Source organism: Erinaceus europaeus, chromosome 3 (assembly GCF_950295315.1).
Source record: "Erinaceus europaeus chromosome 3, mEriEur2.1, whole genome shotgun sequence".
Classification (NCBI taxonomy): Eukaryota; Metazoa; Chordata; class Mammalia; order Eulipotyphla; family Erinaceidae; genus Erinaceus; species Erinaceus europaeus.
Genome location: NC_080164.1, coordinates 5595365 through 5667064, shown reverse-complemented (window position 1 = coordinate 5667064; position 71700 = coordinate 5595365). Strand labels below are relative to the sequence as shown.

The 71700-nt window shown below is 45.4% G+C and overlaps 1 protein-coding gene across 2 annotated transcripts; it reads left to right on the top strand.

The window, feature by feature from the left end:
* Positions 1 to 13567: 13567 nt before the first annotated feature.
* CYRIA (CYFIP related Rac1 interactor A) lies at positions 13568 to 54005 on the top strand. Of its 2 annotated transcripts, XM_060186581.1 has the most exons (10): positions 13568 to 13671; positions 33585 to 33706; positions 35754 to 35859; positions 39104 to 39240; positions 39544 to 39621; positions 39792 to 39908; positions 41650 to 41729; positions 43941 to 44067; positions 47798 to 47868; positions 50880 to 54005. In XM_060186581.1, the coding sequence occupies exons 1-10, from the start codon at positions 13602 to 13604 to the stop codon at positions 50941 to 50943; spliced, it is 972 nt and encodes a 323-aa protein (XP_060042564.1). In that variant the 5' UTR covers positions 13568 to 13601; the 3' UTR covers positions 50944 to 54005. The 2 variants fall into 2 exon arrangements, with proteins under 2 accessions (XP_060042564.1, XP_060042565.1); XM_060186582.1 differs by lacking the exon at positions 33585 to 33706 and having other exon boundaries at positions 13593 to 13671.
* Positions 54006 to 71700: the final 17695 nt, after the last annotated feature.

Here is a 71700-nt window from a genome sequence, read left to right as displayed (position 1 = left end):
CTCCTCTTTCTCCCCCTTTTCCACTCCTCTCCCCCTTCTACTCCCCACTCCCTCTCTTCCTCCTCTCTCTCCCTCCCTCCTCTCTCTCCTCTCTCTCCTCCCTCTCTCCCTCCTCCTCTTTCTCCTCCCCTATCCTCCTACCTCTCCCCCCCCCCCGCCCCCGTATCCTCCTCCCTCTCCCCCCTCCTCTTTCTCCCCCTCTTCCACTCCCCCTCTCTCCCTCCCCCTCTCTCCTCCTCCTTCTCCTGTTGCCTCCAGGGTTATCTCTGGGGCTTGGTGTAGGCACTACAAATCCACTGCTCTTGGAGGTCAGTCCCCCTACACACACTTTCTTTTCCCCTTTCTACTTCATTTTCATTTGACAAGACAGAGACAAATGGAGAGGGAAGAGGTGATAGGGAGAGAGAGCGCCCCTGCCTCACCACTCATGAAGCTTCTTCCCCCCTGCAGGTGTGCGTGTGGGTCCTCAAAGCCGGGCCTTTCCGCCCGGTGACTTGTACCACGACGGCCTGGCACCCGGGAGACCATTTCCAAAGCAGCAGAGGACTAGAGAGAGGGGACCTCGGGGAAAGACAGTCACTTTTCTGCCCTGTGAGCTCTTGTTTGCTCGGGGAAGGGAGGGTTGCCGGCTTCCTTGGGCCACGGCTCAGAGAACCAGAGCTGGGGGTTGACACAGCTGGCCCCACAGCTTCTCTCTGTTACAGCTGGGCTTTGGGCTGGGGGTTTCTGGACTCCTGATCTCAAGCCCCAACGGACTCACCATTCTTGGCACCCATGGTTCCCTGGCATACAATTCCAGCACGGCCAGCAGAGGGTGCCAGGCGCCCAACTTTCTCCCGCCGCTGCCTGAAGCCATGTTGAATGAGTGCATGTCTGCGGCAGACTCGGTGGGCTCCAAATGTCTCCTTGGCAGGAAATCCTCCCGAGAGCAGCCCGGGGTTGTGCAAACAGCCTTACAATGTCTGCCTGTGTGCGTGCGCTCCATTTTGCCTGCCTTGCCTACAATGCTCTGTTTTCTGCAGGGATAATGGGGCTCTGTGGGCCCGTGTGCCTTGTCATGCAAAAGGCGGGGAGCGCCCTGTGTTTGTCATAAGTGGGCTCTTGTATGATTCATAGCATCGCCAACGAGCCCGCCGCCGATGCTACCCTTCTGCACCCAGCTTCCCCTCCTAGCTGAGGCGGCGGGCGTCTAAGGCCCCTTTCTTCTTCCTCAGCTTCAAAGCAGCAGCACAAGATTTATGGCCACCAGGGAAAGGACTCCTGTGCACAGAGGCTGTCGCCTTTGAAATGCAAGACAGGAGGGCAGAAAACTAGCATCTGTGGCTGCAGGGAGCCGCCCTGGAAGCCGGGTGCTGCCCCACTAAGAGCTAAGAGCTTTTGACCTGCTGGGGTCGCTTATGGATCCAGTAACAGTGCTGCAAAGAGATGCTGTGGGGGGTGGCAGTGGCACGCTATGGGTTGAGCACACACAGTACTAAGCACGAGGATCCCGGTTCGATTCCCAGGCTCCCTACCTGCAAGGGGGATGCTTCACAAGCCGTGAAGCAGGTCTGCAGGTATCTCTCTTTCTCTCTCCTTCTCTGTCTCCCCCTTCCTCTCTCAATTTCTCTCTGTCCTGTCCAATAGAAAGGAACATTTAAACAAGGCTGTCTGGAGCAGTGGATTTGTAGTCCTGGTTACCAAGCCTCTGCGATAACCCTAGAGGCAAAAGAAAAAAGAAAGCAAGTAGAGTTCTGGACACTGTGCAATGTAACCAGAGAAGAAAGCTTTCATAAGAGCAAGACTTTGTCTCAAGTTTTGCTTTTTATTTATTATTATTAATAAGAATAAAGACAGAGACAGGAAGAGAGAAATAGAGAGTGAAAGAGACCACGAGACGGAAGCTTCGTTCAGTACAGTGGGGCCAGGCTTGAACCTGGATTGTGCACTTAGCAAAACGGCATCCTAACCAAGTGAGCTATTTCTTCTGCCCTTGGACCAGAGGCCCGAGTGAAAATCTGTCACTAGGTATGGATCGACCTACTAACGCCCAAATCCAGCAGGGCAGCAGTTACAGAGGCCAGAACTCCTCTACCTTCTGCCCCCCAAGAGCAACTCTGATCCATACTCCCAGTGACAGGATAAGAGGAGCAGAGGACTCTGAACTCCAGCTCATCAGGTCCCAGAGAAAGAGGACAAAAGGGGAGAGATATTTGGGTGTGTAATAGGGTCATGAGGGAGCCGGGCGGTAGTGCAGCGGGTTAAGCGCACGTGGCGCAAAGCGGAAGGACTGACATAAGGATCCTGGTTCTAGCCCCCGGATCCCCACCTGCAGGGGAGTCGCTTCACAGGCGGTGAAGCAGGTCTGCAGGTGTCTGTCTTTCTCTCCTCCTTTCTGTCTTCCCCTCCTCTCTCCATTTCTCTCTGCCCTATCTAACAATGACGACATCAATAACAACAATAATAACTACAACAATAAAAAAAAAAACAAGGGCAAAAAAGGGGAAAATAAATAAATATAAAAAATTTTAAAAAGAGAAGTACTTTTAAAAAAAAAGTAATAGGGTCATGAGTGTGTTGGAGTGGAAGAAAGAAGGGGACTTGGAAGAAAAAGGGGGCAATAATGGACAGATGCAGACAGATAGTTGTAGAGATGTCAGTTAGCCCATGCCTGCAGACTTGGGAGAACTATGATGGTTTGCAATGGAGGAGTGGGGGATTCACAGCTCTGGTGATGGGAACGGTGTGGAATTATACCCCTGTTGACATGTAATTTTGTAAATCAATATCGAATCACTAATGAGAGAGAGAGAGAAAAGAGAGAGATTTGTACCCAAGTCTCTTGGGCAGCCATCTTGGAAAGCGTGCGTGTTTAGTCCGCCCCCTTCTGCCCAGCTATGCCCACGTCCCACTTGGCCATGGAGTCTCTCAAGGGTCTTCGCAGCTTGCACGGAGTCCGGATTAGGAACCCTAAATGCTAGTTTGACTTTTGGTGAAGCATACTTTGAAATTGAGGGATGTCAGGCAGAATAAATTGTTGACTACTCATGAACCTAAAGGCTGGAGTATTGTGAGTGAAGATCTGGGGGGTCTCCATTCTGGAAAAAGCTCGTAGGTATATTTTAGGTCTATTCCCATATTCTCTATCCCTCTGGGAGTGTGGACCAGAATTCTTTATGGGGAGCAGAAGGTGGAAGGTCTGGCTTCTGTCATTGCTTCTCCACTGAACATGAGCGTCGGCAGGTGGATCCATACTCCCAGCCTGTCTCTGTCTTTCCCTAGTGGGGCAGGGCTCTGGGGAAGTGAGGTTCCAGAATGCATTGTTGAGGTCATCTGCCCAGGGCAATCAGGTTGGCCTCATGGTAACATCTTCAACTGGTGGCTGAAAGACAGACAGTAAGATATAAAGCAGGACAAACTGTTTAATAATAAGGAATCTACAGGTAAGAATAGAGCAGACGGAACTAAGGAGAAGGAAGGAAGGAAGGAAGGAAGGAAGGAAGGAAGGGAGGGAGGAGTACTTATGTCATTTTTGAAATGTCAGCCCACCCCCAAATAAACCTGATCTGAGAAGCAGTGCCCGAATGCCTACACTTGTCACTTCCAAACACAGCTGTCAGAAAACTCAACATCTGTCGTTGTCCAAATAGTCCACCTGAGCAGTGTGCTCCTTTGGCACGTGCAGGACTCAGGTTCGAGCCTGGCCTCAGCATTCTAACGGAAGCTTAAGTGCTGCGGTCTCTGTCAGGATCACGTACTTTTTCTGCCTCAGTCTAAAAACTAACTAACCACAAATTAACCTGTGAGTCAGGATTCCCTGCAGAGTTCATCCCTGGCACTGAGGCAGGAGGCAGAGATGGTGGGCAGCGTGATTCCTGTAGCTGGTTTGGGGTGAGGAGGAGGGAGAGAGAGGGAGAGGAAGAGGGGAAAAGAGGGAGAGAGGAGGTGGGGAAGAGGAGGAGAGAAAGAGAGCAAGAGGGGGAGAGGGAGAGAGAGGGAGGGGAAGGGGGAAAGAGAAGCAGAGGGCTAGGGGAAGAGGAGGGAGAGGAAGAGGGGGGGAGGAAAGAGAGATGGAGACTGGGGAAGGGAGGAGGAGAGAGGGAGGGGAGAGGGGTAAGAAAGGGAAGGGGGAGAGGGAGTGGGAGACGGGGAGAAGGAGATGGAGAGAGAGAGGGAGGGAGAGAGGATGGAGAAAGGGAGAGAGAGGGAGAGAGAGGTGTGGAGACGATGATGAAAATGGCAGTGAGCAGACAGGTGTAAGGAGTGGAGTGAGTGTGAGGAGAGTGTGAGCCCTTGGTGGCAAAAAAAAAAAAAAAAAAAAGGAAAAGAAAAAAGGAGGGCTGGGGATAGACAGCATAATGGTTATGCAAAGAGACTCGTGCCTGAGGCTTCAGAGTCCCAGGTTCAGTTCCCCTGCACCACCATAGACCGGAGCTGAGCAGTGCTCTGGGAGGGAGGGAGGGAGGGAGACAACTCATTTGGAGAGCTGAGGTATGCCCACCTGGAACTGCCTAGCCTAGTGACTGCCTGACCCCTGCGGCCCTGAGGAAAGCTCTTCCAGGCAGTGGTGTCTCTCCTTTTTGTCTCTTATCTCTCTGCCTTTCTGAAAAGATCAGCCTGGGGGAGGGGAGGTGGACCCCTCAGGGTGGTGGAGGGTTTGCCGTCCAGAGTGCTGTGCAGACCCGCCCAAGCTGTTTCTCTAAGTACCTGAGAAGGAGCTTGGGGCTTGGGGGTGTGGGGAGAGCTTTGTAACCCAAGAGAACTGAAAGTCTGCCCTGGCCTGAGGTCACTCCATGGTGTCTGTTCCTTCTCACCTGAAACCCAGCCTCCCCCCTCCCCAAGCTGTGGGAGAAACAGCCCCACTCAGCATCCCTTCAGTCAGTGAAGGGTGTTCCCCAGACCTAGGACCCAAGAGGAGAGGGGTCCCTTTGCCTTTGAAACTAGGCAGGACTTACCCAGCTGGGCCAGCCTGTCAGCTCACCTAGGAGAGAAGGGGCAGCCTGGCCAAGCCATGTCCGCAGTGGGCCCACCCAGAGCTAAGCTTCAGTTGGCTTTCCTTGGTCTTTGGGGTCCTTGTGTCATTTGACATCCTGTCTTCCCCCCAGAACTTGTAATTGCTTCCATATTCTCTACCCTTCAAAAAAAAAAAATTGGGAGGTGGGGGGGTCGGGTAGGGGGAGAGGCACATGGACTCTCATTACCTAGAAAATTATCTGATTTCACCTTTATTTCTTGGAGACTTTTTGGTCCTGATGTGTGGCGGGGGCGGGGGTAGTTATGATGAGCTCACGGTCTATTTTAGAAAGCTGAACTCAGATACTGGAAGGATTATTTTGAGGTTGGACTTCATGGCCGAGTCCCCTGCTAGTCCCCAGGTACCGGTGTGGTGTGAGGCTTCCCACGGATTGCCTTTCCACTGGGCCCTGCCAGCTTTGTATTCCACGGGGGGACGCCAAGCCCTGCAGAGGGACACCGCGGTGTGATGATCAATAAGAACATTCGAGGCATTTCCCCACTGGACTTCCATTACCCGCAGTGTTAAAACATTTCGCGAACACATTTTAGCCATTAACTCATTTTTATTGTCAGAGGAGAGTGCTTAATAGACTCTCTCGACTTTGGTTTCCCTCCTTGGTTTTGGAATGAAATCATCTGTTGGGTCTTGGCAACGCAGTCAGCCACAGAACAGAAAAACCTCACGTTTTCATTGCAGAAGTGACGGGTGGGGTGGGGGTGGGGGTTTCAACCAAGCTCGGCTCCTGAAGTCACTCATTTACTTTAGCAGATTTAGACTCTTGGTCTATCAGACTAAGCTGCTTTATTCCACTGGTAGCTTGTCCCTTTCCTGTTCCCCATCTCCCAGTAAGACAAGTGGCTCTATCATAAAAGAAGTGCACTCACTGGAGGGCCAGGTGGTGGCACACCTGGTTAAGCGCACATATTACGGTGTTCGAGGACTTGGGTTCAAGCCACTGGTCTCCTGCAGGGGGAAAGCTTCCTGAGTGGTGAAGCAGGGCTGCAGGTGTCTCTCTGACTCTCTCCCTCTCTCTCATTGTACCCTCTCCATTTATCTTGGTCTCTACTCAATCATAAGTAAATAAAAATATCTATTTTTAATTTTTATTAATTTAGAGTTCCGCATCCCATCCCCTTCATTGGAAGCTCTCCTGTTCTTTATTCCCTCTTGGAGTATGGACCAAAGATCTTTTTGGGATGCAGAAGGTGGGAGTTATGGCTTCTGTAATTGCTTCTCTGCTGGACATGGGTGTTGACAGGTGGATCCACACCCCCAGCCTGTTTCTGTCTTTCCCTAGTGGGGCAGGGCTCTGGGGAGGGGAGGTTCCAGGAAACATTGGTGAGGTCATCTGCCCAGGGAAATCAGGATGGTGTCATGGTAGCATCTACAACTTGTTGGCTGAAAAGTAAAATATATATATATATATATATATATATATATATATATATATATTTTTAATAAGTGTGCTATTTAGTTTAATAAGTATTTTTAAAGGCACATATTTTGCTTCTGACCATATGGGCTGATGGTTAACTGGTTTTACCTACAATTCAAACTCTAAATGGTGTAAGAACATATAGTCGTATGTTATCAGGAAAAAGTGTCTCTGCACCCTAGAATCTTAGACATTCTCCATTGACAGCTCCCTGGATGCTGCTGGTGGTTCATGGGAACAATGTAGAAGGGTCACAGCCTTTGAAATGTGGGCAGTTTACAGCTTCTGATGTTATTGCTAGCATCTACCTCCCGGCCGCCATCTTGATTTCTCTAATTCCAAACTTTATTGAGCAGGTTAAAGGGTAGATCGTCTTAGTGACCCATCTAAAAATCACATCCAGATTCCCCACACATCCCCAAAGCCAAGACTGGACCGCTTTCCTCTATCCAGTTAGGGAAGACTTGGGAGAATGTTCTAGCTTGAGATGAGATTTGTGGTGGAAGGAAGGAAGGAAGGAAGGAAGGAAGGAAGGAAGGAAGGGAGGGAGGGAGGGAGGGAGGGAGGGAGGGAGGGAGGAAGGGAGGTAGGTAGTGAGGTGTGATCCTGAGAACAGACACAGATCCCCTGCGGAAGCTGCTTGCAAAACGTTGGCACGTCCTTGACTCAGCTCCTCAGCTTTTGCGTTTCATAAACTAGATAGCTTTCCAAAGAGGGATCGAGGAGGTAGCTCACCAGATAGGCTGTCGGTCTTTTGTCAGGTGTATGATCAGGTTCAGATTCTGACACCACATGAGAGATGGGGAGGGGGCTGCAATGCTGTGATATCTCTCCCTCCCTGTTTCTCTGCTTCTTTCTTTCTCTGAATGGAAAAGAATCCTGGGTGAGGTTTAAAATTATGCATGAGATCCAAACTCAAAAAAAAAAAAAAAAAAAATTGGGGGAGGGGAGGTTTATCTTCTATCTTATTCATTTTGCAAAATGAAGGAAAACACCGGAGCATGGATATATGTGAATCGCTTTATCTTTCTGAAAGACTTGTTACATTCACTGTTTACAATTTGCTTCACAGCCACCAGACTGCACAGCCTGTGTGTGCGCGTGTGCGCGTGCGCGTGTGCCTGTGTGTGTGTGTGTTTTCACCAGAGCACCACTGAGCTCTGGCGATTGGTAGTGCCAAGGACTGAACCTGGGACCTCCTAGCTTCTGAGTGCTATGCATTTATTACTTCTGCACTATGAACTTGGCCCAGAATCACTGGATAGCGCAGTCTTAAGAATTTTTTATCTGGGGGCCTAGTTTGTGTGGAAGGTGCTGGAATTACAACTAAATATAAAAGCATTTCCCTCCCGGAGGACTTCCAGTTCTTAGCCATAGCGAGCCGGTGTGTGCTGGAGGCCCAAGCTGGGATTTGAGGTGAACGGGGAGAGGAGAGCTCCCCCTTTGAGGAGTGGGTTCTGCCTGAGGGTAGAGTCGGAGAGAAGACAAGACTTGCAGGCTCCCTTCTAGAGACTTTGATTTCTGAATTTATACTTGAAAAAGGATACAGGCAGGAGAGGTGGTTGCTTAGAGGTCAGCTGTGGTTACATTCCAGATTCTACTCTGTGCTTGAGGCTAACAAGATTTCTTCTGAACTTACCGTCTTAGACTTAAATAAATAAATAAATATAATAAATATACATTATAATATATTTTATATTATAAAATATAATCTATATATTTATATTATAAAATATAATCTCTATAAATATATATATAAACAACACTGTGTAAGGGTGAGATTTCTTTTACAACACTGACTATTTGAAAGGAGAATGTCCAGTCAATATCAACTATTATGCATGAAGAGTACAGACAGAGAAAAAAATGAAGCAGCATTATTACACGGGGGGGGCTCACTGCTATGTCTACAACTCTATATTTGGATATATTCGCCCCTCCCTCCCTTTTTAAGGCCCCATCGTCTTCTCTTCCTTTCCAAGTCACACCTCCAACTTTCACCACATCCAAACGCCCCTCCCTTTTCCCTCTTCTCTCTCTGGTCCCTGATGGAGTTGGAGTTGAGGGCCCTCTGGTTATCTTCCCCCTGTTGTTGTCTCTCCCTCTCTGAGAGTACGGATCTAAATTATTTCTGGGGATGCAGAAGGTGGGAGGTCTGGCTTCTGTCATTGCTTCTCCACTGGACATGGATGTTAATAGGTGGATCCACACTCCCCCAGCCTGTTTCTGTCTTTCCTTAGTGGGGCAAGGCTCTGGGGAGGGGAGGTTCCAGGACACATCGGTGAAGTCCTCTCTTCAAGGAAGTCAGGATGGAATCACGCTATTTCTGAATGTCCATTGGAAGAGTCCAGCTTGTAGTGCCTTGAGAGAAATAGGCCCACTATGTAGCCAACGACCCAATGTCCAGAAGCTTCACACCTCACTTGGGGAGCAAAGGGGCAATGGTGGAGTGTCCAGTATGAAGAAAGTTTGGTGCCTTGAAGAGCAAAAAGCCTCCCATGTACAAAAAACTTCCCACAAGCCCATGCGCAAATGACCTCCTTCCAAATGCTCTTCTCCAGGGAAGGAAACATCCCAGGTGAGAGATCCAGAGCTGGAAGGATTCCTTTCTGCCTGCGTCCTCATCCACTGGCAGATTGATTCCTGGGAAAATATTTCAGAAGATTGACCCAGGATGTAATCACTTCAGCCTCCCCCCTGACAGGAAGTTCACCATTTCCAAGGCCTAGTATTCAGTATTTAGACACTATAATGGCTGGGGAAAGTTTTTCATGAGTTTGAATGAAGGTCTGTGTGGCTATTTCCTCTTCCCTAGAGCTGCATGGCGCCTACCTGATAAGACCCCTCATAGATCACTCCAGCTAAGCCTGTGAAGGCTGTCAGATCACCCCTTGGTGACACTGACAGTAATCACCGCCATCAGCAGTAAGGCCACATACTAACCAGTGCACGAGCACGGCCCATAAATGGTGGGCATTTTTATGTTTTACATTATATTTTAAATTATTATTTTTTATTATTTATTTATAAAAAGGAAACAGTGGGAGATGGGCGGTGACACAGTGGGTTAAGTGCAGGTGGCGCAAAGGGCAAGGACCGGTGTCAGGATCCCGGTTTGAGCCCCCGGCTCCCCACCTGCAGGGGAGTCGCTTCACAGGTGGTGAAGCAGGTCTGCAGGTGTCTATCTTTCTCTCCTCCTCTCTGTCTTCCCTTCCTCTCTCCATTTCTGTCTGTCCTATCCAATGACGACGACAACAATAATAACTACAACAGCAAAACAACAAGGGCAACAAAAGGGAATAAATACTAAAAAATAAAAAAACATATAAAAAGGAAACACTGACAATACCATAGGATAAGAGGGGTACAGTTCCACACAGTTCCTACCACCAGAACTCCGTATCCCATTCCCTCCCTTGATAGCTTCTCTATTATTTATTCCTCTGGGAGTATGGACCCAAGGTCACTGTGGAAGGTCTGGCTTCTGTAATTGCTTCCCCACTGAACATGGGTGTTGACAGGTGGATCCATACTCCCAGCCTGTCTCTCTCTTTCCCTAGTGGGGCAGGGCTCTGGGGAAGCAGGGCTCCAGGACACATTGGTAGGGTCGTCTGCCCAGGGAAGTCTGGTCGGCATCTGGAACCTGGTGGCTGAAAAGAGAGTTAACATACAAAGCCAAACAAAATGTTGACCAATCATGGACCTAAAGGCTGGCATAGTGCAGATGAAGAGTGTGTGTGGGGGGGTCCTCCATTTTGTAGATAGCTAGTAGGCATATTTTAGTTAGATTCTAAAGGGCTTGTGGCTATACTAGTTTTTTGGTAATTTTTATATTTATCTGTTAGAGACAGAGAAATTGAGAACAGAGAGAGAGATACAGAGGGAGAGAGACAAAGAGACACCTGCTACTCTGCTTCACCACTCGTGAAGCTTTCCCCCTGCAGGCAGGGACCAAGGGCTCGAACCCGGGTCCTTGTGCGTTGTAATGTGAGCACTTAACCAGGTGTGCCACCACTGGGCTCCACACTTGATACTTTTATATGACTAATTCTCAGGACCTAAACGACTCAAGAAAAAAAATTAATTTCTTTATTCGGGAGATTAATGGTTTCTAGTTGACAGTAAAATACAGTAGTTTGTACATGTGTAACATTTCCCAGTTTTCCACATAACAATTCAACCCCCACTAGGTCCTCCTCTGCCATCCTGTTCCAGGACCTGAACCCTCCCCCCAACCCCAGAGTCCTTTACTTTCGTGCAATGAAACAGACCCTGCCCAAGTTCTGCTCTGTGTTTTCCCTTCTGATCTTGTTTTTCAACTTCTGACTGTGAGTGAGATCAACCCAATTTCATCCTTCTCTTTCTGGCTGATCTCACTTCACATGATTCCTTCAAGCTCCATCCAAGATGAGGTGAAGAAGGTGAAGTCACCATTTTTAATACCTCAGTAGTATTCCATTGTGTATCTAGACCACAACTTGCTCAGCCACTCATCTGTTGTTGGACACCTGGGTTGCTTCCAGGTTTTGGCTATTACAATTTGTGCTGCTGTGAACATAGGTCTACACACATCTTTTTGTCTGGGTGTGTTGGGTTCCTTAGGATCTATCCCCAGGAGAGGAATTGCAGGGTCACAGGGCGGGTCCACTTCTCACCTTCTGAGAGTTTCTCCAGACTGCTCTCCACAGAGGTTGGACCCATTGGCATTCCCACCAGCAGTACAAGAGGGTTCCTTTGTCCCCACAGCCTCTCCAGCATTTGTCGCTGCTACCTTTTCTGATTTAAAATTTTATTTTACAGACTAGGAAACTAAGTCTTAGAGAAACGAAGTAGATTTTAGCCCTGGGAGCAGAGCTAATAGGCCCCAGTGGACGGCTGGGCCTTCCTAAATGGCTTCTTTTCAGCTCTGAGAAAGCGAGTCAGGTCGTAGGCGATGCAGGTGGGTCTGTTTTCCCAGAGGGTCCTGGAGACATGATGACGTCATCACCTGCTCCTAGGGAAACTGCTTGCCGCGTGCTTCCAAGCACAAAGGCAGTCCTGTTGCCTTTCTTCTCCTCTCAGTACATCTTACAGCGGCATCTTTTTAAAGATCCTTTGTGTCAGCATAAATACTGTCAGAAGCCATGCGATTAGAAAATTGCAGCCCTGCAGTTCCTTTTGTCTTTAAAAGTGGATGAGATGAACAAAGCTGGATAAGGGTAAGAGACTGGCACACTTGAATGAGGGCCCCTGTGGTTACTACCAGGTCACTCCATCATCTGGGGCCCTAGTCAGGGAATCCTGGGATTCCCACAGTGGTTTCAAACCAAACTGATGCTTCTGACGCGGACATGAAACACAAGGGAGAAGCCCGCTTTCCCGGGAGCTCTTGTCCCCTGCCTGGAGTCTCCCCTCCACAAATACGAGATCAGTGAACGGATGGATGAGTGGCCCCGGGAAAGCAGGGGTGAATAACTAGAGCAGATGGAAGGAGAAAGACTGGTGAAGGGTGCTTTCCTTAGTCTTTGTATCCCGCTTGTGATCACAGCGATGTAATCAGTGTGTATTTCTCTGTAGACTCGATTCACCTGTGCGGATGCTTTAGGCTAAGATTGTATTTGAGAAAGATTTTATTTTCTGTTTATTTATTTATTTATTTTGGCCATCAGAGTTATTGCTGGGGCTGAGTGTCTGTCTGCATGGCTCCTCTATTTCTGGTGGCTGCCCCCCCCCACCCTTTCTCTTTCTTTTTGATGGAGGGAGAAAGAAAGGCTGAGAGAAAGAGAGACACCTGCAACACTCCTCCTCCGCCACCCGTGAAGATTCCCTCCCCTGCAGATGGAGACCACCGGGGATTTGAACCCAGGTCTTTGCACCTATGTGCCCACTACTAGGCGAGTCACCATTCAGTGCCCTCCACTTCATCTTTATGTCTTAAAAATAACATCAGCAATGCTCGGAATTTCCAATTACAAGAGCTTCTGTCTGACTTTCCTGGGAGTTAACTCTTCTTGGAAATGTGTTCTTCTAAGTAGAATAACCGAGGCCCAGGTGATACAGAAAATGTGTCTTCTGTTCACTTTTTCTGAGTAACTTTAGGAAGCCTTCCTTTATGGACACGTCATTTAGTCCGGCCTTCAGCCTTCGACTTGTTCATTGCCACACTATGTCAGCACAGCAATGAAAAGAAAATCAAGCCAAATGATTAACTGTACTGATGCAGAGAACTAGTAGAAGGAGAAAGAAACACATCCTAGAATATATATAATTTATTAATGAAGAAGATAGGCAGAGGAGGAGGAGACAGAGAGAGAGAGAGAGAGAACCAGACATCAATCTGGTATCTGTGTTGTGGGGGACTGAACTCAGGACCTCACGCTTGAGAGTCCAGTGCTTTATGTACTGTGCCACCTCCCAGACCACCATCTGGTGGTGACTACCATCAGTCAGGAAGCTATTGAAACAACAGTACACCACACCTGGGGTCTCACAGGTCCTAGGTTCAATCCCCTGGACCTCCACATCCCTAAATTAAGCCTTCCTCTGGTCTGTGTCTTTCATGAAAATAAGCATATCTTAAAAGTAACAAACTCTTCTTACCACCTGTAATTTAAACACCCAATTCATTTACTAGAATATGCTCTCTGGTTAATATTCTTTATTGTGAGTGCATTACAATTCTATTCTCTGCAGAGGGATTTTATAACACTATTCTTCCTCTTTAGATAGTATTAGTGATTTACAAAATGACAAGATAACAGGGGTTACAACTCCACACCATTCCCACTCCCAGAGTTCTGGATCCCCAGTCCCTCCACTGGAAGCTACAGCAGTTCTCCCAAGATTGTAGATCTGGGCTGAGTATTATTTCTACAACTCTCTGCCTATGTTTGTCTATGTTTATGGTACTGTCCTCATCATCATACTTTGTATAATTTAGGCCACATTTGCTAACTTAGAATTAAGCTCCATAGAAGCGTTGCTGGTTCAGGAGTGAACTGCCCAGTCCTCACTCATCTCCTGCACTGAGGAGGCTTCACACTTGGTTTACTGCAGCTTCACTGGGCTCAGTGGTGTCCATGCAGCTCGCCTAGTAAATGCATCCCTTTACCAAGTCTGTTTTTATTCTGCTAATATATATATATTTTTTTTTTGTTTTTTTCTTCTGTTGTCTCTTCTAGGTTTGCTGGGATGGGAAACCTTCTCAAGGTCCTTACCAGGGAAATTGAAAACTACCCTCACTTTTTCCTGGATTTTGAAAGTAAGTTCCCCAAATGAAAAGGCAAGGAATGAAAACTCTTGCCTTCCATTATCATTCAGGGACTGACTTTGTGGCACAGACACGGACATATCTCCATGTCTCTTGGGAATCTGCAGAGATTGTTTATATTCTTTTTCTCCTGCTGGTAAGGAAAAGAAATCTGGGCAGGGTGGATAGCGTAATGGCTATGCAAAGAGACTCTTATGCCTGAGGCTCCAAAGTCCCAGGTTCAGTTTCCTGCACCACCATAAGCCAGAGCTGAGCAGGGTTTTGGTGTTTCTCTATCTTTCTGTCTCTCTCTCTGTCTCTGCATCTCTCTAAAAATAAAATAAAAAGAAAAAAGAAAGAAAAATCCAACAGAAAACAGTTTTAGCTATCACAGGCTCCGTTAAATATCACCATGTATTTTTCCCACTAATACCCACTCAATACTGTATTATTATATTCCAAATAAAAAGAATACAGCCAGTAGTGTGTACAAATGAATATAAAGTAAATATCACTAAACGTGAAAGGAAAACATGACCAATACCAGAAACTAGATCTAGAGATGATTTAGTTTGAGTCATCTGTTCTTTCCATGTTAATGATATGAAATTATTTCAGCATTTTTACTCCTTTCCTCTGAGAGGTGATATTTCCTTTACCAAAAACTTGGCATTATTTGCTGAGGTAAAATGACTGATGAATCATGACTTTAAAAGAAAAAAAAAAAAAAAGCAGAGTCTTTCTTATCTGTTTATTTTCTTGATTGAATACATTTACATCTCAGTGACACATTTTTTGTTTAGCCAAAATAAACTCATGTTTCTTCCACACTCCTCTGTTCTTTTTTTTTTTTTTCAAGTCATCATTTCACAATAGCAGCTAAATGTCTTTTGAACAGTCCTTGCCATATGTTGCAAATTTTAATACGCTTTTTAAGCTTTGATTTTTCAAGGAGCTTGTATGAAAAATAATTGGAACTTGGTGCTGGGTAGGTTAAATATTCTAGCAGACATTTTCCAAGTAAAGGCTAGGCCATGCTTGCCTGGTACGGTAAGCCAATTGGTTAAACTTCCTTTTGTGTATTTTTAGCATCTTTAGTGGATCTAAAATAGCCATTTGGAACAGAAAAGTGACCCAGAGCTCACGTACTCTGGAGAAGAATAGTTGAATCTAAATTCTATCCGATTGGACGTACCTCTCATCTGACTTAACTCGTGTGCAGTTGTTGTTCTTGTTTTCCTGCGTCTGGTTGGGCTTAGGGAGGGGTGTCGCTGGGAGCGGAAGAAACAGTTGGACCTGATACTTCAGAAAGAATAGACTTTATTCACTGTTGTAACTTTGCTGCTTCTCTGTAGTGCGCGCACTGTCACTGGGGCTGCAGCGGTGAGGATCTCTTGATATCTTTCAGGAATTTTTACGAAGCCAAGTCTCTGTCATCCCATCTCCTAATCTTTCTCCTGGCATACTTAGTTGTCCCCTTGGACCAAGGCTTCCTCTCCTCCCCGCATCCCTTTCTTCCTTCTCCTCCTTTACTGGTGGTGTTTATGGATTGCGGTATACTTGGTAGTGTCTGCAAGACACTCTCACCCTCAAATTAAGTCTTTTCTACCATCTTCTACCAGGACCCCAAAGTCCCTGAAGTCCCCTGCCCTTGATATCTTAACACATCCTTATTCATTGATGGATGGATTGATTTTATTGCCTCTGTAGTTATTGCTTAGGCTTGGTGCTGGCACTATGAATCCACCACTCCCAGCAGCCATTTTTTTTTCCATTTTTTTTTTTAATTGAATAGGACAAAGAGAAAGTGAGACAGGAGATGGGGGTGGGGGAGAGAAACATAGATACCTGCAGACCTGTTTGTGAAGCTCCCTCCTCCCACCCCCTACCCTCCGCATGTGTGGATCGAGGGTTTGAACCTGGGTCCTTGTGCTTGGTAATATGTGCACTTAACTAGATGGCCTACTGTCTGGCCCCCTCATGTATACTACAAGGCCCAAAGCCAGAATAAGATACTCTGTCCATTGCAACCTTCGAGGGCATCTAAACACCCACCCAGGGCTGTTGACATCCTGTTGTTTCATGGAAACCTCACATCCCAACACCTTGTATGCTACTCCAAAAATACCCACTAGCTCAGCTGGCCCCCGCTCACCGACACAGACATCCTTGGGTTCTTAGCTATCCATGCTTCCACAAAGAGTCACGGTGAGTTCCTTGGAAACTCTTGTTTAAAAACTTTTGCTGTTGGGAGCTGGGAAGTAGCGCAGCGGGTTAAGCGCAGGTGGCGCAGAACAAGGACGGTGCAAGGATCCCGGTTCGAGCCCCGGGCTCCCCACCTGCAGGGAATCACATCACAGGAGGTGAGGTGGGTCTGCAGGTGTCTATCTTTCTCTCCCTCTCTCTGTCTTCCCCTCCTCTCTCCATTTCTCTCTGTCCTATCCAACAACAACAACATCAATAATAACTACAACAATAAAACAACAAGGGCGACAAAAGGGAATAAATAAATAAATATTAAAAAAAACACCTTTTGCTGTTATGAATGCAGTATCTGTGGGAATGGAAAGCAATGGTTATTCTTTTTTTTTTTTAATGGTGAAGTCACCATTTTTTTTAATATTTTATTTTTATTTATTTATTCCCTTTTGTTGCCCTTGTTGTTTTATTGTTGTAGTTATTAATGTTGTTGTTGGATAGGACAGAGAGAAATGGAGAGAGGAGGGGAAGACAGAGAGGAAGAGAGAAAGACAGACACCTACAGACCTGCTTCACCGCCTGTGAAGCGACTCCCCTGCAGGTGGGGAGCCGGGGTTCGAACCGGGATCCTTACGCCGGTCCTTGTGCTTTGCACCACCTGCGCTTAACCCGCTGCACTACAGCCCGACTCCCAGCAATGGTTATTCTCTGGTGCTCTGTGGAGCATCAGATTTCTGATTCCATGTCTCAGGGTGGAGCTTCCGTCGCCCTACTGAAAGAGAAGGACCTTTCCGCCAGGAAAAAGACCTGGACTCCACTCTGTTCTGGCAACTGATTCTTAGCCCCATCTGGGACTTGGAGTAGTGGCCACTGAGTGAGGCTTATCAAGAGGTGTGGTTCTGAGAAGCAACAGAACAGGCTAGATCTTGGCAGTCAGGGGAATGGACTTTCAAGATGGCAAGTTTGTAAACGGTTTGGAATACTATGGGATGGTGGAGACATAGCAAGTCGGAAGAGGACTGGTGCTTTGGTTCCTGAGCTTCCCAGTGGGAGCACAGATTCAAGATGGATCACTCTGAATATAGAAACTGGCTGGCAAAGAGTTAAGGAGAAAGCCTTGGAGGGTGGGAGAGAAGCTGAACAACATTGCATCAGCAGCTTAAATCAAGTTGGCACTTCCGCTTTGAGTGTGGAATTTTCTTTTTGAAGTCGGTGATGGGGTGTAATTGAACTGGGTCAAATAGATATAATGAAGCAGGGTCAAAATATCAGACAAAATTAAACACACCTGTCCTTGGGTTGCCCAGATGTATAGATCTGCTTTAAGTAAGCCTGTGTGAGCTTTCCAGAGAGTTCTACACTTCATGCTCTCTTAACATCTTTTTCACACCAATCTTTTCCTCACCCCACCCCCCACCTTCTTGTCATGTCTGTATTTCCTCTTTAAAAGATAAGAACATAAGCAAATAAAATGCACCCATTCTTTCATGCACATTGCTGCTTCTTCTTCTAGCGTTTGCCCTTCTTCCGTAGCCAGTTAACAGCGTCAGGTTGAGCCTGATGTAAAGCTTCGAGACATGGATTGAGGCCTGTTACTGACTGTCTAGGGAAATCGCCTCATCGTGATACTGTGAGCTTTCACCTTCCAGTGATGTGGTTCTAGAGATTCTCAGACTGAAGCGATTCTTAGAGCTATCTAGTGAGCCAACTTTTTTCAAAATGTTTTTTTTTTATTTTATTTATTTATTCCCTTTTCTTGCCCTTGTTGTTTTTTATTGTTGTAGTTATTATTGTTGTCATTGTTTTGGATAGGACAGAGAGAAATGGAGAGGAGAGGGGGAAGACAGAGAGAGGGAGAGAAAGACAGACACCTGCAGACCTGTTTCACCGCTTGTGAAGCGACACCCCTGCAGGTGGGGAGCCAGGGCTTGAACCAGGATCCTTAATGCCGGTCCTTGTGCTTAGCGCCACCTGTGCTTAACCCGCTGCGCTACAGCCCGACTCCCTCAAAATGTTTTTTATCTTTATTTATTTGATAGTGCCGGGCTAGCTTCGCGGGTGGGAGACAGACCACCAGAGACTCATGGCTGAGCTGTACGCAGTATCTCTTTATTCATGTGGAACGCAGCACAATCTAAGCTGTCTCTCCCTACTCACAACCCTGTCCTTATATATACTGGCCAAGTAGGGTGGAAACAGGATGTGACGTAGAGAGGGTGGAGCAAAAAGACAGCGGTGGAAATCAGGGTGTACTAGGAGAGGGGGCGGAGCAAAAAGACATCATGAACCAGTGGGGATTGAACCAATGCCCTGCAGGCAGGGTGGTGCTTAGTTAACAGTGGTTATGTAAACAGAATACAGTGTTAAGGGGGGGGGGATTGAACCAATGCCCTGCAGGCAGGGTGGTGCTTAGTTAACAGTGGTTATGTAAACAGAATACAGCGTTAAGCAGGGGGGATTAAACCAATGCCCTGCAGGCAGGGCGGTGCTTAGTTAACAGTGGTTATGTAAATAGAATACAGCGTTAAGCAGGGGGGATTAAACCAATGAAACAGAAGGGGTTTTAGAAGCATGCCAACAGATAGAGATAGCCAAACATCAAGAGGAAGGGGGGTTGGAGAGAGAGAGAGAGAGAGAGAGAGAGAGTCAGAGAGACACCTGCAGCCCTGCTTCACCACTTGTGAAGTTTTCCCCCTGAAGGTGGAGACCAGGGGCTTGAACCAGGGTTCTTGCAAGTTGTAACATGTGTGCTCAACCAGGTGCACCACTCCCCACCCCCATGAACCAACTTAAAAAAAATTACCTTTTTTCTTTATTTTTGTGTTATCTCATATTATCTTTTTTAATTATCTTTATTTATTTACCATTTGGAGGTAGCCAGGAATTGAGAAGGAAGGGAAAGATGGGGAGGATGAACAACAGAGAGATACCTGCAGCCCTGTTTCACCAATCACAAAGCTTACTCCCTGTGGGTGGGGACCCAGGGGCTTGAACCTGGGTCCTTGTGCATTATGACATGTGTGCTCAACCAGGTGCACCACTGCTCAGCCCCTGAACCAGCTTTTTATAGAGTAGTTGCCTGAGCCTCACCCTCCAGTTCCTTCCCATGGAATGGTCTGCCCCAAGGGTCTCTCCAGATTCTAAGGTACAGAAATGAAGTCTCCATATCTGGACACAGAAGACCTCTCTTTTGTTCTTATTTTCCCATTTTCTCTTGCTAAGCAAATAGTTGACCCCCAGCCGGAAATCAGTTATGACTCTACTTCCTCAAGCCTTCACAGAGTTGGAATCAAACTTCTCAAACACAAGAACCATTTAAGTAGATTAACATGTGTACCAGACCATCGTGCTTCAAAGTTATTTCAGCAAACAACTCTAGCTTCCCAAAGATCACTTCAGAAGATGAGAAGACTTGTCTCCAAAGAAGATAAACACATACTCAAGAAGCTCTTGAAAAGTTGTGCACTGTAATTAGCTAGGTGGAAATGTAAATTGAAACCACAGTGTGAGTGGCACCTCAAGACTGAGGCCATAAGAAGTATTGCTGAGGAAGTGGAAAGAGGATGATCCTTACACACTACGATGGACATGTGAGACGGCGCAGATACTTCAGACAACAGTCTGGGGAGGAGTCAGGTGGTAGCGCAGCAGGGTAAGCACGCATGGTACAAGGTGCAAGGACCGGCGTGAGGATCCTGGTTAGAGCCCCCAGCTCCCCATCTGCAGGGGGGGTCACTTCACAAGTGGTGAAACAGGTCTTCAGGTGTCTATCTTTCTCTCCCCCTCTCTGTCTTCTCCATCTCTCTTGATTTCTCTCTGTTCTATCCAACAACAGTGACAACAACAATAATAATAATAATAAAAAGTGCAACTACAAGGGCAACAAAAATGGGAAAAAATGGCCTCCCGTAGCAGAGGATTCATGGTGCAGGCACCAAGCCCCAGAAATAAGCCTGGAGGCAAAAAACAAAAACAAAAACAGTCAGGAAGTTCCTCAAAGAGAGAAACACGATATTTCTGTTGGACCCAGTGATTTTACCCTTAAGGTCTCTACTTAAGGAAAATAAATACATAGGCCCACACAGAAACCGCATCAAGAATATTCAAAACAGCATCATCCATAGCAGATAAGACAATCTCTGAATGCCCATCGACTCCTCCGGAGGCCATGAAAATATATCCCCAACAGAATGAGCAATAAGCAATTATTTAGTGGAATGAAAATTCAAGAGAAATGCAGGACTGAGACCTAGCTGCCTTGAAATCATGATACGAAGTGAAGGAAGCCAGTCACAAGAGCATGCGTGGCTCCATGTATGATGCCGTGCACATCAGATATCTGGATTGGGCAAGTCATAGCAACAGAAGATTCATGAGTAGTTGTCTAAGCCTGGAGAGAGGTCGCGAGAGAGCTGGAGAGCAGTTACTGATAGGGGCACTTTCTTGTTCGAGGGAGAAGGTGCTTCTTGCTTGTGATGATGGCTGCACAGTCATCAGCAGCTAAAGATCACTGAAATGTCTTTAAGAAGGATGAGTCATGCTCCCTGAAGGTAACAGTAAAGCTGTTCTCCAACATCTTTTATCCGACACATCTGATTTCCTGCATCTGTTTAATCCTGACATCATTCCATCACTCCAGACCTGGCAGTTGCTCTCCTTTGCCTGATTCTTCGACTTGTACGATCTGTTTTATTTAAGGCATGATTTATAGGCGTTGAAATCTCTCGTCCTGGGAGTCCATATCAATCCATTTTGACAAATGCCACACTTTATCACGACACAGAATATTCCCATCATTCTAAGAAGTTTCAATCTACTCCTTCCCAGTCAATCCATTCCCCTACAATCCTATAGATGCAGACACTGATCAGACCTAATTTACATCTCAGAAGAATAATTTGGGACAGGGAGATAACTCAGCCTGTTAGAGCATCAAGTTGTGAGCCGGAAGTCCCAAAGACCACTGGTTCAATCCCTGGCATCACCTTATGCCAGAGCTGAACAGCACTTTGACTTTCTCTCTTTCTAAATAAACAAATAAATATTTTTAAAACCCAAAGGCTATTTACTTAATCTGTGTGTTACTGCACTCCATATAAGTGGAATCATATAGTATATACTTTGGCATTTTTGTATCAATATCATGTGTTTGAGATTCAACCATTCTATTACATCTATTATAAGTTTGTTCCCTTTTAAAAAAAATATTTAGTTCTATTATTAAATTGATAGGACAGAGAAAAACTGAGCGTGGAGGGGGAAATCGAGAAGGAAAATAACAGAGAGACACCTGCAGACCTGCTTCACCATTCCTGAAGCTGGGGACTGGGAACTGGGGGCTTGAACCCTGATCCTCACACTTGGTAACTTCTGTGCTAGACTGGATGTGCCACCACCCGGATCCCACAAGTTTGAGCACTCTCTTTTTTTTTAGGCTAAGGACTCTTCCATTTCATGACAGCTGTGCCTTCACTCTCTTGGTGATGAACATCTGGGCTATTTCCAGTTTTTTTTTTTGTTTTGTTTTATTTATTTTTTTTTATTATGAGTCAACTTTCTATAAACATTCTCATAAAATCTTTGTGGGCATCGTTTCTTTTACAGCAAGCCCTGAGAGAGGAAATGATAAGTCATGGAATTGTTATACATAACTTTTCAAGAGACTGTCAAACAGTTTTCCCAGTGGGATATACTATTGTACATTCTTACTGACAGCATAGAGGACACCAGGTGTCCTGTGTCTCCTCCACCTTTTAACTGTCAGCGCGTTCCCTGTTCCCTTTCAGCTCTTCTGGTGGTTGTGTTAGGGAATCTGATTCCGGGTGAGATTTCATTTCCGTAACAACTGTGAATGCAGGAAAACTGTTTGGCCTGCTCATTCGCTCTTTGTAGGAATTGCCACTCTGGTCCTTTGCCCTTTATAATTGGATTCTTTTTTTTTTTTTTTCTGTTTGCATCACTAAACTTTGGGAGTTCCTCACTGTATACTGGATAGCTCTCTTTTATGAGATGTAGTTTACAAATACTTTAATAAGTCAATGACTTGCCTTTTTTATGTTATTATTATTACTGATACCTTTCAGGACAAGCAGTTTTAAATGCTAGTGAAGTACAACTGGCCATTTTTCTGTACGTGCATACGATGTCCTCTTTAAGAAATGAAGCCAAAGGTCGTAAAGGTCTTGTCCTATGTTTCTTGGGAGTTGAGAATTCTGACCTAGCATTGAAGCTAATAACCAAACCTGCCCTAATTTTTATGCATGTTCTCAGAAATGAATTGTCTTAAGCTTCTTATTAGAAAATAGATTGTTGGGAAAAGCCATGATTTTTTTGGTGGGGGGGGGGCATGGAAAAAAATTGGGAAATACTTGATGATATTTTCAACAACCCACAGTTAACCTATGGGGCTATGGGGCTATTTTTGGACCAGTTCTCTCCTCTTGCCTTATCCTTGTGACTAAGACCAATGTAAAACAATGCGAAATTACAAAGATTTAACAAGAGTAAGTTCCAGAAGAGGCCCTCACTCGAGAGGGTCATGTAGAAAACGGAGAAATGTCACACATGTACAGACTATTGTATTTTACTGTCAGCTGTAAACGGTTAATCCTCCCCCCAAAAGTTCTTCAACTTTCTAGTTTTTTTTGTAAGATTATATTGACTGTTCTAACTCCTTTACTTTTTTCTAAAGAGATTTTATGGGCGGGGCCAGATAGTATAATGGTTATACAAAGAGACTCCCATGCCATGAGTCCCCAGGTTCAACCCATAGTGCCACCTTAAGCCAGAGCTGAGCAGCATTCTGGAAAACAAAAGAAAAGAAATTTTATAATCGACCTTAAGCTTCTAGAAACACAACCTTGCTGTTGTTACTTACAAATTATGTTACGTCTACAGACCTGTTCCTAAGAGTCGCCATCTAACACTACGGATTCCTCCTCTCTGTGAATAGGGCTGTTGTCCATCCATATAACTAGTTTTTCACTTTACCTGCAGTGTTTTATAGTTTTCAGAGGCTCTGTGCATTTTCAGTTCAGCACAACCCTGCACATTTCACACCTCGTCATATGCTGTTTCCTCGTTCCTTCAGAATCTCTATCTTTTCTATTGTTGTTCTTGTAAACAAATACTTGGCACTCGCTTTTGTCTTTAGCTAATGAGATCTATCCTTTCATTGGCCTGCTTAGTGCATTCCCATTTAATTATTATCTGCATGCCTAATTAATGCTTGTATTTGCATGCCTCTCTCAAAGCTGATTTATGGTTGTTTTATTTATTTAGTTAGTTTGGTGGTGTTTTCCTGCCTTTTTGATTAAATCAAATCATCACTGATGTCATTTTTCTATTATTTTTTTTTGTTTTGCTTTTCCCGTTGATCTTTACGTCATGACTCTTTGTGCTTGTTTTAGCAATGGTCTAGCATGTATCTTTAACTTGCTGCAATCTGTCTTCAAACACGTCCTTTACTTCATGAAGAAACTAAGAATCTGTTCTCTCCCAGGCCCCATCCTTCCTTTTTTTTTTTTCTGTTCTTGTTACTGTGTGTTTAGCTTCTCTGTGTTTTATAAGCTTCCTACTGCAATGCTTGTTTGTTTTATTTAGACTCTCAATAGTCATTGAATATGAGTGTACATATATTTTTGAGTTTATGAGAATTTATTGGCCTTTTAATTTAAAAGTCCAGATTTATTTCCGTTGTTTCTTAGTCAGGCTTTCAGTTTTGTTTCTCTGCACTTCTTTTAACTCTGCATTTCTCCATGTGTTATTCAATTTCACCCTTTGGCTTGTCAGTACCAACTAGTTCCTTGCTTTTTTTTTTTTTTCCTGAGTTATCTCAGGGGCTTGGTGCTGGCACTACAAATCCACTGCTCACTTTCCCCATTTTATTGGATAAGACAGAGAAATTGAGAGATGAGGAGGAGATAGAAAGAGAGAGAGAGAGAGAGAGAGAGAGACACCTGCAGACCTGCTTCACCACTTGTGAGTGACACCCCCCCATACACAGGTGGGAAGCCGGGGGCTCGAACTACGATCTTTGTGCAGGTCCTTGTGCTTAGTATTGTAGGTGCTTACCCCTCTGCACTACCATCCGGACTCCCACTTGGAGCATCTTTTCATGTCTGTTGGCCCTTTGGATTGCTCCTTTGAAGAAGATTCTGCCTATAGCTTTCCCCTGGTTTTCAAAGGGGATGTTCAACCTTTTAAAAGATCATTTGTTGGTCCGGTGTTCTCCATTTATTTTTATATATAAGTACTTCTCTTTGGTATCAAATCCTTGCACTTACGCCTGAAGAGCTTTTCTGAGGAAAGGATTTGTATTCCATCTTTTAAAAAATGTTTTTATTATCTTTAGTTATTCATTGGATAGAGATAGCCAGAAATCAAGAGGGAAGGGGTTGATAGAGAGGGAAGGAGACAGAGAGGCACCTCTAACACTGCTTCACCACTTGCAAAGCTTTCCCCCTTGCAGGTGGGGACCAGGGGCTTGAACCCGGGTCCTTGAGCTCATGTGACCACCACCTGGCCCCTTCCCATCTTATTCTTATGTCATTATGTATCTTACCTAGTGTTCAGCATAAGACTGAACTTGAAGTCTCAGCTTAGACACTGTGATTTTGATTGGTGCTCGTTGAGTGATTACCTAGCAAGCACCTCCTCTGCCCCAATATCTCTGAGGTGGGGTCTTGGTGGGGCAGGGACAGCACTGAGCAAGACAGCTGTGGGAACATTAGAGTGACCCTCTTCTTCGAGAAGTACATGGCTTTATGGGGAAGGCGGGATGCACACACACATGGTAAAAGGACAGTAGTACAGACAGCAGAAAAGACATTAAATAGAATTAAGAGCAAGTGTAAGTAAGTCATGGCAGAAGAAGGGGAGGGAGGTGGTGCGCCTGTCTAAGCATACATAGCACCAAATGCAAGGACCCACTTAAGGATCTGCATCCGGATTCGAGCCCCAGCAACAACCCTAGGGCTAAATAAATAAATAATGAAGAAACATGAGAGAGAGAGAGAGAGAGAGAGAGAGAGAGAGAGAGAAGAAGAAGAAGAAGAAGAAGAGGAGGAGGAGGAGGAGGAGGAGGAGGAAGAGGAGAAGGAGGAGGAAGAAGAAGGAAGTTTGGTTTGTTTCTTGGTTGACAGTATTTTTTTTTTTTTTAATCATTGCTGGAGCTTTACTGCTTGGCCCAATTTTCACACAGAAAGAAAGACAGAGCCAGAGAGGGACCCCAGCACTGAAGCCTCCTCTGGAATGGTGAGGGTTGGGCTTGAACTTCTGTCACCTGCCTGGCAAAGCAAGTGAATGATCTAGATCTGAACTATTTTGCACTCTGGAGAAATGATTTTCTTGTGTGTATAAGACAAGTTCATTTTTATGAGCACAGTAAGAGCCCAAAGGAAATAATAATGGCAGTGGTGTTAGTCTTTTTGAGCTCAGAAAGTTTCCCAACTGTTGAACTTACAGACTCTGAATGTTTACGCTTCCTGTAGACTTCTCTTTGAAACAAAGAAAGTTCAGATTAACTGGTTATCTAGGATTTTCCTTTCTTTTTCTCTTTCTTTCTTTCTTTCTTTTTTTTCTTGACAGAGACCATTTCTTTTTTTAATTTTTATTTATAAAAAACAAACACTGACAAAAAAACATAGGATAAGAGGGGTACAGCTCCACACAGTTCCCACCACCAGAACTCCGTATCCCATCCCCTCCCCTGATAGCTTTCCTAGTCTCTATCCCTCTGGGAGTGTGGATCCAGGGTCATTATGGGGTCCTGACCTCTACTTTGATTCTCCTCTGATAGGCTTGACTAGCTGGGGTCATTCAGAGGGGGCGAGGCAGTCTTAGAGGGCAGGTGGGGAAAAATAAGAGATGTCTTATCTTTCTGTCACTTCACAAGTGAAACAGACCACGGGCTGAACAGAGCAGGTCTGGGAAGCCATTTATTCACACTGCTCTGTTGACAGCAATCCTTCTTGACGTTTCTAGCCTTCTGGCTTAGCCAGTGCTTCTCATCTATGTCGACAGCCTTATTTTCACCCTCTCGAATCCCCAGTGGATCAGACAGGGACTCGGGGCTCTCCTTAACGTCTTCTTTCTCTTGACCGAGAGTCACATCTGGACTTCAGAGTCTTTCTATCTGCCTTGAGGTCTAACTGCTCAGTGAGTGCCAAACTAGGACCATGACACACACCATCCTTGCAGTTACCTTTGTTCATGTGACATCACAGGGATGCCACTGCTGAAGCCTAAGAAACAGTCCTCAAGGGACACATTTGTTCCTTTTTGTGGCGCCTCATCTCCCTGTTCCATGGCAGGGGCTCTGGGCACGGTGTGACTAAGATCCCTGTGCTAATAACTATGTCAGACCCACCCTGCTTGTATTTTCCACTGGGCCTTTGTGATTCTCATGTCGTTTCTGTAAGCAGTCCCGTGTTTTCCTACAAATCATCGCTGCTTGACATCCTCGGCTGCTAATAATAGGTCATTATTTATGTTGCTCCCTCTCTGAAGGGGAGACAGGTGGCGGAGTGAGGAAGTGGGTGGAGAAGAAGACCCAGAGCTTTAATTCATGACTTTTTCAAAGCCCTTTTTTTGCTCTACCTTTCCTGCGTGTTTATCTGAGAGGGGGCAGGGAGCCGAAGTGCTAGTGACGATCAATCCTTCAAGCCAAGGGCATCTCCAGATAAACTCTGCCTTCTGTTCACCTTATCTGTGGTCAATTTGCTTGATTCTCTGTCAAGAGTCTCCACAGAGACCTAAATGGGTCGTTAGGAGAAGGTATGTGTGTTCCTGCTGTTGTGAAGACAGAGCTGGTCCTTGGTGGATTTATCAAGATAAGGACACTTTGATTTGACAGCCCAGCTCTGCTTTGAGCCCTTGCTGTCATGCCCCGGGAAACACCCACTGAAGGTATTCCTTCCTGACAAACATAGCACATGGCCACCTTCTTCTCTATCCCACGGAGGAATGACAAGAATTCTGCTTTCAGTAAAGATCCAAGCCCTTGGTGAACTCTTCACCTGACTCCAGTGACATCAAAATGCTGACCGTTCACATCCACTGTCACTTGCGGACTGAACCCTGGGAGGAGAAGCAGACTCCCCCTACACAAACGGATACGGCTTAACTACCCTAACTGAGAAGTGGTTTCTCCTCCCTCCCTGCGGAACATGCCAACACCTGGGCTTCACGGAGGGCTTAGAGGCGGAATACCTGCGCTCAGGGTCACAGGGCGCACGACTGTTCCATCACTCCTGCGATAGAGATCCAGAACAGCGGTGTAAATCATCAGCTGGAGATGGGCCTAGGGAGACTTGTTCCAAGGCATCTGGAGGGATTGCTTTCTGAAATTGCCTCTGTAAATCACAGGGATTTTTAACCTCATCAGCGTGAGACAGGAGGATCCCGTCTTGACAGGAGCGTTTCCTTCCATTTTGATGAAATCCTTGGCGGTGATTAGAAGGGTAGAATGTAATTCTTTGGAGTGGCACCACCAAAGGAATCACTGATGAACTGATGGCGGCTGCAGATAAGGAGCAGGTCTCATCCTTAGTGCTACCGGTGAGCTTGTGCACTGTAACCACAGGCCGGTCCTCGGGTTACAGGCAGAAAAACAAAACCTGTCCTTCAGGGCTCCTCTTTGCTCAGCTAATACCCGAGGACATCACTGGCAGGTTAAATATAGTAACCTTTCCAATCATAAAAGTGTCTCTTTTTCTTTTTTCTTTTTTTTTTTTCCTGCCTCCAGGGTTGTTGCTGGGGCTCCGTGCCAGCACTCTGAATCCACTGCTCCTGGAGGCTCTTTTTTTCCCCTTTTCTTGCCCTTGTTGTTTGTTATTGTTATTATTGTTATTGCTGTCATTGTTGTTGGACAGGACAGAGAGAAATGGAGAGAGAAGGGGAAAACAGAGAGGGGGAGAGAAAGACAGACACCTGCAGACCTGCTTCACTGCCTGTGAAGCGACTCCCCTGCAGGTGGGGAGCCAGGGGGCTCGAACTTGGATCCGTAGGCCAGTCCTTGTGCTTGCTGCCGTTTGACCGCTTGTGCTACTGTCTGACCCTTTTTATTGTTTATTATTACTGATTTGATATTGATTTAATAAAATGACAAGACAACTGGGGTACAAACTCTGCACCGTTCCTGTCCCCAGAGTTCTGAGTCCCCATCCTCTTCACCCCTACAGCAGTTCTCCAGAGGTCACAGATGTGGGTTGACTGTCATCCTGACAACTGTCCTCCTATATTTGTATATATTTACCTTCCCTGCGTATGCTAAGGCCCCATCTTCTCTTCCTTTGCAAGTCCTGCCTGCATTTATTTCATTATCCAAATGTCCCTCCCTTTTCCTCTTCTCTCTCCAGGTCCTGATGGAATTGGAGTCCGGAACCCTCTGGTCTTCCCCCTATCATTTCTGTCTCTGGAAGTATGGGTTAAGATTCTGTTTTGGGGAGCAGAAGGTGGGAGTTCTGGCTTCTGCAACTGCTTCTCTGCTGGGCATGGGCATTGACAGGTGGATCCATATCCCCAGACTATTTCTTTTTTTCTTTTCGTATTATTGATTTAATAATGATCAACAAGACTGTAGCATAAGAGGGGTACAGTTCCACACAGTTCCCACCACCAGAGTTCTGTATAATGTCTCCTCCATTGGAAGCTTCCCTATTCTTTATCCCTTTGGGAACATGGACCCAGGATCATTATGGGGTGCTGAAGGTGGAAGGTCTGGCTTCTGTAATTGCTTCTTGGCTGGACATGGGCATGGCAGGTGGATCCATACTCCCAGCCTGTTTCCCTCTTTCCCTAGTGGGGCAGGGCTCTGGGGAGGTGGGGCTCCAGGACACACTGGTGAGGTTGTCTGCACTAAATACAAAGATATAAAGCCTACCTCCATTCCTCAGATTCAAAGACAAACAGAATCCCTCTTACAGATCACAGTGCACAGAAAGGATGCTTTGATCATCTGTTTACCTATTTATTTAGAACAAAAATAAGTTGAGGTATTTCTGGAATGTCCCTTGCCAGGCTCTGGGGTCTATCCTTTCAACCTTCTCCATAGTCAGTTTCAGTTGACAAGCATGATTTTTAAAATTTACCACGACTCCAGACATCAAGGAAAGACACTGTGAAAGAGTCCTTGAAAGACAGGTACTATGAACCAGGTACTATGCTAAGTACTGGAGATATGATCAACAAAATAGAGCCAGTGCCCTACACTTGAGTGGATCATATTCTTATTAATGAGCCCTGATTTTTTTGGCAGTTCAAAAGTAGAGAAATCAGGGGGCCAGACAGTGGTGCTTCACCCAACAGAGCAACTCATCACCATGTTCAAGGACCCAGGATCAAGCCTCTCCAGTCTCCATCTGTAGGGAGGAGAAGCTTCACTAGAGGTGAAGGGGGTGAAGCAGGGCTGCAGGTGCCTCTCTGCTTCTCTTCCTCTCTGTCTCCCCCTTCCCTCCCATTTCTCACTGTCTCAGTCAAAAGGTAATAATAGTCAGGCGGTAGCACAGCGGGTTAAGCGCACGTGGTATGAAGCGCAAGGAATGGCTTAAGGATCCGGGTTCGAGCTCCCGGTTTCCCACCTGCAGGGGAGTCACTTCACAGATGGTGAAGCAGGTCAGCAGGTGTCTATCTTTCTCTCCCCTCTCTGTCTTCCCCTCCTCTCTCCAATTCTCTCTGTCCTATCCAACAACAACAACAACATCAATAATAACAACAACAGTAATAACTGCAACAACAATAAAAACAAGGGCAACAAAAGAAAATAAGTATTTTTTAAATAACAAAATTATAAAAGAAAAAGATTTATCTATAAACAATAGCAAATGAGCCATAGACCAAAGCAGTCAACACTATATGGAAAAATATCCAATGTCACAGAGCCCCTTTCCCATTTGGAACATAAAAAATCAAGTAGAGCTTATCTCTCCTCAGGGAGCCCCTTTCCCATTTGGAACATAAAAAATAAAGTAGAGCTTATCTCTCCTCAGTACTGCTCAGCTTGGGATTGGATGCCACCTGTAGTGTGAGTCCTGAGAATTTCACAGTGTCCTGTCACACTAGAGCCTGACCACTGGCTGGAAGAGGAAGTCACTTCAGTTCTATTAGGGAAACAAGGAGAAATAGGGAGTATCCAGTAAGTCTAATGAGAAAAGATCTGGTTGAGCACACATGTTAAAATGCACAAGGACCGAGGTTCAACCCTCCATCAGTCCACACCTGGGGGGAAAAGCTTCACAAGTGGGGAAGCAGGGCTGCAGGTATCTCTGTCTTTCTCTCCCTTCCTGCCCTCCTCTCAATTTCTGGCTATCTCTACCCAACCAATAAATAAAGGTACTAAAGCATTAAAGGAAAAAGAAATAGAAGAATAAAAATAGAAGAGGCCAGGCAGTGGTGCATCTGGGTAAGCACACACATTACAATGCTCAAGGACCCAGGTTCAAGTCCCTGGTCCCCACCTGCAGGGGAAAAGCTTCATGAGTGGTGAAGCAGGGCTACAGGTGTCTCTCTGCCTCTTTCCCTCTCTATCTCCCCGTACCCTCTCAAATGTTCTCTGTCTCTGTTCAATAATAAATAAATAAAATGTATATTAAAAATAATTGCAAGAGCTGGCCAAGGAAATAAGCCAACTGATAAAACAAGGTATCTGCATATACCCGAGGCTCCCAGTTTAATCCCCAATGATGTCTGCTACAGAAGTATTCTGGTTTCTCTCCCTCTCTGTCCTATCTCTATCTCGAATGAAGTAAATAAAATTTATATATATATATATATACATATATATATATACATATATATATATTAAAGTCATGGAAGAAAGCAAGTCAACCCATTTCTAAATAAGGATGGAAGAAGGAGTGATGGATTGGATTGGCCCAGCCCAGCCCCACTCCACGGGGCCACAGGAGACACACTTCTTCTCCTTTAATTTGATTTATAAAATGGAAACACTGACAAGACCTAAGTATAAGAGGGGCACAGTTCCACAGAATTCCCACCACCAGAACTCCATATCCCATCCCCTCCCCTGATAGCTTTCCTATTCTTTATCCCTCTGGGAGTATGGACTCAAGGTCACTGTGGGATGCAGAAGGTGGAAGGTCTGGCTTCTGGAATTGCTTCCCCGCTGAACATGGGCGTTGGCAGGTCGATTGGAGATATGCTTCTAGTAGGACACTAGTATATTTGCCAAAATGAATGATTCTCAGGAGAAAGGAGACTGTGACTGACCCAGCCACGCCCACCTCCCCTTTTCTCCAGTTCTTCCAGGTGCCAGGAGAGCATTGCTACAAGGTGGGAGAGATTAGGCACAACCCCCCAAGTCAGACCCCTCTGGGAGAGAAGTGACACCACCTCTGTGGTGACATGAATCTCAGAGCTGATGTGCATTAGAAAGTGCCAGTTCACCCAGAGAAAGGAGACTTCTCTGTCTCTGGTCACTCTACCAGAGACTGTCTTTTTTTTTTTTTTTAAGCACTCTTATTTTTATAAACTGTCTTTGCAGTCTCCATTTGTGCTAAATCATCAAAAGGATGGGCCTCCTTCTTCTTCCTCCTCCTCCTCCTCCTCCTCCTCTTTCTCCTTTCCTCTTCCTCCTCCTCCTCCTCCTCTTTCTCCTTTCCTCCTCCTCTTCCTCCTCCTCCTTCTTCTTCTCCTCCTCCTCCTTCATTTTTGTTTTTCCAGCACTACTCTTCAAGGCCACTTTGCTTTAACACTGTTTTGTCTGAGACATATCAAGTGAAGACTTGCAAAGGCCGGAGCCATGTGACACCAAGATTACATTTTTCTGTTCACCAAGTGCCTTCTTCACGTGTGAAATCAATGCAGCCTTCAGAATCCTGTTTACGGGCTCTGTTCTTCTTCTAATAAATATCACTCTTTTCTTTCCTTAGCTTGGGAGTTTTCAAAGCATTTGTCAAAAGGGGATAGAATTTGACTTAATGGATGTTTTATTTCTGTTTATTCTGGGGTCTTTGCATGTCTGGTTAAAGATTCTTTTTTTTTTTTTCTTTCTCTTTCTACTTGGAAGTAGCCACCAATACTCTGGAATTTCTTCAGCTATAGGCTTCCTAGCTTGTGGGTTTTAAGGTTTCTGTTTTACGACACCTTATCACTTGTTTGAGAATGTAGAAATATTAAGTAATACTGTACTTTGCACCGTACTGAAGACAACTTATATATACGTGTTTGTAGGAACTGGTGGAAGGCAGGAAAAAGATCAAGCCGTAACCATTTCCCCTTCCTGCCATCAGGGGTATATCTTTATTTCCCCTTCCTTCCTTCCTTCCTTCCTCCCTCCCTCCCTCCCTCCTTCCCTCCCCATTCCTTTCTTTCTTTCTCTCTTTCTTTCTTCCTGTCTTTCCTTCTTTCTTTCATTTTTTTTCCTTTTTTTCCCACTCATGCATATTTAAGGAAGTCTTAAAGAAGAAAGATTAATAATACATCTGCCTTTTTTAAAATTTTTTTGCCCACTGCTCAGCTCTATCTTATGGTGGTACAGAGAATTAAACTTGGGACTTTGGAGCCTCAGGCATGAGAGTCTCTTTGCATAACCATTGTGCTATCTCCCTACACCCAAGGGTAGATTTTTCTCCTCTACCTGGTCAAGTCTTTCATCACGGGCCTGGCCTTATTTTCTCCAGCTACCAACCATTTCCTTCTGCTGCTGTGGGTCCTGGCCCTTCCTTCCAGTCTGCTCACACCCTTCCCTTACAGCCCCTGTCTTCTCCCTTCCACACTGGGCTCTTCCCTGAGTTCCCTCTGGTTACAGTCAGTACAAGTTCATGTCCACAGCAAGAGTTTTCAGGGCCTGGGAGGGACAAGCCCAGGTATCATGAAATGAAGCCCTTGCACTGTTTGAGCTCATGTTCAAAATGAATGCATCATTTCCCATGAGCCATTGCATTCCAGGAGTAGACATCTAATTGTGGCTATGCAGGACTGCCTGTCTGATACTTTAAGCTTCTTTTCAGTTCACAATATCAGGGAGCTTGTTTGCTCATCTGGACTCAGAGTCACAGATCTGTAGTCATAACAAATAAATAGCAGTTCCTCCTACTAAAAAAAAAAAAAAAAAAACCCTCCCAATGGCAATGTTTCTTTCTCCTGTTAGTCAGTCAGCCGTGTCTCACATATAGGAGTGCAAAGATATGTTACACAGATTGAATAAAGGAATGTCTACAGTGATTTCAACACACGTGTTTGTTTTTGCCAGAACACTGCTCAGTTCTGGCTTACGATTGTGTGTGGGATTGAACCTGGGACCTTGGAAGCTCAAGCATGGACATCTTTTTGTATAACTGTTATGCTACTCCCCCACTCTCCCTTCCCCCAATATAATTATTCTAATTTGTGCAGAAAGATGTGTGTCTGTTTGGAACTGGGGACAAGAAAAAAAAATGGCAGATGTATTATTAATCTTTCTCCTTTCTTTAAGACTTACTAAAATATGCATGAGTGGGGAGAGAGAACCAGAGAATCACTCTGGCCCCGTGCGGTACTGGGGACCAAACTCTAGATCCCCTTCTTTGAGAGTCCTAGGCTTTCTCCACTGCCCCACTTCCTGGGACCGCAGTTTGTTGTGCTCTCCTAGAAGATCTTAAAGCGTCATCCCCTAGTGGCCAGGCATGGAAATGCATTGTCTAGCATGTAGAGCCCAGGGTCACGCCTCTCCTTACTCTGTTTGTTAACACTAGCCCTCTGTGTCTTGTCTTTTCCCCTCCACCCAGACGCCCAGCCCACAGAAGGAGAGAGGGAAATATGGAACCAGATCAGCGCCGTGCTCCAGGATTCCGAAAGCATCCTTGCAGAGCTGCAGGCTTACAAGGGAGCCGGGCCAGAGATCCGAGATGTATGCCAATGATAACACTGAGCTGACAACACCCTGGGAGGAGAAGGGGACCAACCCCACACATGCACACACACACAGCAAGATTAAGTAATAGCCTTAGTATTTCCTAGCATGCTAGGAAAACAAGGAGTGTAATGTGTCCTTAGCAGATGTATGAATGGCCTCTTGTATTCTGGTACATTCATCTGGGTGCGCCATGCTATGGGTCATGTGGAATATTAGGCATTCCCTTCTCAGGCTCACATCTGATATTGTAGGGCTCACGTTTATACAATAATGTGTCAGTGTATTACTTCATTTGGGGGAAACATACAAAGTCTTTGAACAGCAATTGAAATAGGAGTCATAGGGTCTGAGCTGATGTGAATTTCCCTGCGTTTCGTAATGATTTTGGCAGGTTCTAAACGACCTCCCCTTAGGTAGTCTGCAGGCCGGTCGTCTGCCAGTGACTGATGAGATTTGAAACTGTAAATATGTGAGAAGCAGAATTGCCCCGCAGGACCAGGACGGAACAAAGCAAAGCAAACCAAAACAAAAGAATATTGTTGGTGTGGCTTTTGAGACTCAGACAGAAGAAGCTTCAACTCCTTTTGTTTGAAATAATTAGCTCAGTGGAAGTATCAGAACACATACTCACACACTCACATACACACACATTCGCACACTCACACATACATACACTCACACACACACATTTGCACACGCACACTCACATTCACACACACATTCACACTCACACATATACTCACATACACACACACTCACACATACACACATTCATACACATATACTCACATACACACACACACTCAAATTCACACACTCACACATACACATTCACACTCACACATACATGCACACACACGTACATTCACAATCACACACACTTAAATCACACACACATAAACACACACATACACCCCCACACATTTATACACACATACTGTCAGACACATTCTCTCACACACACATTCACACACTCACACACACATTCACACATACACTCACACACGTACATTCACACTCACACACACTTAAATCACACACACATACACTTAGACACATACTCTCACACACTCAGACACATACACTTATACACACACATTCTCACACACTGTGATACACTCACACACACATACACACACTTATACACACATACACTCAGACACATACTCTCACACTCATATACACACACACTTATATAAACACATTCTCACACTCACACACTCATAACACACACTCACATACATCATACACTCACACACATTTAAACACACATACACTCAAAATTCTCACACACACACACACACACTTATACGCACACACACTTTCACACTCACACACACATATCCATACTCATTCTACTAGCACTGCAACCATCCTCCTGCAGAATCCCCAGTGATAAGATTTGCTGAATGCTGATTCCAAACTGGAGACTAAACTGGGTTTCCCAGAAAGCAGCAGTCGGCTGAGAGGCAGCCTCTCCACTCAGAGGTCACTGTTTCACTTAGGGAGCATCACAGACTGGGGAGAGTGTGACAACAGTACAGAGGAAGGAAACACCTACAGAGTCTTCTACATTCCTGAGAGTGCCAGGTCTACACTGCCTGACTGAGGCAGGGCTGGTGCAGGCTTGAATTGCTTCTGATTAGCTGTGGTTTTTTTTTTTTTTTTTTTTTTTTTTTTTTTGTGTGTGTGTACGCGCACGCAAATTTAAGATACGAGAAATGAGTAAGATGCCATGGGGTCTAATTGTAGAGTAATTTGCATCACTACCATGGGCTGAAACATCCATTTTAATTAAGCATCTTGGAGGGCAGTCCGATGAACTGATGTCAATTTAAGAAGCCCACATCAGCAAAGTACATCCAGAATTGTTTTCAACTTTGTCCATCCAGAGTCATTTTGATGTGGACCTTATTACTACTACTTCTTCCTCTCCTTCTCCTTCTCCTTCTCCTTCTCCTTCTCCTTCTCCTTCTCCTTCTCCTTCTCCTTCTCCTTCTCCTTCTTTTTCCAGAGAACAGTTCTCTTGTATTTTTTATAGGCCATTCAAAACCCCAATGACATCCAGCTTCAGGAAAAAGCTTGGAATGCAGTGTGTCCTCTGGTGGTGAGGCTGAAGAGGTTCTATGAATTTTCCATAAGGCTAGGTGAGTATGTCTGCAGAGTGTTATCTCTCACTTGTGACTCTCTGTTATTGCGTCTGAGAGAGAGCCAGGTAGCAGGGGCCAGGCTGTGATGCACCTGGCTGAGTGTTCATGTCACCATGAGCAAGGACCTGGGTTCAGTCTGCTGGTCCCCACCTGCAGCGGGGAAGCTTCACAAGTGAAGTGTGGCTACAGGTGTCCCTCTTTCTCAGCCTCTACCTTCCCTTTGCCTCTCAGTTTCTCTTTGTCCTATTACAAATAAATAAATATTAAAAGAAAGAAAAGAAAAGAAAACAAAGAGCTTAGTGTATTGGAAAATCTGACTTCACATTCACCTGCTTTGTCTCAGAAGAGGCCACTGAAGGACAAACATGTCTGCAGTTGCTACTTGTTTTCAGTCAACCTCGAGATCCTTTCCCTGAACGTGCAGCTGTGTCTCAGAGGGTCTCAGCTGGTCCATGGCCCTTTGGCTTTGTTCCCAGCTTGGTCTCCAACGCTGAACAGTCTTACTCTGATCTCAGCACATCTCAGAATGTGAGAGAAGTTTGGCAATGCTGGTCACTTTCTGTAGGAAAGTCTGTAATCCTGTAATAAATGTCATTCAGAAATATACAAGAAGATAAGCACTATAGCCAACTCTTTTAACTTAAAAAAAAAGTATAGGGAGTCTGGCAGTAGTGCAGAGGGTTAAGCGCACATGGCACGAAGTGCAAGGACCGGCACAGGGAATCCGGTTCAAACCCTCGGCTCCCCACCTGCAGGGGAGTCTCTTCACAGGCGGTGAAGCAGGTCTGTAGGTGTCTCTTTCTCTCCCCCTCCGTCTTCCCCATCTCTCTCCATTTCTCTCTGTCCTATTCAACAATAATGACAACAATAATAACTACAACAATAAAACAACAAGGGCAACAAAAGGGAATAAGTAAATAAATAAATATTTTAAACATATATTTTTTTAAAAGTATAGTTACAGAATGATGTTCTAAGAAAGCAAAAGTACAATCAAGTGTGTGGGACAGTAGACCCAGTGTGACCACCAGCTGCCCTGACTGCCACCACATCAGCTCTCTCAGTTTCTTTAGGTAAAACAAGACTATCAAGAATGAGGAAAGGTGACTCATACTAGAGTCATCCTATGACATAAACAAATGTCACTTTCCCTTGATTAGTGATTTAATAATGATTGACAAGATTGTAACAGGGTACGATTCCATACAATTCCCATCACCAAGAGTTCTGTGTCCCATCCCCTCCATTGGAAGCTTCCCTATTCTTTATCCCTCTAGGAGTATGGACCAAAGATCTTTATGGGGAGCAGAAGGTGGGAGTTCTGGCTTCTGTAATTGCTTCTGTGCTGGACATGGGTACTGCCAGGTAGATCCACAACCCCAGCCTGTTTCTATCTTTCTTCAGTGGGTCAGGGCTCCTGGGAGGTGGAGTTCTTAGGCATATCAGTGAGGTTGTCTGCCCAGGTCTGCAGGTGTCTGTCTTTCTCCCATTCTTTTTTTTTTTTTAATTTTTATTTATAAAATGGAAACACTGACAAAAAACATAGGATAAGAGGGGTACAGCTCCACACAGTTCCCACCACCAGAACTCCATATCCCATCCCCTCCCCTGATAGCTTTCCTATTCTTTATCCCTCTGGGAGTATGGACCAAAGATCATTGTGGGATGCAGAAGGTGGAAGGTCTGGCTTCTGTAATTGCTTCCCTGCTGAACATGGGCATTGACAGGTCGATCCATACACCCAGCCTGTCTCTCTCTTTCCCTGGTGGGGTGAGTTTCTGGGGACGCAGGGCTCCAGGACACATTGCTGGGGTTTTCTGCCCAGGGAAACCTGGTTGATATTATGGTAGCATCTGGAACCTGATGGCTGTAAGAAGGGTTTAAACATATAAAGCCAACCAAATTGTTAACTAATCATGAACCTAAAGGCTGGAATACTCAGATGAAATTTGGAGGTCTCCGTTTTGTAGTTACTAGGCCTGTTTCAGTTCTATTCTGAAGGGTCCATGTCTCTCTCCCAGTCTGTCTCTCCTGCCTTCTCAATTTCTGTCTGTCCTGTCAAATAAAATTTTTAGAAAAGGAAAAAAAAAAGATAAGAAAAGGAGAGAAAAAAAGGAATGAAAAAAGGAAGGAAGGAAGGAAGGAAGAAAGAATTGGTTACAGAGGAATTGACTTTTCTTTCTGGTTCCCTAAGATGCATATCTAGTTAGCCGGTAAAAGGACTTCTGAAGACTCATGCTTTACCTCTAAAGAAGGGAAAAGGCCCTCCTGTGAAAACGGGGCTACGTAGAACAGGGTGGCTCAGCAAACACAATATTTCCAAGATGGAAAGATGAGCCACCTCCTTGGAAGAGACTAAAGGATCAGAGAGTAGAGGTGGGGTGTGAGGGAGGGGTGATGCGTGTGCAGAAAGACATTCGTAATCTGAGGCTTCAGTCTCTATCCAATAGTAAATCAGTGTGTGTGTGTGTGTGTGTGTGTGTGTGTGTGTGTGTGTTGCCTCCAGGGTTATCGCTGGGGCTTGGTACCTGCACCATGAATCAAGTTCTCCTGAAAGCCATTTTTCCCATTTTGCTGCTTTTGTTTCCCTTATTGTTATCATTGCCATTCATGTTGTTGTTGGATAGGACAGAGAGAAATGGAGAGAGGAGGGGAAGCAAAGAGGGGAGAGAAACACAGACACCTGCAGACCTGCTTCACCACCCATGAAGCAACTCCCTTGCAGGTGGGGAGCCGGGGCTCGAACCGGGATCCTTAGACTGGTCCTTGCGCTTTGCGCCACATGCGCTTAACCTGCTGCGCTACCGCCCAGCCTCCTGTGTATGATTATTTTTAAGTCCCTGGGGGTGAGGAAATGGCAGTCTTGACTATAGACAGGTGCTCGAACATGGCCAGACCTTTTTCTCTGCAGAGCAGGTTAGCTAACCCTCATTCTCAGTGCTGTCTTATCCTGACCAGGAATGTCTGCCTCTTGCACGTAGTTCAACACATTCTGGTGGTTTGACTTTGAAGAAACCTTTGTAAGCCGGTGTCCCTAGGGGGCTGGGTGGGCTGCAGTGGAGGCAGCCTGCCTGGGCACACGGAACTCTCTCTCTTCCTCATTCACACAGGTCACATCTGGCTAAAGCAGAAAGGCCTGGAGGGGAGAGGCCTGGGCAGGTGGTCGCTGGGACTGACTATGCTCTTCTGGAAGGATCTTCGTGAAACACCTCAGATATGTAACGGTTACTTTGACTTTCAGAGAAAGCTCTTCAGAGCTTATTAGAATCCCTGACATGTCCGCCCTACACACCGACCCAGCACCTGGAGCGGGAGCAGGCCTTGGCTAAGGAGTTTGCAGAGATCCTTCATTTCACCCTGCGCTTCGATGAGCTAAAGGTCAGGACTAACACTCTGTGCTTGACACGCTAACAGCCCTGGGGTGCGGTAGGTGGTGGCGGGGGGGAGGTGTGTGTGGGGGGAGTAGGCAGATAAGCACCGTCAAGTTCACTCCCTGGATGTCCTGGGAAACGTGGAAGGGAATTGCACTTCTGTGGCCAAAGTAAGACACGTGGTGGTGGTTTGCCAGTAAGTTTCACCGCCTGTCCAGTGCCACAAGAGAGAGAGTGTATTTATAAACTCTAGTGTCCGCCCTCCCTGTGCCTGCGGGAATGCCATTCTCCCCTCTCTTCTGAACCACAGATGAGGAACCCAGCTATTCAGAATGACTTCAGCTACTACCGAAGGACCATCAGCCGCAATCGAATCAACAACATGCACGTGAGCTCCTGCAGGGGTGCCCTGGGCCCCTGGGCCCATGTGTTTCTCCAGGAAGTGGGGCTCCGGGGGAGAGGGGCATAGCCTGCGTCCATCAGTCACTGTCCAGGGGGTTTCTGGTGGGGGATGTCCACCCCCTGTGTGTCAATGGCCTCTTCTCTTCTTCCCATCAGCTAGACATCGAGAATGAAGTCAATAACGAGATGGCCAACCGGATGTCCTTATTCTACGCAGAAGCCACCCCAATGCTGAAAACACTCAGCAACGCCACCATGCACTTTGTCTCCGAAGTAAGTGAGGCCAGGAAACGGGGTGCGGCGTTTTTGTTTGTTTGTTGTCTTTTTTTTATTATTTCTATTTATTTAGTGGATAGAGACAGCCAGAAATAGAGAGAGAGAGAAAGAGAGAAGCAGAGATGCCTGCAGCCCTGCTTCACCTCTCCCAAAGCTTGCCATCCTGTAGGTGGGGACTGGAGGCTCAAACCAGGGTCCCTCTGTGCATTGTAACATGTTTGTCTAACCAGGTGCGCCACCACCCAGCCCCTTGTTTTTCCTTTTAAAAAAAAAAGTTTATTTATCGGGTAGAAACAGAGGGCAAATGAGAGGGATCAGGGAGATAGAACAGGAGAGAGAGACAGCTATAGCACAACTAACTTAACTGCCTGTGAAATTTTCCCCCTGCAGGTAGGGAACAGAGGTTGAACCTGGGTCCTTGTGCAATTCTTTTTTTTTTTTCCAATATTTTATTTATTTATGAGAAAGATAGGAAGAGAGAGAGAGAGAACCAGACATCACTCTGGCACATGTGCTGCCGGGGATCAAACTCATGACCTCATGCTTGAGAGTCCCAAGCTTTATCACTGCGCCACCTCCCGGACCCCACCTTGTGCAATTCTAACGTGTGTGCTCAACCAGGTGCAACCCTCCACCCCAGCCCCATATATATATATTTTTTATTTTGTTTTGTTTTTATTAGTGATCTAATATGTATTTACAAAATTTTAAGGCAACATGGGTATAATTCTGCACCATTCCCACCCCCAGAGTTCTGTGTCCCCATCCCCGACAATGGAAACTGCAGTGGTTCTCCCAAGGTGACAGATATGGGTGGGAGGTGCAGGTCCCCTTCTGGGCCTTTCAAGTTCTCACCCCAACCTTGAAAATAGTAGAGTTGACTGTTATTTCTATAACTGTCTGTCTATATTTTTATATATTTGCCCTTTTTTTTTTCCTATGGTCCTGCCTTCTCTTCCTTTCTAAGTCACACCTATACTTATTGCTACTTCTGAGATTCCTTCCTTTTTTTTTTCTCTTCTCTCTGGGTCCTAATGGAATGGGGGTACAGAGCCCTGTGGTCATCTTCCCCTAATATTTACCACTCTGAGAGTATGCAAAAATATTTGTGGAGGGGGGGGTGTAGTGCACCAGGTTAAGTGCACATAGTACAAAGCCCAAGGATCCTGGTTCCGTCCCTGAGATCTTCACCTGCAAGGGGGTCGATTCATAAGCAGTGAAGCAGGTCTGCAGGTGTCTATCTTTCTCTCCCCCTCTCTACCTTCCCCTCCTCTCTCAACTTCTCTCTGTCCTATCCTATAGTAAATAGCAATAAAAAAATTGGAAAAAAAAATTTTTTTTAATTTTGGAGTGCAGAAGGTGGGAGTTCTGGCTTCTGTAATTGCTTCTCCACTGGACATGAATGTTTGCAGGTGGATCCACACCCCCAGCCTGCTTCTGTCTTTCCTTAGTGAGGCAGGACTCTGGGGAGGGGAGGTTCCAGGACACATGGGTGAGGTCATCTACCCAGGGAAGGCAGGATGGAATCATAGCAGTATCTAACTTGGTGGCCAGAAGGCAGTAAGGTATAAAGTGGGACAAAAATGTTTAATGAACAGGAGGTATAAATTAGGAATAGAGCAGGTGGGAATAGAGATTTCAGGGTGAAGAGAAGCTAGGAAGTCTGTTTGTATTTTTTTTCTTAATGGCACATCAAAACCAGCAGCAGGACTGACACACCTTCATGTCTCCCATTTAGAACAAAACCTTGCCCATAGAGAACACCACAGATTGCCTCAGCACGATGACAAGCGTGTGTAAAGTCATGCTGGAAACGCCGTAAGTAAACCCAAGGTGCATTTGCGGTCCAGAGATCACCTCCACGGGGCCTGGGTAGACTGTTCAGTGACAGCGGTGGTGAGAGCATTTGACATTGAGGTCATCACACTAACATGAGCATAGATGTGCTACCTGAGTTGATTTTGTAGAGAACTCTGGGTGAAAGGTGTGTGTGCCACCATTTTATACCTGAAGCAAGGCGACAGTTGGTCAGCTGGCTGTTAAAAGGTTGCTTAGCTCGCTAGAAGGCAGGGCTACAACTCTAGTGAAAGATGCAACAGAGACAGATATGGCTGATCACAGAGGATGGATGGATGGATGGATGGATGGATGGATGGATGGATGGATGGATGCATGCATGCAGATCCAATGGAGGATTGGGTCGTATGGTTGGGAGTGGTGACGTATGTCTATACATATCCACACATTGGAGAAAAGACTTGAACAGACCTTTAGAAGTAAGAATTGAAGGAGTGGTAAAAAATAAACAAGCTGATACTGGAGGTTTAGTATCTCTCTGTCTCTCTGTGTCTGTAGCTTCCTTGTACTTCAAAGAGTTGAGGTCATTAAAGAATGAACCTTCATGGGGCCTGGTTAAGTGCTCACATTACAGTGTGCAAGGACACAGGTTCAAGCCCCTGGTCCCCACCTGCAGGGGGACAGCTTCACAAGTGGTGAAGCCAGGCTAAAGGTGTCTCTCTGTCTCTCTCCCTCTCTATCCCCCTGCCCTTCTGAGTTTCACTCTGTTTGCAATAATAAATAAATAAATATTAAAAAAAAAACCTAGGGGGTCGGGTGGTGGCGCAGTGGGTTAAGCGCAGGTGGCGCAAAGCGCAGGGACCGGGGTAAGGATCCCGGTTCGAGCCCCCGGCTCCCCACCTGCAGGGGAGTCGCTTCACGGGCGGTGAAGCAGGTCTGCAGGTGTCTATCTTTCTCTCCCCTCTCTCTCTGTCTTCCCCTCCTCTCTCCATTTCTCTCTGTCCTATCCAACAACAAAGCAACGTCAACAATGGCAATAATAACAGCAACGAGGCTGCAACAACTAGGGCAACAAAAAGGGGAAAAATGGCCTCCAGGAGCGGTGGATTCATGGTGCAGGCACCGAGCCCAGCAATAACCCTGGAGGGAAAAAAAAAAAAAAAAAAAAAACCTTCAGGATCACAAGGCAATCAACACTGAGAGTCCAAGGCTGCATTTACACCTTTGTCTTGTCTATGTGTGTATATGTGTGTAGATATGAGGCCTGGCTTCTGCCTCTGATGAAGTTTCACCATGCCACCTGCCTTGCAGGTTATGTGAGATGACTGAGAGCATCTTACGAAACTTGACGGACGCTTCCGTTTTGTTGTTTGTTTTTACATTATTCTTATTTTCTTACCAGAGCCTTGCTCAGCTCTCGCTAATAATGGTGCTAGGGATTGAACCTGAGACCTCTGAGCCTCAGGCATAAAAGTCTTTTGCATAACCAGTATGCTATCTCCCTATTCCGCCTAATGAAATTTGATGTTCTGTTCAAATATGTGATATCACCGCTTTCAAACACTACACACAGATGAAAGTTCCTATCTACTCCAAGGCAGAAATAGAGATTGTCTTCATTGAGGGTCCAAGTCATAATAAAATAGGTGCTAAGAACACCTCAAGAATTGGCTCAAATTATCTGACTCATTAGGGAGCCTGTCAAGGTAAGTGCATAAGATGTAAGCTCCACAAATACTCTCTGGCCGATGAATGGTGTGTAATTTCTTCGGGGTATCATGGCTCATCTAATTCAATATGTAGCCTGTTTCTTAGCAAAGGGAAGTTACCATGACCAGAGACAGGATAGCTGTTCTGTGGAAATGAGCCTGATTCTTCTCCTCCATAATGAAGTCATTATTCTCTATAATCTTAGGCAGCCTGAGGGACCTGCTATAAAATATTCAAGATTGATGGGTGGGGGAGCAATCCCCCCCAGAGGGCGGGAGAGAAGGGAATTGACTGCTCTCTAATTTACGTGATTTTCACACTAAATTACTGGTTGGACAGATTAAAGGCGAGTTATCATCATGGGTTTCTCTAAGAGCATATTGACCTGGCTGTTGCGTGTCTGGGACTTGTCTCAGGAGAGGATTGGACGAGTGTGAAGTAGCCAGCTGTGGGGTCAGAAAATGCATGTTACATGTGTTCTCACCGGGAACTAACAGCAGGGCCGTCTCTCCTCTCTTCCAGGGAGTACAGGAGTAGGTTTACGAGTGAGGAGACACTCATGTTCTGCATGAGGGTCATGGTGGGCGTCATCATCCTCTATGACCACGTCCACCCCGTGGGAGCTTTCTGCAAGACTTCCAAGATTGATGTAAGAATGGTCAGGGGCGGGCAGGCCACTATTACGGAAAGGGCTACGCTTCTCCCCTTCTCACTCCTGTCCCTCAGTGAGAGTGACTGCTCCCAGGTACACTTGCTCCATCAAGGCAGCTGACCTCCTGGCAGCAAATCCACTCTTGTTGTCAACACAACATCCCTCCTGAGAAGCAGAGCAGGGACACAGCTGTACATCTCTGTAGCTTTTTGACTGACTGGCTGCCTGAGGGTTTTTTTGTTTTTTTTTTTCAGTTCACCCAGTGGTAAACTTTACACTTTGTAGAGTCTGTTAAGGTTACACAAACACAGTGTAATGTTAGCTGTAGCGACACCAAACCTTATGAAGTCTATGCCTGTGGGTTTTGTTGACAAAGATTTGTCCGTACATAAGTTGGCCTGTAACTCTAAGAAAGTTTTGGATGTACCACACTCAAAATGTAGCATTTTCTTTAGTTACGTAATAGTTATTCTCTCCCATGTCGGTCTGCTTGTCAGCCAGGACTTACAATACACTTGGCTTATAAATCCTTAGGGTGGGCCAGAGAGACAGCATAATGGTTCTGCAAAAGACTTTCATGCCTGCACCTCTGAGGTCCCAGGTTCAATCTCCAGCCCTGCCATAAGCCAGAGCTGAGCAGCACTCTGGTTTCTCTCTATCCTTCTCTTTGTATCTCTCTCTCTCTCTCTCTCATTACAAATAACTGAAATACTTAAATAAGTACACAAATCCTTTGGGTATCAGCATCAGCTGTGACAAAACAAGTTTTTACTTGTGAGCCTCTGAAACAGGCATCCGTTACATTGAGCTCTGAAAGGGCACTCCATAGGATGTAAGATCATTAGTTGGTTGTGTCTAAAAGCCTAGCAGGGGGAGAGAGTCACTCTGTCTAGTGATTCAGGGTGAGATGAGACCTTGAAAAATGGGCAGGACTTCAAGTGTCTTAAATGAACTGAGAGAAGGAGTCAGCGGTAGCACAGTGGGTTAAGGGCACATAGTGCGAAGTGCAAGGGTCAGCTAAAGGATCCCGGTTCGAGCCCCCCGACTCCCCACCTGTAGGAGGTTGCTTTGCAGTTGGTGAAGCAGGTCTGCAGATGTCTTTCTCTCCTCCTCTCTGTCTTCCTCACCTCTCTCCATTTCTCTCTGTCCTATCCAACAACAACAGCAGCTATGGCAACAATAACAACTACAATAAGCACAACAACAAGGACAACAAAATGGGAAAAATGGCCTCCAGGAGCAGTGGATTCATAGTGCAGGCACCAAGCCTCAGCAATAACCCCGGAGGCAAAAAAAAAAAAAAAATGAGCTGAGAGAAAGAAGGCGACTCCAGGTGGAGTAAATATATCACCAGCCAAAGCCACACAGATCAGGGGTGAAGCATCCTTTATAGACTAGACTTCACTGTTGGGAGCAGGAAAGACAGGCTGAAATGAGATGTGATTTCAGTGATTTCCCTAGAGCCACAGGGAATGATCTAAGAAGGTGTTACTCCTTAACCCTAATGCCTAGCCAAGACTTTACCCAAATTCTAGACCCCCATTTCCTCTGGACACATGAAACATACCAAGCCCTAGTCAAGTGGAATTTTTCACAAACATTCTCCCTCCTCCTGCGTTCTTGTCTCACTACCCTCCAACCTAGTCTCTAGTTTATAAACCTGGATTTCTCCTTTAATACCTAGGAATGGTCTTCATCCCTCTTGACTCTCTTATCAATCACCAGGTCCTATAGAGCGGTTTCCAAATGAGTCCTCTTGTCTCCAGATGCCGCTGGCATCTGCACAGTTCCATCCTTCTGATGTTTGTACACGTCAGTAATGTTTCTCGATTGCTTAACAATTGCCCAGGACCTCTAAGAAAAGCTCTAAAGTCTGAGGGTCAGGTGGTGGTACACCTAGTTAAACACACACATGTTACAGTGTGCAAGGACCTAGGTTCAAGCCCCCGGTCCCCAAATTCAGGGAGGGAAGCTCCACAAGCAGTGAAACAGGGCTTCAAGTGTCTGTCTCTCTCCCTCTCTGTCCCCCATCCCCTCTCAACTCCTCTCTATCCAAAATAATAAGTTAAAAAAAAATCCCCCAATTCCAGAAGTTACTTTGAAACCCATACTGGTTCTAGCCTTGAATACGCGTGACTGCATCTTGCTGTTCACACCCCACGTTTTAATCAACCTGGCATAGAGCCAGAAACTCCCAAAGACCAGACCAGCATTCTCCCAGCCAAGTGGAAGTTCCCATTCTTCCATAAGGATGCTTTACAAGAACACTTATCATACAATGACAATGAGCTACTTGTCTCTCATCTCCCACCAGACCATGAGTTTCTGATGCATGAGAGATGAAATCTGTTTCCCGGGACATGGACCAGTCCTTGGAAGCCAGTGGATCTGGGCTGGCGTGTCTGTGGAGGTGTTTATTGTAACCTCTTCCTAATCTGTAAGCGAAACATCTCTGGTTGGCCATGGCATTGCTTCTTGATGTGCCAATAAGTGACCATTACCCCCAGGAAGTCCTTAGGCAGTCTGCCAGGATACAGCAGGCCTTTAGAAGAAGACCTTCAACATACCAGTAATATTTTCACAGGGAATAACCACTAAGAGAGCCCCCCCTTTTTGACTTAATATTGATTTACAAAGCTAGAAGGTAGCCTTTCCCACCACCAGAGTTCTGTGACCTCATTCCCTCCACTGGAAACTGCAGTAGTTCTCGCAAGATCACAGATATGGCTTGACTATTGTATATATCTGGTCATCTTCCCCTTTCATTTCTCCCCCTGTGGGAGTAAAGACCAACATTCTTTATGGGATACAGAAGGTGGAAGGTCTGGCTTCTGTAAATGCTTTTTTGCTGGGCATGGGTGTAGGCAGTTCGATGCAGCCTGTTTATTTTTCTCTAGCAGGGTGGAGAAAGAGCCCCTGTATATACCAAACAAATATGAGTTTAAACTCAGTGATCATGTTCATTGCAAACTCTTCTTTTACCGCAGAAATATCCCAAAATATGTGCCATATAATTTTTATTTTCTGTAAAGGTTGTCATAGATTTCCCAAATTCTGAGTAAATTTATCTTGAAGCGTGCGTGCACGCGCGCGCGCGCGCGCGCACACACACACACACCCTAGAACGTTGCCTTGACTAATGCAGACACCAAACAAACAAGCATGGCTGATACCCCGGCTTCCTGCTTCTATGTAGCTCACTCGTACCAACCTTTGCTGGGTTGCATGTGGGTGATGCCACTTCACGTTTCTCTGACAAATGCCAAAGGACCGTTGGAAATACAAAGAGATGATGGACACTACTTCTACCTGGTGAAGGTAGTGAGGTGAGGTCAGAAGAGGCTTCGGGAGTCCAGCTGAACCCTGAAAGTATTATGAAAGGCTTGGGAGCCAAACAGGTGAAGAAGAATTGTGACAGAGGAATGACAGGACACCATCCGGTGTGGAACTCACTGAGCACTGATGAGAGGCCAGGCTTGCCTTGCCTCTGGAGTACAAGATAAGAATATCACAGCCTTAAATCCTTGTCTTCACATGCCAGACACAGGATGGGTTCAGGTGCAGTGGAATATGAAAAACCTTCTAAAAGCCCAAGGACCAACTCATAAGCTGAGGGAGTAGAAAGGTCTGTTGATCATTTCCAAGAAAAAATGAGATATTATAGGCAAATGTTACTAAGGGCAGAATTACTAGAATGTTAACAAAACATTGTGCTTTCTCTCACTAGATGAAAGGCTGCATAAAGGTGTTGAAAGAACAGGCCCCTGACAGTGTGGAGGGGCTGCTGAACGCCCTCAGGTGAGCCTCGCCCCCTCAAGAGACACCCCACCTTGGTGGAAACCTTTCAGAGTGATTGCAGGTGTAGATGCGGTTTGGAAAGCCAATGGTCAGAACCCAGGTGTGGCCTTTGTGTATCTTGACACATTCATTCTTCCTGTTACCCCATCGAGGCTAGCACTGCTTTTACCAGCTGATTTCTATGGGTGGAAGCCTCTGAGATTCAGAGAACTCAGATAACACGTGAGGGAACACACAGCAGACGGCCGAGCTAAGACCCAAATCTCGGGATCTGCATGGCCCCGCGGGTGACGGGCCTCAATAATCCTGACTGCCGTATTGCTTTGTGGTTAATTGGGGCTCATCCAAAGAAGCTGCCTGGGTCTTACTTCCTCGTTCTCTGTTGGATCTCCCTGAATTGCCCCTTTCCCCGCCACACACACACACACACACACACACACACACACACACACACACACACACACTACTTGGCTACCTCTTGAAAAGACTCCGCCACACACACACAAACACACACACACACACACACACACACTACTTGGCTACCTCTTGAAAACACTCCTGCCCTGGTTCTAAGCTAGACCAAATAAATTCGAGTTCCTGGGAGGTAAGGGGAGGGAGGAAAACATCCATTTTTGTACCCATTCCTTCGTTCTGTATTTATTCATTTATTTATTCCCTTTTGTTGTCCTTGCTGTTTTTTTTATTGTTGTAGTTATTATTGTTGTTGTTGGATAGGACAGAGAGAAGTGGGAGAGAGGAGGGGAAGATAGAGAAAGACAGACACCTGCAGACATGCTTCACCGCCTTTGAAGTGACTCCCCTGCAGGTGGGGAGCCAGGGGCTCGAACCAGGATCCTTACGCCGGTCCTTGCGCTTTGCGCCACATGCGCTTAACCCACTGCGCCACCGCCCGACTCCCCGTCCCTTTGTCCTGAAGCTCCAGCGTAACTCAGGTGCTGCTCCCAGAACTGAGAACCCTGCCTTCCTCCTGTCTGGATACCCAAGTCTCAGGCAGCAGTGCCTCTCACAGCTGGTCACACACAGCCCATGCTCAGTGCCCAAGTGCTTCTGTTTTCCCCACGGACACAGGTCCTCAGTCCACTTTCAGGAAGGGATTCTTCGGTTTTCACTGTGCCACATCTATAGGAACTGGTGGCATCATCCTGCTGTATAAATCCTCCCCGTAATGGATTGCAATCTGGAACATGTATGGCCCTTGCTGTCTTAGCCCCTGTCGACAGCCGTCGGTCACTTGATGGCTGTGTGTGCAGTGAACGTTTGGCAAGTCTAAGTGGAACGGGTCAGTAGCTGATTATGTAGACCAGTAATGCTTTGGACCTCCTCCCTCTCACGTCTCATTTAAGTGTCACAATTCAGAAAGGCAAAGCTAGTCTTGTCCTCCCCACCCCCAAGTGAAGAAACAGATCCAGGCGTGAAAGAGGTTGCGTGCTGACGCCGATGCTGTATGTGGCATTGCTAAGTCATCCGTCTGCAGAGACGGGTGTAACACATGTAGAAGAACTTTCATATATGGCAGGAAAACCAAGGTTTGGGCCACCTATGCCCATTTCACAGAAGGCTAATTTTCTAAGCAAGTGAGTAGATGTTAACTTCTGATTTTTAAAAAATTTTATTATTTTTAAAAAATATTTTATTGTCTTTATTTATTGGATAGAGATAGCCAGAAATCAAGAGGGAAGGTGGTGATAGAGAGGGAGAGAGACAGAGAGACACCGACAGCCCTGCTTCACCACTCACAAAGCTTTCCCCCTGCAGGTGGGGACCTGGGGTTCGAACCTGGGCCCTTGCACGTTGTAATACATGCGCTCAACCAGGTGTGCCACCATCTGGCCCCTATTTTCTTCTCCTCCTCCTCCTCCTCCTCCTCCTCCTCCTTCTTCTTCATTATTATATGGAATTCCAGCCTCCTCATTCAATCAAGCAAGAATTTGAGAGCAGGAGGCTATGCCAGATCACGAGTCCCGTGTGTGCTGGCTTGTGTACCTCAGGTTGGCACTGTGATAAGAGGGACAGGCACAGGCTATGAAGGTAGCCAGACCGGGGATCAAATCAGCAGCCACAAACTATTCACAAGTCACACACGGTCAAAACTGTGATCTGACATGACTCTTGGAACTCTGGGAATGTGGTTTCCACGTCTATAAAGTGGAGGTGGTCACAACTCCAGCAAAGAATGAGGTGGGGGGAAAAGGAGGCTTCCAGTGGTGCGCCTTTGAACATGACCCCTGCTTTGGTTGCAAGTTATTTCCTTCTCCAGCCATTTCATCAATTCTCTCTCCACCTTCTCCATGGGAGGATACAGCCTGCAGACACCATTTTTCCCCCCTCATTTCTGCCCCCTTGTGGCAGCCATGAAAATCAACATTATAAAGCGCAAGGACCAGCATAAGGATCCCGGCTCCCCACCTGCAGGGGAGTCGCCTCACAGGCGGTGGAGCAGGTCTGCAGGTGTCTGTCTTTCTCTCCCCCTCTCTGTCTTCCCCTCCTCTCTCCATTTCTCTCTGTCCTATCCAACAATGACGACATCAACGATGACTACAACAGTAAAACGGCAAGGGCAACAAAAGGGAGTAAATTAAAAAAAAATACAAAAGAAAAAGAAAATCAACATTATACCATGCAAAGAGAGAGCCACCAGAGCTTTCAGCTTTGAGCAGTATTGCTAGGCATGTCTCTGCTTTGGAATTTGTGGCACAGCAGGGATAATCTAAACCGATCAAGATTCCACGCTTAATCCCGTGAGGTCTGTCTCCTCGGGAAATGAGGTTGCTTATAGCTCATCTGTGTAATTATTTGATTAGGGAAAAGATCTACCTATTTAATAACATTCCTTTGGCAGGAACATTCAAATGGAAAATGTCTGAGAATGTTCAGTGCATGCAAGTGTGACTCACGGTCTGGGTTTGATTGATAAATATCCATTTTAGTTCTCTCACCAAAGGGTGGGTTGGCAAGCTACAATGACCATCATCCTGTCTCTCTGACTCCAGGTTCACTACGAAGCATTTGAATGACGAATCAACTTCCAAACAGATTCGAGCAATGCTCCAGTAGGGAGCGGTTCAAAGAAGAGGATCTGTGTACTGACCTCAGAAGATGTATATGTTTACATAATTTAATACAGATTGATGTTAATACTTGTGTATTTACATAACCGTTTCCTTCTTGTCACTGAACTGTATGGACCTTAATTTGTATCCTAACTGACTCAACCCAGCAGAGCAGAGATTGACTTGAGAGCCTTACCTTTGGATATCTAAAACACCCTCCCCCTTTCCAAAAGCACACTTTGCAGACTTTGATTTTTTTTTTTTTTTTTTTTTTGCTACTGGAGTCCCCTAACCACACCAGTAACCATCAGAAATTCCTAATCGTTTGTGGTAGTATTTTAATTCTAGATGTGTAACCTCTCTGGGATGTTTAGTTACAGAAACACAAAGCATTTGACTTCCTATGAAAACACAGCTATCAAATACACAGATGTTCTCCTGACACAGAGAGAGGAGTTCCTGGGAGAAGACTGCATTGCAGAGATAGACAGACGCACACCCAAGTGCTTTGGGTTCAAATTCCTCAGACTGCAAAAAAACACAGGGAGTCTTTTCCATGTTGAATTTACATAGGTATCATTTCTCAGCATATTTATTCCCCTATGACGCAATCTTTTGTCCCTGTAATATGCCCTTCTGGTTTTGCAAGAGGGGAATCCCCTGTGTTTGAACCGTGTTAGTGGGAGAGAAGTGAGATTAGATAGACATGCTAGCTGGGTTGATGGAGCTGGGGAGGGGACAGGTGTGGAAAAGAGGCTTTCAGACAATGGAGCAGCAGTCTGTCTGCCTCAGCCCTGTGTCTACAAGGGTGGGGAGGGGGAACTCTGACTTTGAAATTGTGAGTGGACTTGCTGACACTCAGAGTCCGGTCTTCTGTGGGCCATCACGTGGAAACAGGACACTGTTATTTACTAGAAACTGCAAGTATTTGGAGAGGAAATTAGCTACATCTTCCAGTTACTTGATATTTTAAAGGAAGCTTCTCTTTGATTGCACTACTGACTTGCTAAAGTGTGCAAAGTTTTGGTCTAAATTTAGTTCTGAATTTACAGTGGTCGTGGGAAGTTCTCCTAAGTGTACCCTCATCTGAAAATGGGCATTAAAACAGACATCCTCTAAGAACCCTAGAAGTCAATGAGCCGACCTAGTGACTACTCTCACAGTCTCCCCTAGGAAGCAGACTCTACTTGTGTTAATGACTAATGGCCTGACATGACTTTGAGGCATTCTGTCTGCAGGATGGAGCCCAGAATGGGAGACTGGGAATCCTCTTTTCTGATCTTCAGTGAAAAAACTTAGACAACGTGGCCTATGCATCTATGCGCATTCTGGCCTGTACAGGCACACGCCTGTTTCTGATAGAAGGAAAGAGTTCGCTGGTGAGTGATAATTCTAGTTGGGTCTGGTTGTATCAGGACTTGGTGTCATTCACAAGGAGTGAGCTGTCACATCCTTTTGCTCTCCAGATCTCCATAGCTGGCTGGGATTCCCTGAAATCCTCAAAAAAAAAAAAAAGGGGGGGGGGAGATGCTTTTCTTTTATCTTTAACAAAGAAATCCAGTTAAGTGACAAGAACAGATTCCCTGGACTTTATCTAAATGACAGGGAACGAGGAGAGGAAGGACCTTTTTCCTTAGAGTTTAGAGCTGAAAGCACAGCTGCTTGGATGGCATTCTCCTATCAGGACAGAAATGCACTCGGTGACTTGTAAGACCTTTCAGACCCAAGGACTGTAAAACCTGGTAGGGTTTCAGGAAAGGGGGAACACTGGGTGACTAACTCCATTCCACATAAAGCTGAAGGGACACCCTTCTACGGGCACCCTCCTGTTCTTCTCGGGCAACAACTTAAGATTACAAATAGGGGCTCTCACTCAGTGCTTATGGTCATTTAGTTCAGTTATCTTCTTCACCAGGGCAATGGGGATAAGTCCTGGGGGAAGGAGAGGATTTTCAGAGTAAGTACCTTTATTGTTTTTTCTCTGGAATTTCAATCCCATGGGACCAAACAGATGAGAGAGGCAGCCAGCCTGCCTCTATTTAGCCAGAACACAAGGTTTCAAGGCCAGGCCAATCCATGGACTCTTAAAAGATGCCCGAGCCCTGAACCGTTGCCTCTGATTCTCTGGAGGTCAAGGTTAGCTGATTGTCTGTGATCACTCACTGGTAAAGGACCGTGGGTTCACGCCAGAGCTGTTGTGGGAGACAAATTCTTTTAACAGACTGGGCATCAGAAGTCTGGTTTAAACCAGAGTGTGTGTGTGTGCGCGCGCGTGTGCGTGTGTGTGTGTGTGTTGCATGCACATGTGTCCAAGACTCTTGGGTGCTTTAGGGGGAAGTGCTAGCAACTGTATCCGGGTCAATGTTAACTCTATTTCCTATGTGATGTCTCCTAGGCTTCAAATAAAGTGTCTTCCATTGCTCATTTATTTATTAGGGGGCAAATCACACTGCTTAGATGCACTGGACTTTAGCGTTGTAACTGCATTCTCAGCACTGTCTCCTGCGCTGCTGGGAATCACTAGTATAAATCAGTGGCAATGAATGTTTTGCACTGTAGTAACCCTTCTGGGCTGGAGTCTTCAGCAGCAGCCAGAAAAGAAAGTCTTGGATGTTATGTTTTTAGTTATCTGTTAATACCCTGCACCATCAACACTTTATCCTAATCATCACCATTCTATAAAGATACTAATGATAATTTGAGGTGTTTAGTTTTTAAATTTTTTGGTATCACCACATTCAAGTAAAAATAATTTCATGACTCTTCAAAAGTGGAAGACTTAATGTTAGGGTCTAGTTGTGCAGTAGAATTCAGAGACCTCATTTAATCTTGTAGCCTGCACAGCTATGAAGATTTCCAATTGGTAATAATAATATTTAAAAAATTCCTCTGGAATCCACTTTCCCTCCATTTCTAAAGGCTACTGCAAATCCAATACTGTTTTAAAGTTGTCACACATTGTTTGCTGAAGTCATTTTTTTTTTTTTTTTTGCTTGCTTTGCCTCCTTTTGTACAGAAGTTTTGAGTGTGAAATGAAAATTAAAGTTTGGTACATATATTTAAAGATACATGTCTCTTGTTTAATGTTCAAGGCTGAGCCATTGGTAAGCACATGGACAAGTGCTTGCTGAGGGGCGATATTTGCTTACTTTCTACTTTGGGAATCAGAAATCAGTCTCTACGCCCTCACCTTTGTAAACCCACAATGACCCTGGGTCCATGCTCCCAAAGGGATAGAGAATGGGAAAGCTATCGGGGGAGGGGGTGGGATATGGAGATTGGGCGGTGGGAATTGTGTGGAGTTGTACCCCTCCTACCCTATGGTTTTGTTGATTAATCCTTTCTTTAATAAAAAAAAAAAAAAAATCACTCCCTTTTTTAGATACAACGTGAAATACAATGCACTATTCCTGGTGCTTGTTCTATTGTATTCATTTCAGCAAATACACTGTTATTAAACAAAGCCATAAAATTCAAACATGGTTGACATCTACAGAACCTGAGACCTATTTGTCCAGTGATGCAGAGAAACCCTCCTAAATAATCCTGTATTCTATCACTTGAGTGCAGTGCCACTATGTGAATTTGACAAAATTAACAAATTCCAGACTAATACACTTTCCCAGGCAAGCTGCTCTCCAGAACACCTCTTTTAGTTGTTGAAGGTGAAGCCGCTTTGGAATACCACTTTTAAGCCCGAAACCTTCTAAGTTAGTCCGCTAAGACCTACATCTGTAAAATGTCAGTGTCCCCAAGAGAAACATTTCACAAGGTCCTATACAAGAGTCAAATGTTTCCACAATATTTGGGACTATTTGGAAGTCAAAGGGAATTGAATAGGAGGGAGAGAGAGAAAAAAAAGAGAGAGAGAGAGAGGGTTTAGGCAAATGGGCTTATAGACATTATAAAGGGAGAAAGAAGGAAGTGAGCAGAGGGGGAGAAAGGAAATGAGAACAATTAGCCTGTCCCTAATTAAATGTAACAGGAGACAGCTCACCCAGTAAGGTGCACATATGGCCTCATGCAAGGCCCTAGGTTTGAACCCTGGAATGGCATGGAGACACCACGGTAGTGGCAGAGACCCCCGTGCATGGTGGAACAGTGCTGTGATGTCATTGCCTCTCTCTGTGTCTCTGTGTTTCTATTCAGAATAGAAAGAGTGAAAACGTGGGTTCTGTCACAGCGACACAAACAGTAGGAGCAGAGTATTTGTGTGAGTGGCAACTAGTTACAGGGCCAGCAGGTGGCACACCTGGTTGAACATACGTTACAATGCACAAGGATCTGGGTTCAAGCCCCCGATCCTCACCTGCAGGGGGAAAGCTTCACCCCCTTCACTCTCAAGTTCAGTCCTTTCTATTCAGTAAGTAAATAAAGATAATAGCAAAAAAAAAAACTGCAAAACTTTAAAAATGGTTAAAGGAACTGAATACCTTTAATACAGAAAATCAATGCTGATGCTTGCTTAGAGTTCTTTTGGAAGGAGGGAGAAGAATTCAGCCATTCGCACCCATGAAACTTGACAAATACTGACAGTATGTATTCATATATCTATCTTTTTTTTTAATTTATAAAATGGGTATTGACAAAACCATAGGATAATAGGGGTACAACTAACTCTACACAGTTCCCACCACCAAAACTCCGTATCCCATCCCCTCCCCTGATAGCTTTCCTATTCTTTACCCCTCTGGGAGTATGGACCCAGGGTCATTGTGGGATGCAGAAGGTGGAAGGTCTGGCTTCTGTAATTGCTTCCCTGCTGAACATGGGCATTGACAGGTGGATTCATACTCCCAGCCTGTCTCTCTCTTTCCCTAGTAGGGCGGGGCTCTGGGGAAAGCAGAGCTCCAGGACACATTGGTGGGGTCGTCTGTCCAGGAAAGTCCGGTTGGCATCATGGTAGCATCTGGAACTTAGTGGCTGAAAAAAGAGTTAACATATAAATCAGAACAAATTGTTGACTAATCAGTCATGTACCTAAAGACAAGAATATTGCAGATGAAGATTTGGGGCCTCTGTTTTGGAAAAAATAGATACCTATTTTAGGTATCTTCCAAAGGGTCCATGGCTTTACTAGTTTTTGCCTGACATCTGATATGCAAGTGGACCCAAGTTTTTGTCTGGGGAGATGGTGTCATAGTTGGAGAAAGGACTAGAAAGCTGGATCAGGGAAAAGAGTAGCTCCCAAATATGGGGAAAGTATATAGATACTGTTAACTGTAAACCCCAGGAATTATACTTTGATTTGGCGGTGAGTAGATGTCTAGATATTTGCTGTTTGAATCATCAGTGTTTTATTTCATCAGCATTTCTGAATTGACGAGCAATACTGCTGAATAATATTGATTATTTAAACTTCATATTTGTCAAGTACATTCATCTATCAGTCTAAAAATTCTGCATTCTGCCTGTAACCCCACTCCCATGCTGCATTGCGGGTGGTCCACAGCCTTCCTCTTCCTCAGGAAGTGAGGGAGCATCTTGGCCATTCTGTCTGCTTTGCATAAAATACTACCCCTACCCTACAGAGGGCGCTATTCTGCCTGGTCACATCCACTTCTGAGGCCTGCATGGTCACTACTCTGGCTCTTCCCTTGTCTAGTTAACTAATTAACTAAATAGTTAATTTCTCTGTTTAGTAGAGACGAAGAAATTGAGAAGGTAAGGAGAGGGGGTGAGAGAGAGAGAGAGGAATATTTCACAGCTTGTGAAGTTTGCTCCTGCTGGTAGGGAATGGGGGCTCAAACCCTTGTACACTGTGCACTTTACTGGCTGTTCTACTGACTGGCCCTGTCTGTTTTATTTCTTTTTTTGTTTGTTTGTTTAACTTGTTTTTTTTATTTTTATTGCCACCAGATTATCATTGGAGTTTAGTGTCTGCACATAAATCCACTGCTCTTGTTGGCCCTTTTTTCTTTTTTGAATAGACACAATCAGTAATTGGAGAGGAAGAAGAGACAGAGGAAAGATGGACCCAGGGGTTACTGCACTGGGTTAAGCACGCATAGTACAAAGCTCAAAGACCAATGCAAGGATCCCGGTTTGAGTCCCCTGCAGGGGATGTGACTTCACAAGTGGTGAAGCAGGTATGCAGGTGTCTATCTTTCTCTCTCCTTCTCTATCTTCCCCTTTCCTTTCAATTTCTCTCTGTTCTATCCAAAAAAAAAAAAAAAAAATGCCCACAGGAGCAGTGGGTCTATAGTGCAGGCACCAAACCCCAACTATAACCCTGGAGTTAAGAGAGAAAGAGAGAGAGAGAGAGGAGAGAGAGAGAGACCTGAAGCACAGCTGTACCTCTTGTGAAGCTTATGCACTGCAGGTGGGGACTTTAACCTGGGCCCTTGCACATGGTTATATGTACACACTACCAGGTGTGCCACTGCCCAGCCCCTGGCTTATCTACTTTTAAATATTTATCTAGAGATAGAAAATCCCTGCACAGCATCAGGAATTGAACCTGAGGTCTCAGGCTTGCAGAACCCTCCCTCTACCCACTGAGCCACCACCCAGTCATTCCTACAGCTTATTGTCTCTTACACAAACGTATATAAATCCTGAAAGGGTTGGAAATGGAAGTTCAGGCAATAACTTCTGCAAAAACACTACCGAACAAACACTCTTTGAAATTCTGATAGAAAGGATTTTAGGTAAGTCCAAGGATTTACTTGCTAAGAAGACTTTCAGGCTGAAAGCCTTAGTAAACTCACTTGGGAAAGTCTTTTGTCTGAAATCTTCCAATTTACCCTGTCAAATTACACCCTGGCAGATTCCCCCTCCTGCTGCCTGCACTTTCGGCTCATTTTTAGATTGTCCTTGTTTGCACCATCACAAGCTTTGTTTCAAGTCTGGAGCTAAGTTTTAATAACCATTCCTAAGCCAGCCAAGATGCTTATAAGACTTCAGTGTTGTGACTTGAGGATCAGAATTTTTAAGATTCCTAATGTCTCCAAGAAGCATGTCTCCAGGGAACATCCAAAGTACTGAGGGGAGACTATGAATTCTTCCTTCCAAATGTGGAGACATGTGAATGGGTTTTTATTCCTTTTGTCTGAGAGAAGTGATGGGATTGTTGGGTTCCTTGGGGGGTGGGGCCAGAGACTAGGAGGCAGGGGCCAGGTGATGAGGAGTTGGCACGGATGGACAAGGTGAAGTTACACCAATACATAAAGCGGGGGCATACACATTAGAGGATAGGGAAAGGTTTTTTGAACAGTGGGGGATGTTGCGAGAGGAGGAGGAGGTCAATAGACACACAAGGGTGAAGTCAGAGCTGATAGCTTTTGTGTAGAGAGGGATTGAAGTGGGGGAATTTCAGCAGAGGAGGAGTTATGTAAACTAGCAAGATCCAAAGGAGCATTGTTCAGTGGCGTGGCAGCAAGGAGAGGTCTGCTGAGGGAAGTGCATAGGAAGCAGCTGGAAGTTTTGGGAAGGATGGAGGATTGATTGAGGAGAGAGATGGCATAGCGCAGATACACAGGCCAAGATGAAAGGTCAAGGCCAAGTGGTGAGGCAAGAGCATGAGAAAGGGCTTATTCTTGTTGGGTTATCTTATTCTGGGTTTGGATGGCTCTGGGGACAGGGTCCAGCTGCTGGGAGATAAAAATACTGGCTATGGGGGAGGAGGAAAACGTGATATAGTATAGTTTCCCAGTGACTCCATTAGCACTTCTGTTATCTCATGGGTCATGGATGGTGAACTTAAGGAACCTAGGCCAGAGAAATGCTGTTTCTCAAGGCCATATGAACTATAATATTGGTTGTAAGCATCAGGGATCCCATGAATATTACATGACCAATAGGAGCAGCCTCCCTAGTAGTCGACCCATTCGAGGCAGCTACTAGAGCTGTCAAAGGGGAAACGGCCCTAGGGACATCCTTGGGCATGGTGGGATCAAGGTGTCGTGAAGGCAGGGGTGACTGGGATGATGATGGCCAACTGGCACCCATCAAGGAGCAATTCCCGGTTCCTATGATCTTGTTGATCTCATTGTAGGTCTCCTGCACTTGAAACTACCAGAGGGTGGCAGGTGTAGCAGAGGTGGAAATGGCGAATAGCAAGACAAGATATACAGAAAGAGCAAGGGGTGAAAGGTGGGCCGGCCTTAGGGGTGTTTTGTCCCTGGGCTCTGCGGATTAGGCCCTTCAGGTCATGCCATGTCATGTTATGAGTCCCGGGGGGGGGGGGAGTGCTGTGCTGTGGCGGGTCTTCTGACGTCTCCTGCTCTTTGTCAAGGAGAGTCGTGCCATCTTGTGGGCAATGCCAGACATTGGTGGGCAGGGACCCAGATGAGTTTTGAAGAATCCTATGGAAAAACACATGTTAATCCCCTTTCCACGGTTAACAGGGGGTCTGGTCCCTTCCAAAGGCCATCTAAGGGGTGCTACCATCTGACCTATATAGCAGGGAGGGAGTAGGAAGTTTGACAGTGGTTAACTATAAGGGGTTTTTCAGAATTTTTATAAATATTAAAGAGATTAAGTGTGGTGAGAGCCATGGCTAGCTGAACATCTGGAGGGTGTATTCCCCCCTTTTTCTTTTATTAATTGATTTTTAGCATTTGGTGAGCTCTCTCGAGGATACCTTGGACTTGTTGATGGTAAGGAATACCAGTGGTGTGAGTAATACCCCAAAGTAAGCAAAAGGCTTTGAATTGTTGACTAGTAAATGCAGGACAATTATCAGTTTTAACCTGTAAGGAGAGACCCATGATGGCAAAACAAGGTAACATATGGGACACAAGTTTCACCAGTTTGGGCTGTAGCCCAGATGAACTTGGAGTATGTATCTATTGTTACAAAGATGTGGGATGTGGGTGACGTCGATCTGTCACAGAGCACTGGCCTTAAGGCCATAGCGGTTGGCCCCAGGGGCTTGGATCCCAGGTGTTCTGATGAGGGAGGCACAGGAGGAGCAGGTATTAATAATGCGTTTAAGCTGGGCTATAGGACTGTCTGGGAAACATGCTTGTAAGCCCCTAAGGTTGGTATGGGTTAGCTCATGGAAATGTTCAGCAGCCTTAGTGCATACAGTCATTGCCCCAGTAGAGGCGATTCTGTCAGCGAGAGCATTTCCCTCTGAAAGGGGACCAGGGAGGGGGCTATGGGAGCAGATATGCTGGAGATGAATTGGTGATTTTCAGGAGTCCATAGTGGAAGCTACTTGTATAAAGGGGGGAGGGGAGAGGGTTGTCATCTAGTTTATCAAAAGAGTGGAAAAACCAGGGGAGAAGGATAGTGACATGTAGGCTATCAGAGAAAATATTAAAAGGATCTTTGATGTACTTAAGGGTGAGAAAGATGGCATATAATTCTTTAAACTGAGGGGAACTGTCAGGGAGTTCCTCAAAGAGAATCTAGGGGATGGTCAGGGTCATAATAAAAGACCACCGCAGCTCCCTAAGCACCACCATCTGGTGGTTTTAGGAATAGGGGAGTCCCAGACCAACCCAGGGCATCCGGGGGAGGGCCAAAGTCCATCTGTCTTGAGGGTAGTATTTGTCTAATTGTTCTGGGAATCCCTCCGGGCTGATAGCAATGCGGGTGTGTTTACACATTAACCATTGCATGTTGGAGAGGGAGAAGGGAATGGTGATGACATCAGGCTCTTTCACCAATACTTGGATTGCTAGCTGTCTGCCTGAGTGAATCATAGAGGCGAGAGCATCTAGTTCTGTTAGAAGGCGGGGAGTGCTGCCCACGGGGATATGCAGTCACTCTAAGGTATAGCACCGCAACCACGGTGGGGAAGTATTAAAGACTAGCAGCTGGAGAGGCAGGGAGGGATCAGATCTGGCAAGCTCCATATCTTGTAGGGCCTGATTAACTTGTCTGAGGGCTTCAGAGGCACTGGGTGTCAGATGCCTGCAGGAGGCAGGATTCTTATGGCCTTTGAGCAGATTAAAGAGGGGTTGGAGAGTGCTTATGGGCAGTGATAGCCAGGGACACAGCCAATTAAGGTTACCTAAAAAGCTTTGTAGGGAAGACAATGAGAGAATGGGGGGGAAAGGAAAGAACAGGTTTCAGGGGACGTACATTAGTCAGAGTGATCTCTGTACCCAGGAATCTGATAGGTTGGACAAGCTGAACTTTATCTCGAGCAACCTTAAGGCCTGCAGCTGTGAGGGTGGGGATAAGTCTGTCAGGGAGGGAGATAGGATCAGTGTGAGGTCCCTCCCATACAAGAATGTTGTCCATAAAATGGTAAATGTAAAGTCCTTTCTCTATATTCGGGAGAAGGGCAGTTTTCACGGCTTCCTAACAAATGATGGGACTATTAGCCATGCCCTGGGGCAGGACCACCCACTCAGACTGGTCTGCCAGTCTGGAGTTATAGAGCACCATGACAGAGAAAGCAAAGTGTTTACAGTCATGGGGTGTAGGGTTATGGAGAAGAAACAATCCCATATGTCCATAGCTATGATTGGAACCCCAGTTGGGATGGCTGAAGCAAGAGGTAAGCCTCTCTGGGGGAGGATACCCAGATGTGCATTGTCTTATTGACCTCGTGGAGGTCTTGAAGCAACTGCTATTTTCCAGATTTTTTTCTGGATGGTAAATACTGCAGTATTCCAAGGGCTATGAGGACTGTGGATGTACCCCACAACAGGTTGCTCTTGGATCACTCTTTGGAGTGGACAGTTTCTCCCTAGGTAGGGGCCACCTCTTGACCCAGACTGGGTCATTGGAGATCCAGTCGAGGCAGGGAGTTTTAAAACTAGCAGTGACTAAAAGGATTGGGGGTGACGGCTGGATAGAGGGGGTCGAGGTGGACCATGGTTAAGGAGGTCCTCACCAGTCGTCAAAATGACATCGAGGGCCTCATGGATGTCTCTGCCCAAGAGATTAGTGGCTACGTCGGCCACCATGGGGTGAATGCTCCCTGTGGTATCATCCAGATCCTCCCAGGTGAGGGTGTCCTGAGTGATGAAAGCTTGGGAGGTCCCGCCTACTCCCATTAGACGGGGATCCTGGGCCAGTTCCCACTTGGGAGCACCTCTTGCCTTCTTAGGATGGTTTTATCTGTGCCGGTATCTATTAGGCACTTGAAGGATCTATCTCCTATTTTGATTCTGATGGTGGGATGGTAACCCTCTTCTATGGTGGTTAGTCTTGGTATTAGTTGCTGGCCCTCTTGGCAGTGGGGCTGATGGCTGCCCCTTAACTAGTTTAAAGGTGGCAGAAGCATGCCCCTTTTATGGTATTTGGCAAGGCAGTTCCTTTTCCAGTGATAGCACTTCTGACATCTCGGACATAGTGAGAGCAGGGCTTTAGGCCCCCTTTTTGGGCTGGAATTGGGACAATTCTTCTGCCAGTGGTCTGAGCTTCCACACTGGAAATAACCTTCTTTTTCTTTCTGTTCCCCTAATGTCAATGCAAAGGCCTGGGCTATGGTGGTAACCTGGTGGGAGCGGGAGCCTATGTTCTGTGTAGCCACAATCTAGCAGTCTATGTGCTCATCCTTAAGACCCTGGAAAGCTTGACAAAAGTCCAGTAACATCCCTTCCCATACTAAGGAGTGCAGGAGGAGGGCCCGTGCATCCAGGTCGGAAATTTTATGCTCAACTGTGGACCGAACTTTGGTAATGAATTATGTCAGAGATTTGTCAGGCATCTGCCTAAAGGAGGACAGAGAGGAGGGAGCCATACCCTGAGGAGAGCTAAGGTGGTCCCAAGCTTGGAGGGCACAAAGTCGGACATGGTCCAAATAACCCAGAGGGAATCCAGCCCCAGCCTGCTGGAGGCCAGTCTCCCATCGTCCTATCCCATAAAGAGCCTCAAAATCCCAAGTGGACTGAGTCTGTCCATTTCTTTGGGCCTGCTGGAGACATTCATCTCGAAAGAACACTTCCCGTTGTAAAAATGCGGCCTGGAAGAGTGGCTCGGGCCACATCTTGCGAGTCCAGGGGGAGAGGGGGGAGTTTTCAGATTTTGGACTAGGTCCTGAAGGATGGAGTGGGTCCAAGGGATGTGGATGCCATCTTCCTTTATAGCCTGTCGACATTCTTTCTTTGAGATCTCCGGGGCTGTAGGGGAGCCAGGGGAGGGGAGGGGTCTCTGGCAGTTAAGGGTCATATTAACAGACATGATCAAGACGGGATAGTCACAAAGGTTCTGATCGTGGAGGTGGCACAGGTGCTCCGTGTCAGAAGGTGGAGAGGCCGGCAAAGATGGGGGATCACAAGCGGGGGCAGATGACTCAGCATAAGGTAGCAGGGGAGGATATTTAGATTTGGATGGAGCGTGGTCCACAGGGGTCTGAGGTGCCTTGTAGGTCTCTGCAAGACAAGTGATCTGATCTTTAAGTTCATGGATTGCTGCCTCTATGGATGGTGGATAGTGATCCTCCTTGTCAGAGTCTGATTCAACCTTTCCACTAGTGGGGGAGGGCTTGGTGTCTGGGGCAAGGAGCTTTGATTCAGCGGGGTTGGGACATTGGCAGAGAGCCATGACAACGGCCATAAAATGTAAAGGGAGTTCAAGAATTCCCTCTGTTTCCTCCTTGCAAGCTAAGTAAGCTACCTGAACCCTGGTATCTGACTTGAAGATGTTATCTGCAGATAGCCAGGGGGCGACTCAGATGAGGACATCCCAGAAAGAATGGGCTTGTTTTCTAGAGAGCTTAGTGTCCTGAGTTTCCAGGATGGCGTGAAGGCACCTAAGTTGGGGGTTCCATTGGCTGGTGGGGAGGTTGCCCATGATAGACAGAAAAAGAGGCACTTTGGGGCTGGCCAAAGTTCCTAGTCAAAGACTAGGGGATTCACACAGCCCCTAGATGCAAACCTGACATCCGAGTTTAAGAGGAGAGGTGAGGAGGGGTCCAACATCCATACGGGTGGTTGGTGACAGGGCAGAGGGGACGTAACACTCGAATCCCATCAGTAGTACCCTGGCCAGAGATTGTCAACTATCCTGTCTTATGTCACATCCCTTTCGACTGTTCCCTTACCTCAGATATAAAAGGAACAGAAAATAAAAGATAGGTGGTGCCTTGACAGACCGGGGAAGCTGAGGGCTCAGGAGCCTCTGGGGACTCAGGATCCCGTAATCCCAAGTCTGGACCTAGTAGCCATATGGTCTCTTCTGCCATAGTGGGACATTTCCTCCAGGTGCCCCACGTTTGGGCGCCAGATGTCAGGTTCCTCGGGGGATTAGGCCATCCTAGCTCCCAGTTCACCATCTGGCCTGTTGGTCAGCAGAGACAGACAGAGAGTGGAAAATCTCGGGCCAGCAGTGGCAGGGGTGAGCTCGCTGAGCAGTCTTCCAGCATACCGTAGCGGCAGACTGTATCACAAACCACCTCATGGCACTGTGGCAGTGGACGGAATGCTTTATTGTTTCCCTTACAAGTTTATAAAGAGGTAGCTGTGCAGGGGAAGTACCCAACTGGCCAATGAGACCAGTATCTCCTTCTAAGGAAAAAAAGAGCAAGGCAATGAGAAGGTATGGATGGTGATGCAGGAATGGGGAAATAGAAATTTAAAGAATAAAAAGCTCACCAGAGGGAGGAAAAGTGGTGTGATGTAGCAAGACTGATAGGCTGGTTGGAATTCCCCCGAGTACTCCAGCCCGTCTCTCTCAAGCACAGTGGCTGGCATGCCAAGGGGAGACTGGTAGATGAGCTTCTGAGGGGGTCAGCCATCCACGCTCAAACATGCATTAGATCCATATGCAATCACTGTGGGCAGGAGTATAAAGGTGGTTTTATATTTTAACATGGACGAGGGCCAGGGTTCTAGGCTGAATAAGGTGAATATTTAATCTAGCAACTGTGTCACAGGCATTTCCATTCCTACAATGCAGTTACTCTTTCTCTCTGGGTATCTGAATTCCACCTGAATATCAAGGTTTAGGCCATTCTTCAACTAACTCTCTCAGTTCATGTCAATCCTCTTCTTTTTGCTCCTTAATTCACTTAACTTATGTGAAGCTAAATATAAGCCACTGCTCAGTAATTTTAATTATGTGTTTACTTTTTTATTTTCCCAGTGCTTAACTCTCTAAGGGAAGACTGACAAAGACTAGTGGCTATGGAAGCTAGCTTCAAAGGGGAACTCCAGGGTCCCAAAACCTCAGTTGTGCTACAGTGCACCCTTGAGTTTTTATTTCTACAGTTCACCACCTTGCACAGTAACAAATTATCTGCTCCCTTGGCTGGCCAATTGTATTCCTGGAGGAAATATTTACCTACCTGTCAAGATATTTTTAGCCTTTGTGGACATAAAATGCTTGCAGCTTATAGCTGCCCTGCCAGGAGTCCAGCTGAGAAATCAGGTTGCTGTCTTGATCAAAAGTCAGAGTCAGCTAATCTTGGCAAGGGCAGACATGCGAATCAAATGAAGTCTTGCTCAGTCTGACACTAGGTGGCTATTCCATCAGAGAGCAGAGAGGGAGGCAGTCACAGACAGAAGGGCAGCTGACTAGACAAATCAATTCAGCACCTTGGATAGCAACCTTAGCATTGCCCTGACATCTTTAGTCATTTATCCTGGAATCTGCTAGTCTTATTAGTTCATTCAACTTTGTCTCTAGCACTCTGGTTATCAAAGATATGTACATTCTAAAAGTAAATTGACCAGCAGTAGTAGAAGCATTTTTCTCTGTCCTAGGCCTTCTGAATAGAACATGAAGAGAAAGAAATGTGGGTTTTCACATTTACAGTGTCTTCAGATACAAAGCAAAGTCAAGTAATGTCTCCTTCCTCCCTTCCTCTCTCCCTCTCTCCCATCTCTCTCTCTCCCTCTCTCCCTCTCTCTCCCTCTCTCTCTCTCCTTCACTTTCCAACTTTCCAGGGTTATTGCTGGGGCTCGGTGCCTGCACTGTGAATCCACTGCTCCTGGTGGCCATTTCCCCCCCCCCATTTTATTGAATAGAACAGAGAGAAATTGAGAGAGGGGATATAGTGAGGGAGAGAGAAAGATAAACACCTGTAGCCCTGCTTCACTACTTGTGGGTGGGGAGCAGGGGCTTGAACTGGAATCTTTGTGAGGGTCTTTGGGATTCGTACTGTATGCATGTAACTTGATGTGCCACTGCTCAGCCCCATGAATATTTCTACAGGAAGGCAGAACAGCTGACAGGCAGCAATTCTAAAATTCATTTATCTACAGAATTAGTTTATATTTCAGAGAAGAACTGTAGTTTTTCATGAACATTATCATCTTGCAGAAACAATAAGTCAAAATCAGTAACTTGAGATGAAAGACCTTCCATAAGATAAACAGTGTTTCATTATCTCATCTCACTGTCTGCCTTACGAATATACATTCAATTTCCCTGTGCTATAAAACCCCCACACAGTTCCCTGCATGCCATATGTTTTTCATATTAATCATAATAATTAATTATTATTATGTTGTTCTTTCCACATATATTCTATTTTGCTTCTTCTGTCTCATGTAATTGCATTCATCTTTTAAGACAGTCTCTGAATCTCTCCTGCATGTCTCCAAGTCACCATCTCACTGTCTTTCCTAATATCTTAGGATGTTCATCCTGACATTGTGTACCTCTGTGCTTATTTAATTCTTTTTCACTGAAGAGTGTAGTCTTTGAAGTCAACGCTTACGTCTAAATTATCTCATCAGCCACATCATCTTGGCATGCTTCATGAATTTCCCCTGTCATCCAAGACTGAAACTTAGGCCATGCCGTCGCTCATGGTCTTGTGTGTCTTGCAGGAATCCAAGCCTGATGCTCTTCCTCTGCTCAAGTTTCATTTTGTCAAGAACTCTCATTCAGAGCCACTGTGTGTTGTTTGAAATAGGCATTATGACAAGGAGAATAATCTGGTTCTTGATCTACTTCCCAATCCATGGTCCTGGTATGGATTAGATCAACCTGGAGCAAAGTCTGCCACTTTATAGCCTCACAACACACAGCTGGGGTGTTTCATTCAACATTGGTAGGGCTTGATTTTTTTCTTTCTCTTTTTCTTTCCTTCCTTCCTTCCTTCCTTCCTTCTTTCTTTCTTTCTTTCTTTCTTTCTTTCTTTCTTTCTTTCTTTCTTTCTTCCTTTTTCCTTTTCCTTTTCCTTTTATCTTATTCCAGAGCTATTGCTGGTGCATGGTGCCTGCACTAGGAGTCCACTCCTCCTGGCAGCTATTTTCCCATTTTTTTTATTGGACAGGACAGAGTGGGATTAAGAGAGGAGGAGAGATAGAGAGGGAGAAAGACACTTGCAGACGTGCTTGTGAAGTGACCCCCCACCCCACAGGTCGGGAGTCCGGGTCTCGAACGGGGACCCTTGTGCTGGTCCTTGTGTTTAGTATTATGTGTGCCTCACCCAGTGTGCTACCACATGGCCCATGGAATTGATTTCTTCATGTCAATACTGTAACAATACAGCATTGAGCAGAAAGGTGTTATGCAAGGGTATCTGATTCTCCCTTAGCTCAGTTATTTTCAGATAACTCTCTCTAGGGCACAGAACAGGGAGTTCTAATAAGAATAGTTCCCCAATTCATATTTATCAAACAATTTGTCAGCCACCAAGTTGCAGATGATTTTATGATGCCATCGTGACCTCCTGCAGCTGAAGACCTCAGCAATATGTCCCAAAGTCCCCCCTCCCCAGAGCCCTGCCCCATTAGGGAAGACAGAAACAGGCTGGGGGTGTGGACCCACTTGCCAACGACCATATCCAGCGGAGAAGCAATTACAGAAGCCAGACCTCCAGCTTCTGCGACCCAAAAAGAATTTTGGTCCATATTCCCATGGGGATAAAGAATGGGGAAGACTGGGGGGTCGGGCGGTGGTGCACTGGGTTAGGGCACATAATACAAAGCGCAAGGACTCACGCAAGGATCCCTGTTCAAGCCCTGGCTCCCCACCTGTAGGGGGGATGCTTCACATGCAATGAAGCAGGACTGCAGATCCTTCTCTCTCTCTCTCCCTCTCTCCCTCTCTCTCTCTCTCTCTCTCTCTCTCTCTCTCTATATATATATATATATATATATATAGAGAGAGAGAGAGAGAGAGAGAAGCATATATATATATACATATATGCTTCAGAAAAAATCACACTCAATGCTTAAACAACTGAGAGGAAGTCTAAACTTCTCAGATAAAGAGAGGGATACAAAAAGGTGGATAAGAGAAAGAGATTGTGGCTCACCTAACAATGACCTTTTTGGTGGTCCGGGAGGTGACACAGTGATAAAGCTTGGGACTCTCAAGCATGAGGTCCTGAGTTCGATCCCTGGCAGCACATGTGCCAGAGTGATGTCTGGTTCTTTCTCTCTCCTCCTATCACTCTCATTAATAAATAAATAAAATCTTAAAAAACAAACAATGGCCTTTTTGGTCAGTATCACACCACCTTATCATCTGGGCAGTGAATCCTTGGAATCTTGTAAGATTATTAAGTCACTAATAAAAATATTAAACAAACAAACAAACAAAATTTTCCCAAGACTTTCAAGCAAAAACAAACCCCAGAGAGAGTTTATAATTCAACAGCATATTTTGGGTGAAAGAAAGAGAAGATTCGGGCAGGTTAGTCATAACTAACCTCCTTGGTGCTGTCCAAGTCTGAGGGTGCAGTGGGGGAGACGAGGATAAGCACCCTTACTATAAGACACTTCCTGAGTCACACAGAGTCTCTGTACAATGGAATTATGATTTATGAGTTTTTTTAGTAAAAAAAAGTCTCAGTGTATAGAGTAGTTTAAGATCGTAGAGACTGTTATACAAGAATGTTGGTACATAGGGAGATAGGCTTTTACTTTGGAAAGTGCAACTATTTGGAGTACAAAAAATCAAATCACTCCGGTTCTATATGGAACCCATCATCTTCAAGGTTCCTGAGTCAATGAGAATGAAAGACTTGTATACCAGATAAAATAATAAAGAAAGGGGGCCAGGCAGTGACACACTCAGTTAAGTGCACTTATTACCAAGCATGAGGCCAGGGACACCACCTGCAGAGGGTCTGCTTCATGAAACAGTTCTGCAGGTCTCTCTCTCTCTCTCTCTCTCTCTCTCTCTCTCTCTCTCTATCCTCCTTCTCCTTGTAATTTTCTCTGTTCTATCTAACAACAACAACAACAAAAGAATGCAAAAAGGGAAAACATGTGTGCCAGGAGCAGTAGATTCGAGTGCTGGCACCAAGCCCCAACAATAACCCTGGCACCAAAAAAAAAAAAAAGAATTACTTATTGGGGGCTAGGCAGTGGTGCACCTGGTTAAGTGCACACATTAAAATGCACAGGGACCCAGGTTCGAGCCCCCTCTCTCCACCTGCAGGGGGAAAGCTTCGCAAGTGGTGGAGGAGGGCTGCAGGTGTCTCTGTCTCTCTCCCTCTTTCTATCTCTCCCTCCCCTCTCAATTTCTCCCTGTCTCTATCCAATAATAAATAAATATATATATTTATATAATTAAAAGAATAATATATTCAACCAGGGGGTTATAACTAAAGGTAATTTAAAATATTATTTTAATTTCATGATAGATAGATAGATAGATAGATAGATAGATAGATAGATGATAGACAGATAGGTAGATAGATAGATGAACCAGACTGATGGACAGATAGCTCTGGCTAAGACTGAGTATGAGTGATTGAGACTTATTCTGGGACCTCAGAGTTTCACGCATGAAAGACTTTTTATAACCACCCAGTTCCCAAAAGTACTCCAATGCCTTTGTTGTCTACATAGACACATTTTGTTTTTATGAAAATGAGATTATGCTATACTGATACTGTTTATTAACTTCTAGTGTAATTTATTGCACCTAATTTATGAGATAAAAGACAGAGATCAGACATCTCTCAGACATACGTGGTGTTGGGGACTCAGCCTGGTGCCCCTTGCATGCAGATCCTATAAGCTGTCCTGGAATCACAAGTAACTGAATTGTCTTAAAAAAATATTTATTCATTTCCTTTTGTTGCCCTTGTTGTTTTCTTGTTGTTATTGATGTCATTGTTGGAGAGGACATAGAGAAATGGAAAGAGGAGCGGACGACAGAGAGGGGAAGAGAAAGGCACCTGCAGACCTGCTTCACCGTCTGTGAAGCGACTCCCCTGCAGGTGTCTGTCTTTCTCTCCCCCTCTCTGTCTTCCCCTCCTCTCTTTGTTTCTCTCTGTCCTATCCAACAACAAAAACAACAATAATAACTACAACAACAAAACAACAAGGACAACAAAAGGGGAATAAGTAAATAAATATTTAAAAAATAATAATAGTAATTGTTTAATATAGATAAGTGTAAATCTCTCTCTCTCTCTCTCTCTCTCTCTGTGTGTGTGTGTGTGTGTGTGTATGTGTGTGTGAAATTAGAGGCTCAGCCAAGTCAATGAACACTTTTGCTCCTCAAGTTCCCTCACATTCCCTGGTAATTCCTTCCTCCACGAACTCTGGTGCTTGCTCTCATTCTAGACTCGTTTTTTATTTACTAAAGTTTTCAGTTTTCATAAAGTCATATAATTTGTATTTTCCCCCTCTGGTCTCTTTCTTTCTTTCTTTCTTTCTCTCTTTCTTTCTTTTAAGATTTTGTTTATTTATAACGATAAAGGAGAGAAAGAACCAGAAATCACTTTGGTATATATATTGCCAGTGATTGAACTCAGGACCTCAGAATTGAAAGTCCAATGCTTTATCCACTGCACAAGCTCCTGGGCCACTCTCTGGCTTCTTTTCACTAATCATAAATACTTTAAAATTCATCTTTGCTGTTACTTATTTACATAAGTTGTTCCTTTTTATTGTTGAGTGGTATTCTCTCTCTACATATATGCAATACAATTTGTTTATCTGGCCATCACACATCTGATTTATTTGACTATAACGTGAAGTTTTATAAACATCATCTATTCAAAACTTTTTCAAATGGGAGTGTCAGGTGCATTATGTTTTTATTTATTTATTCCCTTTTGTCACCCTTGTTTTATTGTTGTAGTTATCATTGTTGTTGTTACTGATGTCATCGTTGGATAGGCTAGAGAGAAATAGAGAGAGAAGTGGAAGACAGAAAGGGGGAGAGAAAGACAGACACCTGCAGACCTGCTTCACCGCGTGTGAAGCGACTCCCCTGTTCGAACCAGGATCCTTACGCTGGTCCCTGTGCTTTGTGCCACCTGTGCTTAATCTGCTGCACTACTACCCAACTCCTGCATTTTTAAAAAGAACTATCTAGCTGTTTTCCAAAGTAATTGTATTATTTCAAATTTCCACCAAGGTGTATAAAAATTTCAAGTACTCACAGACCTTCACAGACATCTAGGAATAGTCTTTTAAAAAATTAGTGATTCTATTGCATTAGGATAATACTTTCATTTTGAGATTTTCATTGCACTACATACTGGAGAAGCAAATGATTTTGTGAAATTTATTTGTACTTCATATATGTATCTTGCTTGGGGAAGAAACTGTTCAGGTATTCTTGCTTATTTTTTTTTAATTTATAAAAAGGAAAACACTGACAAAACCATAGGATAAGAGGGGTACAACTCCACACAATTCCCATCACCAGAACTCCATATCCCATCTATTCCCTTGACAGCTTTTCTGTTCTCTATCCTGTTGGTCTGCTTCTAAATTCTGCTTCTAAGACCCCTTCTGTTGCATTGCTTGACACTGTGGTCTATTTACATCATCATTGTTTTGCCCACACTGGTTTAATCCCCATTGGTTCCTGTGCTTTTTCCTTCTCCCCACCCCCAATCCTATGTACATCGTCTTCTGACCTGACACTTCTGCCTCAGGAGATATATATATATATAGAACAAGAATGTGATTAGAGATAGCTAGATCACATT

Bases quoted from the DNA above. Each gene is read 5' to 3' on its own strand.
- CYRIA (XM_060186581.1), top strand. From the start codon at position 13,602: ATGGGAAACCTTCTCAAGGTCCTTACCAGGGAAATTGAAAACTACCCT. The intron at 35,860-39,103 runs GTGAGTATGTCT...TTTGACTTTCAG, and splicing joins TGAATTTTCCATAAGGCTAG to AGAAAGCTCTTCAGAGCTTA. The intron at 39,241-39,543 runs GTCAGGACTAAC...TCTGAACCACAG, and splicing joins TGCGCTTCGATGAGCTAAAG to ATGAGGAACCCAGCTATTCA.